The sequence below is a fragment of the Sycon ciliatum genome, chromosome 3 (assembly GCF_964019385.1).
Source record: "Sycon ciliatum chromosome 3, ocSycCili1.1, whole genome shotgun sequence".
Classification (NCBI taxonomy): Eukaryota; Metazoa; Porifera; class Calcarea; order Leucosolenida; family Sycettidae; genus Sycon; species Sycon ciliatum.
The window spans coordinates 16,855,463-16,919,061 of NC_088645.1; the positions used below are offsets into that span (position 1 = coordinate 16,855,463).

General features: G+C 47.1%; 2 protein-coding genes and 1 long non-coding RNA gene across 3 annotated transcripts; 1 reads left to right on the forward strand and 2 right to left on the reverse strand.

The window, feature by feature from the left end:
• Window positions 1–34,797: 34,797 nt before the first annotated feature.
• On the forward strand, window positions 34,798–37,559 carry LOC135812510 (uncharacterized). Its single transcript, XR_010552836.1, has 2 exons — window positions 34,798–35,000; window positions 36,858–37,559. It is a non-coding gene; the product is annotated as an uncharacterized LOC135812510 (long non-coding RNA).
• An 18,096-nt stretch (window positions 37,560–55,655) lies between these two features.
• On the reverse strand, window positions 55,656–58,289 carry LOC135811581 (uncharacterized). The gene is made up of 4 exons (XM_065324812.1): window positions 57,930–58,289; window positions 57,087–57,734; window positions 56,784–57,008; window positions 55,656–56,631 (listed from the first exon to the last, which is right to left on the reverse strand). The coding sequence occupies exons 1-4, from the start codon at window positions 58,002–58,004 to the stop codon at window positions 55,843–55,845; spliced, it is 1,737 nt and encodes a 578-aa protein (XP_065180884.1). The 5' UTR covers window positions 58,005–58,289; the 3' UTR covers window positions 55,656–55,842.
• A 7-nt stretch (window positions 58,290–58,296) lies between these two features.
• On the reverse strand, window positions 58,297–59,832 carry LOC135812887 (uncharacterized). Its single transcript, XM_065326106.1, has 3 exons — window positions 59,179–59,832; window positions 58,426–58,962; window positions 58,297–58,335 (listed from the first exon to the last, which is right to left on the reverse strand). The coding sequence occupies exons 1-3, from the start codon at window positions 59,731–59,733 to the stop codon at window positions 58,297–58,299; spliced, it is 1,131 nt and encodes a 376-aa protein (XP_065182178.1). The 5' UTR covers window positions 59,734–59,832.
• Between the last annotated feature and the right edge of the window lie 3,767 nt (window positions 59,833–63,599).

The following is a 63,599-nucleotide window of genomic DNA, read 5'->3' on the forward strand; positions in this document are numbered from 1 at the left end:
TTGTGCTGCAGAGATGAAGTGGGATTCTGCGAACTCGGCGTCCTCGCCAGCTTCGTGGCCTCGAGCCACGAAGGTGTCCTCCTGGATCTGCACCTTTTTACTCCGGAAGTCGATCGTTGGGTTGTGGCGAGACAGCCACGGCATTCCCAAGATGGCGTCGTAGCGCGCCAGTGGCAGCACGGTGAAGGTCTGGGTTTCGCTGAAGTCAGCTATCACCACTTTAACTGGCCCGGCAGTTTCCAAAGGCTGTGTACGAGACGAGCCATCTGCTAATGTGACCTTCAGCTCCTTGGTCGCCGTGTCAGTCTTCAGGTTATGTCTCCTGACGAACTCCGACGACAAAAAATCGTGGGTAGAGCCAGAGTCTATTAGCATGGTAGCCTTCCTCCCATTCACCTTCCCAGTGACACATAGCAGATCGTGCTCTGCGCCCATCGCCACGCTGCTGATGTGCGCCTTAGGCGTAGCGTCAGAACTCTCCACTGCAGGATCGCTTGCGCTGTCTCCTTCCTCAACACTCAGGCCCTCGAACCTATTGAACACAATGAGTGGTGTGGGTGCCTGAGTATCCACCGCCAGTGAGCGCACTCCCTTCTTCACTGGCTGGAAGCGCTTGGGGAATTCACGATGACTGGACAGTTTCTGGCAATATGTCCCTGCAGGCTTCCTGCATGAGTAACGTATGGGCTCACTCGTACGGTTAGATTGCTGCTGCTGACGTCCCCATGGACTGACAGGTTGCCTCGGTGTACTGGCCTGAGCGTGAGGTGCCGGACAAGGGTGCCTCGACCGACGAATGCCTGTGCCTGTGGTGGCCTGTTCCCTCCATACTCCTGATGCCTGCATGGCTGCCATGCGTGCGGCACGAATGGCCTGGCCTAGTGTTGTCGGGTGCTCCCGAAGAGCCGAGTGACCGATTGCTGCATGCAGGCCCCTCACGAACAGCACCGCCTTCGAATGGTCATTCAGGTCGTTCACCTGAAGGCAGAGGTTAGTGAATTCCTGTACGTATGCGTCCAGGTTGCCGTGCTGTACCAGTCCAAACAGCTTGAAGCGCGCTTCCTCCTGTTCATGGACTGGGCCATACACGTCGCCGAGTGACTGTTTTAGCGTCGGCCAGTCGTGGATGCAGGCGCCGGAATCCAATACCGACATCAGCCAAAGCCTGGCGTTGCCTTGTAGGTAGCTGGCAGCGAATCGCACCTGCTCCTGGTCGTCGTTGACGCGCTGTGACACCATGGCGAGCTCGATAGCGAAGACCCACTCCCTGAAGTCCGCAGGGTTGCCCGAAAACACCGGAGGCCTATTGACTGTCCCATCAAATTTCCTGTCGAGCAGTCGTTGGTCCGTGGGCCGTTGAGGTCCTTGAGGTGTATCCGTCGTTGCGGCAGTTTGTACCCGTCGGCGCGCTCCGTCCTTGTAGCGGTCATACCGAGCTAACAGAAGGGTGGCCACGCATACCAGCAAACAAAAAATCTCGACAACCATCCTCTGCTACCAGTGTAACCGTCCAACCAGAGAGATTCAGGATCAAGAGTAGAACGACTTTATTATACCATCAACGGGGTTATTATGGGACAGAAGTGTAATCCAAGGTGAACATGCAACACAGGTGTGATGCAACACAACGTAAGTGGGAACGTGTAGTAGGATGCACAGTGTGAGTGTGTGAATCTGTTACACATGTGGCTCTTTTTCTTGGTGCACTTATCTATGTCCAGCTGCACAACGAGATGAGGCTAGTCATTGTCATTTTCTGAGCTGTGAACGGGCAGGAAGGTGAGAAAATGTCGGATTTTGACCATTTGTGCTGACCTTTAAATTTCAATGTACCTCTCTATAACATGACCCAGCTGTAATGTCAGTGGTCGCATTGATTTGATTTTTGGTTTGCTTGTAGGGCGCTGGCACCTACATTCAGTGACCCAGAAAATGTGGCACTGCTGTGAATAGTTTAGTCGCAAAGTGAAGATTCACGGGTAAAAAGCCCCAAACTGTGAGATTGGTTAATTGTCAGGGCTCAGCAGCCCTGGGCAAGTTCTTTAGAGACAGGTGGCTCTTTTTCTTGGTGCACTTGTCTATGGCCAGCTGCACAACAAGATGAGGCTGGTCATTGTCATATTCTGAGCTGTGAACGGGCAGGAAGGTGAGAAAATGTCGGATTTTGACCATTTGTGCTGACCTTTGAATTTCAATGTACCTCTCTATCACATGACCCAGATGTAATGTCAGTGGTCGAATTGATTTGATTTTTGGTTTGCTTGTAGGGCGCAGGCACCTACATTCAGTGACCCAGAAAATGTGGCACTGCTTTGAATAGTTTAGTTGCAAAGTGAAGATTCACGGGTAAAAAGCCCCAAACTGTGAGATTGGTTATTGTTCAGCTTTCAGCAGCCCTGGGCGAGTTCTTTAGAGAAATGTGGCTCTTTTTCTTGGTGCACTTGTCTATGTCCAAATACACAACGAGATGAGGCTGGTCATTGTCATTTTCTGAGCTGTGAACGGGCAGGAAGGTGAGAAAATGTCGGATTTTGACCATTTGTGCTGACCTTTGAATTTCAATGTACCTCTCTATAACATGACCCAGCTGTAATGTCAGTGGTCGCATTGATTTGATTTTTGGTTTGCTTTTAGGGCGCTGGCACCCACATTCAGTGGCCCAGAAAATGTGGCACTACTGTGAATAGCTTAGTCGCAAAGTGAAGATTCACGGGTAAAAAGCCCCAAACTGTGAGATTGGTTATTTTTCACCTTTCAGCAGCCCTGGGCAAGTTCTTTAGAGACATGTGGCTCTTTTTCTTGGTGCACTTGTCTATGTCCAGCTGCACAACGAGATGAGGCTGGTCATTGTCATTTTCTGAGCTGTGAACGGGCAGGAAGGTGAGAAAATGTCGGATTTTGACCATTGGTGCTGACCTTTGAATTTCAATGTACCTCTCTATAACATGACCCAGCTGTAATGTCAGTGGTCGCATTGATTTAATTTTTGGTTTGCTTGCAGGGCGCTGGCACCCACATTCAGTGACCCAAAAAATTTGGCACTGCTGTGAATAGTTTAGTCGCAAAGTGAAGATTCACGGGTAAAAAGCCCCAAACTGTGAGATTGGTTATTTTTCAGCTTTCAGCAGCCCTGGGCAAGTTCTTTAGAGAAATGTGGCTCTTTTTCTTGGTGCACTTGTCTATGTCCAGCTACACAAGGAGATGAGGCTGGTCATTGTCATTTTTTGAGCTGTGAACGGGCAGGAAGGTGAGAAAATGTCGGATTTTGACCATTTGTGCTGACCTTTGAATTTCAATGTACCTCTCTATAACATGACCCAGCTGTAATGTCAGTGGTCGCATTGATTTAATTTTTGGTTTTCTTGTAGGGCGCTGGCACCCACATTCAATGACCCAAAAAATTTGGCACTGCTGTGAATAGTTTAGTCGCAAAGTGAAGATTCACGGGTAAAAAGCCCCAAACTGTGAGATTGGTTATTTTTCAGCTTTCAGCAGCCCTGGGCAAGTTCTTTAGAGAAATGTGGCTCTTTTTCTTGGTGCACTTGTCTATGTCCAGCTACACAAGGAGATGAGGCTGGTCATTGTCATTTTTTGAGCTGTGAACGGGCAGGAAGGTGAGAAAATGTCGGATTTTGACCATTTGTGCTGACCTTTGAATTTCAATGTACAGTAAGTATCGTTTATAAAGTGACCGGATATAATGATATACCGGTTATAGTGATAGAACACGTCAAAATCAAAATCAAATCAGAAAAAAATACAGCTAAAATATCACTATATACACTATTATCGGCTATACCGATATATCGCTTATTGTGATGGACTTCAGGAAGCAAACCATATCAAATGTACAGGAAAATATCGCATATAATGATCAAGAGTGATGATCACACATGTCCGTTTCTGGCTGTGCTACCCCTCGCAATGTGCTCCCTTTGTATGCTCTTGTCCGTTTCTGTATGCACATGTCCTTTTCTGGCTGCGCTACCCCTCGCTCCCTTTGTATGGTCTTGTCCTTTTCTGTATCTTTCTGCATGCTCTTGTCCGTTTCTGGCTGTGTTGCCTCTCACGATGATGTTGCCAACTCACGTACACAGCCACTCATGTCTATTTCTGGCTCTACGCAACTCGTTGGACACCCAGTAGATCTACGTGAGTACGGATCCAGCTCAGGCTTTTTTTGGAGAACACGCTGAAGAAGCAGCCATGCCACATGATGTATCGAAGTTCTAGTACATGTACAGTCTGTACTCGTACTGCACTGCCATGCACTGCTCTGTGTCATGCACCGGTACACAGTCCGCGGAGCATGCATGCACTTTCAGCATGCTTTTTCCAGCGTGTACGCATCATTTCATGTGCAGTCATGTGCCATGTGTCGGTCAAACATGCAAATCGGCTATAGTGATGCACCGGATATAGTGATAAATTTTCAAAAATCAAAGGGGCACGTTATATCCGATATTTACTGTACCTCTCTATAACATGACCCAGCTGTAATGTCAGTGGTCGCATTGATTTGATTTTTGGTTTGCTTGTAGGGCGCTGGCACCTACATTCAGTGACCCAGAAAATGTGGCACTGCTGTGAATAGTTTAGTCGCAAAGTGAAGATTCACGGGTAAAAAGCCCCAAACTGTGAGATTGGTTAATTGTCAGGGCTCAGCAGCCCTGGGCAAGTTCTTTAGAGAAAGGTGGCTCTTTTTCTTGGTGCACTTGTCTATGGCCAGCTGCACAACGAGATGAGGCTGGTCATTGTCATATTCTGAGCTGTGAACGGGCAGGAAGGTGAGAAAATGTCGGATTTTGACCATTTGTGCTGACCTTTGAATTTCAATGTACCTCTCTATCACATGACCCAGATGTAATGTCAGTGGTCGAATTGATTTGATTTTTGGTTTGCTTGTAGGGCGCAGGCACCTACATTCAGTGACCCAGAAAATGTGGCACTGCTTTGAATAGTTTAGTTGCAAAGTGAAGATTCACGGGTAAAAAGCCCCAAACTGTGAGATTGGTTATTGTTCAGCTTTCAGCAGCCCTGGGCGAGTTCTTTAGAGAAATGTGGCTCTTTTTCTTGGTGCACTTGTCTATGTCCAGCTGCACAACGAGATGAGGCTGGTCATTGTCATTTTCTGAGCTGTGAACGGGCAGGAAGGTGAGAAAATGTCGGATTTTGACCATTGGTGCTGACCTTTGAATTTCAATGTACCTCTCTATAACATGACCCAGCTGTAATGTCAGTGGTCGCATTGATTTAATTTTTGGTTTGCTTGTAGGGCGCTGGCACCCACATTCAGTGACCCAAAAAATTTTGCACTGCTGTGAATAGTTTAGTCGCAAAGTGAAGATTCACGGGTAAAAAGCCCCAAACTGTGAGATTGGTTATTTTTCAGCTTTCAGCAGCCCTGGGCAAGTTCTTTAGAGAAATGTGGCTCTTTTTCTTGGTGCACTTGTCTATGTCCAGCTACACAAGGAGATGAGGCTGGTCATTGTCATTTTTTGAGCTGTGAACGGGCAGGAAGGTGAGAAAATGTCGGATTTTGACCATTTGTGCTGACCTTTGAATTTCAATGTACCTCTCTATAACATGACCCAGCTGTAATGTCAGTGGTCGCATTGATTTAATTTTTGGTTTTCTTGTAGGGCGCTGGCACCCACATTCAATGACCCGAAAAATTTGGCACTGCTGTGAATAGTTTAGTCGCAAAGTGAAGATTCACGGGTAAAAAGCCCCAAACTGTGAGATTGGTTATTTTTCAGCTTTCAGCAGCCCTGGGCAAGTTCTTTAGAGAAATGTGGCTCTTTTTCTTGGTGCACTTGTCTATGTCCAGCTACACAAGGAGATGAGGCTGGTCATTGTCATTTTTTGAGCTGTGAACGGGCAGGAAGGTGAGAAAATGTCGGATTTTGACCATTTGTGCTGACCTTTGAATTTCAATGTACAGTAAGTATCGTTTATAAAGTGACCGGATATAATGATATACCGGTTATAGTGATAGAACACGTCAAAATCAAAATCAAATCAGAAAAAAATACAGCTAAAATATCACTATATACACTATTATCGGCTATACCGATATATCGCTTATTGTGATGGACTTCAGGAAGCAAACCATATCAAATGTACAGGAAAATATCGCATATAATGATCAAGAGTGATGATCACACATGTCCGTTTCTGGCTGTGCTACCCCTCGCAATGTGCTCCCTTTGTATGCTCTTGTCCGTTTCTGTATGCACATGTCCTTTTCTGGCTGCGCTACCCCTCGCTCCCTTTGTATGGTCTTGTCCTTTTCTGTATCTTTCTGCATGCTCTTGTCCGTTTCTGGCTGTGTTGCCTCTCACGATGATGTTGCCAACTCACGTACACAGCCACTCATGTCTATTTCTGGCTCTACGCAACTCGTTGGACACCCAGTAGATCTACGTGAGTACGGATCCAGCTCAGGCTTTTTTTGGAGAACACGCTGAAGAAGCAGCCATGCCACATGATGTATCGAAGTTCTAGTACATGTACAGTCTGTACTCGTACTGCACTGCCATGCACTGCTCTGTGTCATGCACCGGTACACAGTCCGCGGAGCATGCATGCACTTTCAGCATGCTTTTTCCAGCGTGTACGCATCATTTCATGTGCAGTCATGTGCCATGTGTCGGTCAAACATGCAAATCGGCTATAGTGATGCACCGGATATAGTGATAAATTTTCGAAAATCAAAGGGGCACGTTATATCCGATATTTACTGTACCTCTCTATAACATGACCCAGCTGTAATGTCAGTGGTCGCATTGATTTTGATTTTTGGTTTGCTTGTAGGGCGCTGGCACCCACATTCAGTGACCCAGAAAATGTGGCACTCCTGTGAATAGTTTAGTCGCAAAGTGAAGATTCACGGGTAAAAAGCTACAAACTGTGAGATTGGTTATTTTTCAGCTTTCAGCAGCCCTGGGCAAGTTCTTTAGAGAAATGTGGCTCTTTTTCTTGGTGCACTTGTCTATGTCCAGCTGCATAACGAGATGAGGCTGGTCATTGTCATTTTCTGAGCTGTGAACGGGCAGGAAGGTGAGAAAATGTCGGATTTTGACCATGTGTGCTGATCTTTGAATTTCAATGTACCTCTCTATAACATGACCCAGCTGTAATGTCAGTGGTCACATTGATTTGATTTTTGGTTTGCTTGTAGGGCGCTGGCACGCACATTCAGTGACCCAGAAAGTTTGGCACTGCTGTGAATAGTTTAGTCGCAAAGTGAATATTCACGGGTAAAAAGCCCCAAACTGTGAGATTGGTTATTTTTCAGCTTTCAGCAGCCCTGGGCAAGTTCTTTAGAGACATGTGGCTCTTTTTCTTGGTGCACTTGTCTATGTCCAGCTGCACAATGAGATGAGGCTGGTCATTGTCATTTTCTGAGCTGTGAACGGGCAGGAAGGTGAGAAAATGTCGGATTTTGACCATTGGTGCTGACCTTTGAATTTCAATGTACCTCTCTATAACATGACCCAGCTGTAATGTCAGTGGTCGCATTGATTTCATTTTTGGTTTGCTTGTAGGGCGCTGGCACCCACATTCAGTGACCCAAAAAATTTGGCACTGCTGTGAATAGTTTAGTCGCAAAATGAAGATTCACGGGTAAAAAGCCCCAAACTGTGAGATTGGTTATTTTTCAGCTTTCATCAGCCCTGGGCAAGTTCTTTAGTGAAATGTGGCTCTTTTTCTTGGTGCACTTGTCTATGTCCAGCTACACGAGGAGATGAGGCTGGTCATTGTCATTTTTTGAGCTGTGAACGGGCAGGAAGGTGAGAAAATGTCGGATTTTGACCATTGGTGCTGACCTTTGAATTTCAATGTACCTCTCTATAACATGACCCAGCTGTGATGTCAGTGGTCGCATTTATTTGATTATTGGTTTGCTTGTAGGGCGCTGGCACGCACATTCAGTGACCCAGAAAGTTTGGCACTGCTGTGAATAGTTTAGTCGCAAAGTGAAGATTCACGGGCAAAAAGCCCCAAACTGTGAGATTGGTTATTGTTCAGCTTTCAGCAGCCCTGGGCAAGTTCTTTAGAGAAATGTGGCTCTTTTTCTTGGTGCACTTGTCTATGTCCAGCTACACAAGGAGATGAGGCTGGTCATTGTCATTTTCTGAGCTGTGAACGGGCAGGAAGGTGAGAAAATGTCGGATTTTGACCATTTGCGCTGACCTTTGAATTTCAATGTACCTCTCTATAACATGACCCAGCTGTAATATCAGTGGTCGCATTGATTTGATTTTTGGTTTGCTTGTAGGGCGCTGGCACCCACATTCAGTGATCCAGAAAAAGGGGCACTGCTGTGAATAGTTTAGTCGAAAAGTGAAGATTCACGGGTAAAAAGCCCCAAACTGTGAGATTGGTTATTTTTCAGCTTTCATCAGCCCTGGGCAAGTTCTTTAGAGACATGTGGCTCTTTTTCTTTGTGCACTTGTCTATGTCCAGCTGCATAACGAGATGAGGCTGGTCATTGTCATTTTCTGAGCTGTGAACGGGCAGGAAGGTGAGAAAATGTCGGATTTTGACCATGTGTGCTGATCTTTGAATTTCAATGTACCTCTCTATAACATGACCCAGCTGTAATGTCAGTGGTCGCATTGATATAATTTTTGGTTTGCTTGTAGGGCGCTGGCACCCACATTCAGTGACCCAAAAAATTTTGCACTGCTGTGAATAGTTTAGTCGCAAAGTGAAGATTCACGGGTAAAAAGCCTCAAACTGTGAGATTGGTTATTTTTCAGCTTTCATCAGCCCTGGGCAAGTTCTTTAGAGAAATGTGGCTCTTTTTCTTGGTGCACTTGTCTATGTCCAGCTACACGAGGAGATGAGGCTGGTCAATGTCATTTTTTGAGCTGTGAACGGGCAGGAAGGTGAGAAAATGTCGGATTTTGACCATTTGCGCTGACCTTTGAATTTCAATGTACCTCTCTATAACATGACCCAGCTGTAATATCAGTGGTCGCATTGATTTGATTTTTGGTTTGCTTGTAGGGTGCTGGCAGGCAGGCATAGTGGGATGGTCTAAGACCATGATTGAGAAACAGAGGGTACCAGGTTCAAGTCCTGCTTGGAAGCGGAAGGATTTTTTCCAGCCGTGCTGCGACCCACAGTTAATTGGGAACTCGTGGCCTGGCACGAGGGAAACATGGATGCAGTGAATAGGATTTCGGTCTTTGACCACTTTGTTGTGGGTCTGATCTACTCACCTCCCACCGCTTAGGAGCTGCATCTGCGCCTTGATCCAAGAGGGTGGTGGCGTTCCTGCGGATGCGGAAAACTGGGCCTTTGGCCGAGTCTCACGCGAACCGTGAAATTTTTTTTTTTTTTTTTTTTTGTAGGGCGCTGGCACCCACATTCAGTGACCCAGAAAAAGGGGCACTGCTGTGAATAGTTTAGTCGAAAAGTGAAGATTCACGGGCAAAAAGCCCCAAACTGTGAGATTGGTTATTTTTCAGCTTTTAGCAGCCCTGGGCAAGTTCTTTAGAAAAATGTGGCTCTTTTTCTTGGTGCACTTGACTATGTCCAGCTGCACAACGAGATGAGGCTGGTCATTGTCATTTTCTGAGCTGTGAACGGGCAGGAAGGTGAGAAAATGTCGGATTTTGACCATGTGTGCTGATCTTTGAATTTCAATGTACCTCTCTATAACATGACCCAGCTGTAATGTCAGTGGTCGCATTGATTTGATTTTTGGTTTGCTTGTAGGGCGCTGGCACGCACATTCAGTGACTCAGAAAATTTGGCTCTGCTGTGAATAGTTTAGTCGCAAAGTGAAGATTCACGGGTAAAAAGCCCCAAACTGTGAGATTGGTTATTTTTCAGCTTTCAGCAGCCCTGGGCAAGTTCTTTAGAGAAATGTTGCTCTTTTTCTAGGTGCACTTGTCTATGTTCATCTGCACAACGAGATGAGGCTGGTCATTGTCATTTTCTGAGCTGTGAACGGGCAGCAAGGTGAGAAAATGTCGGATTTTGACCATTTGTGCTGACCTTTGAATTTCAATGTACCTCTCTATAACATGACCCAGCTGTAATGTCAGTGGTCGCATTGATTTGATTTTTGGTTTGCTTGTAGGGCGCTGGCACCCACATTCAGTGACCCAGAAAATGTGGCACTCCTGTGAATAGTTTAGTCGCAAAGTGAAGATTCACGGGCAAAAAGCCCCAAACTGTGAGATTGGTTATTTTTCAGCTTTCAGCAGCCCTGGGCAAGTTCTTTAGAGAAATGTGGCTCTTTTTCTTGGTGCACTTGTCTATGTCCAGCTGCACAACGAGATGAGGCTGGTCATTGTCATTTTCTGAGCTGTGAACGGGCAGGAAGGTGAGAAAATGTCCGATTTTGACCATTTGTGCTGACCTTTGAATTTCAATGTACCTCTCTATAACATGACCCAGCTGTATTATCAGTGGCCGCATTGATTTGATTTTTGGTTTGCTTGTAGGGCGCGGGCACCCACATTCAGTGACCCAAAAAATTTGGCACTGCTGTGAATAGTTTAGTCGCAAAGTGAAGATTCACGGGTAAAAAGCCCCAAACTGTGAGATTGGTTATTTTTCAGCTTTCAGCAGCCCTGGGCAAGTTCTTTAGAGAAATGTGGCTCTTTTTCTTGGTGCACTTGTCTATGTCCAGCTGCACAACGAGATGAGGCTGGTCATTGTCATTTTCTGAGCTGTGAACGGGCAGGAAGGTGAGAAAATGTCGGATTTTGACCATTTGTGCTGACCTTTGAATTTCAATGTACCTCTCTATAACATGACCCAGCTGTAATGTCAGTGGTCGCATTGATTTGATTTTTGGTTTGCTTTGAGGGCGCTGGCACCCACATTCAGTGGCCCAGAAAATGTGGCACTGCTGTGAATAGTTTAGTCGCAAAGTGAAGATTCACGGGTAAAAAGCCCCAAACTGTGAGATTGGTTATTTTTCAGCTTTCAGCAGCCCTGGGCAAGTTCTTTAGAGACATGTGGCTCCTTTTCTTGGTGCACTTGTCTATGTCCAGCTGCACAACGAGATGAGGCTGGTCATTGTCATTTTCTGAGCTGTGACCGGGCAGGAAGGTGAGAAAATGTCGGATTTTGACCATTTGTGCTGACCTTTGAATTTCAATGTACCTCTCTATAACATGACCCAGCTGTAATGTCAGTGGTCGCATTGATTTAATTTTTGGTTTGCTTGTAGGGTGCTGGCACCCACATTCAGTGACCCAAAAAATTTGGCACTGCTGTGAATAGTTTAGTCTCAAAGTGAAGATTCACGGGTAAAAAGCCCCAAACTGTGAGATTGGTTATTTTTCAGCTTTCAGCAGCCCTGGGCAAGTTCTTTAGAGAAATGTGGCTCAATTTCTTGGTGCACCTGTCTATGTCCAGCTGCACAACGAGATGAGGCTGGTCATTGTCATTTTCTGAGCTGTGAACGGGCAGGAAGGTGAGAAAATGTCGGATTTTGACCATTTGTGCTGACCTTTGAATTTCAATGTACCTCTCTATAACATGACCCAGCTGTAATGTCAGTGGTCGCATTGATTTGATTTTTGGTTTGCTTGTAGGGCGCTGGCACCCACATTCAGTTACCCAAAAAATTTGGCACTGCTGTGAATAGTTTAGTCGCAAAGTGAAGATTCACGGTGAAAAAAGGCCCAAACTGTGAGATTGGTTATTTTTCAGTTTTCAGCAGCCCTGGGCAAGTTCTTTAGCGAAATGTGGCTATTTTTCTTGGTGCACTTGTCTATGTCCAGCTGCACAACGAGATGAGGCTGGTCATTGTCATTTTCTGAGCTGTGATCGGGCAGGAAGGTGAGAAAATGTCGGATTTTGACCATTTGTGCTGACCTTTGAATTTCAATGTACCTCTCTATAACATGACCCAGCTGTAATGTCAGTGGTCGCATTGATTTGATTTTTGGTTTGCTTGTAGGGCGCTGGCACCCACATTCAGTAACCCAAAAAAGTTGGCACTGCTGTGAATAGTTTAGTCGCAAAGTGAAGATTCACAGGTAAAAAGCCCCAAACTGTGAGATAGGTTATTTTTCAGCTTTCAGCAGCCCTGGGCAAGTTCTTTAGAGAAATGTGGCTCTTTTTCTTGGTGCACTTGTCTATGTCCAGCTACACAAGGAGATGAGGCTGGTCATTGTCATTTTCTGAGCTGTGAACGGGCAGGAAGGTGAGAAAATGTCGGATTTTGACCATTTTTGCTGACCTTTGAATTTCAATGTACCTCTCTATAACATGACCCAGCTGTAATGTCAGTGGTCGCATTGATTTCATTTTTGGTTTGCTTGTAGGGCGCTGGCACCCACATTCAGTGACCCAGAAAATGTGGCACTCCTGTGAATAGTTTAGTCGCAAAGTGAAGATTCACGGGCAAAAAGCCCCAAACTGTGAGATTGGTTATTTTTCAGCTTTCAGCAGCCCTGGGCAAGTTCTTTAGAGACATGTGGCTCTTTTTCTTGGTGCACTTGTCTATGTCCAGCTGCACAACGAGATGAGGCTGGTCATTGTCATTTTCTGAGCTGTGAACGGGCAGGAAGGTGAGAAAATGTCGGATTTTGACCGTTTGTGCTGACCTTTGAATTTCAATGTACCTCTCTATAACATGACCCAGCTGTATTATCAGTGGCCGCATTGATTTGATTTTTGGTTTGCTTGTAGGGCGCTGGCACCCACATTCAGTGACCCAAAAATTTGGCACTGCTGTGAATAGTTTAGTCGCAAAGTGAAGATTCACGGGTAAAAAGCCCCAAACTGTGAGATTGGTTATTTTTCAGCTTTCAGCAGCCCTGGGCAAGTTCTTTAGAGAAATGTGGCTCTTTTTCTTGGTGCACTTGTCTATGTCCAGCTGCACAACGAGATGAGGCTGGTCATTGTCATTTTCTGAGCTGTGAACGGGCAGGAAGGTGAGAAAATGTCGGATTTTGACCATTTGTGCTGACCTTTGAATTTCAATGTACCTCTCTATAACATGACCCAGCTGTAATGTCAGTGGTCGCATTGATTTGATTTTTGGTTTGCTTTGAGGGCGCTGGCACCCGCATTCAGTGGCCCAGAAAATGTGGCACTGCTGTGAATAGTTTAGTCGCAAAGTGAAGATTCACGGGTAAAAAGCCCCAAACTGTGAGATTGGTTATTTTTCAGCTTTCAGCAGCCCTGGGCAAGTTCTTTAGAGAAATGTGGCTCAATTTCTTGGTGCACCTGTCTATGTCCAGCTGCACAACGAGATGAGGCTGGTCATTGTCATTTTCTGAGCTGTGAACGGGCAGGAAGGTGAGAAAATGTCGGATTTTGACCATTTGTGCTGACCTTTGAATTTCAATGTACCTCTCTATAACATGACCCAGCTGTAATGTCAGTGGTCGCATTGATTTGATTTTTGGTTTGCTTTGAGGGCGCTGGCACCCGCATTCAGTGGCCCAGAAAATGTGGCACTGCTGTGAATAGTTTAGTCGCAAAGTGAAGATTCACGGGTAAAAAGCCCCAAACTGTGAGATTGGTTATTTTTCAGCTTTCAGCAGCCCTGGGCAAGTTCTTTAGAGAAATGTGGCTCAATTTCTTGGTGTACCTGTCTATGTCCAGCTGCACAACGAGATGAGGCTGGTCATTGTCATTTTCTGAGCTGTGAACGGGCAGGAAGGTGAGAAAATGTCGGATTTTGACCATTTGTGCTGACCTTTGAATTTCAATGTACCTCTCTATAACATGACCCAGCTGTAATGTCAGTGGTCGCATTGATTTGATTTTTGGTTTGCTTGTAGGGCGCAGGCACCCACATTAAGTTACCCAAAAAATTTGGCACTGCTGTGAATAGTTTAGTCGCAAAGTGAAGATTCACGGTGAAAAAAGGCCCAAACTGTGAGATTGATTATTTTTCAGTTTTCAGCAGCCCTGGGCAAGTTCTTTAGCGAAATGTGGTTATTTTTCTTGGTGCACTTGTCTATGTCCAGCTGCACAACGAGATGAGGCTGGTCATTGTCATTTTCTGAGCTAGATGAGGCTGGTCATTGTCATTTTCTGAGCTGTGAACGGGCAGGAAGGTGAGAAAATGTCGGATTTTGACCATTTTTGCTGACCTTTGAATTTCAATGTACCTCTCTATAACATGACCCAGCTGTAATGTCAGTGGTCGCATTGATTTCATTTTTGGTTTGCTTGTAGGGCGCTGGCACCCACATTCAGTGACCCAGAAAATGTGGCACTCCTGTGAATAGTTTAGTCGCAAAGTGAAGATTCACGGGCAAAAAGCCCCAAACTGTGAGATTGGTTATTTTTCAGCTTTCAGCAGCCCTGGGCAAGTTCTTTAGAGACATGTGGCTCTTTTTCTTGGTGCACTTGTCTATGTCCAGCTGCACAACGAGATGAGGCTGGTCATTGTCATTTTCTGAGCTGTGAACGGGCAGGAAGGTGAGAAAATGTCGGATTTTGACCGTTTGTGCTGACCTTTGAATTTCAATGTACCTCTCTATAACATGACCCAGCTGTATTATCAGTGGCCGCATTGATTTGATTTTTGGTTTGCTTGTAGGGCGCTGGCACCCACATTCAGTGACCCAAAAAATTTGGCACTGCTGTGAATAGTTTAGTCGCAAAGTGAAGATTCACGGGTAAAAAGCCCCAAACTGTGAGATTGGTTATTTTTCAGCTTTCAGCAGCCCTGGGCAAGTTCTTTAGAGAAATGTGGCTCTTTTTCTTGGTGCACTTGTCTATGTCCAGCTGCACAACGAGATGAGGCTGGTCATTGTCATTTTCTGAGCTGTGAACGGGCAGGAAGGTGAGAAAATGTCGGATTTTGACCATTTGTGCTGACCTTTGAATTTCAATGTACCTCTCTATAACATGACCCAGCTGTAATGTCAGTGGTCGCATTGATTTGATTTTTGGTTTGCTTTGAGGGCGCTGGCACCCACATTCAGTGGCCCAGAAAATGTGGCACTGCTGTGGTTAGTTTAGTCGCAAAGTGAAGATTCACGGGTAAAAAGCCCCAAACTGTGAGATTGGTTATTTTTCAGCTTTCAGCAGCCCTGGGCAAGTTCTTTAGAGACATGTGGCTCCTTTTCTTGGTGCACTTGTCTATGTCCAGCTGCACAACGAGATGAGGCTGGTCATTGTCATTTTTGAGCTGTGACCGGGCAGGAAGGTGAGAAAATGTCGGATTTTGACCATTTGTGCTGACCTTTGAATTTCAATGTACCTCTATATAACATGACCCAGCTGTAATGTCAGTGGTCGCATTGATTTGATTTTTGGTTTGCTTGTAGGGCGCTGGCACCCACATTCAGTGACCCAAAAAATTTGGCACTGCTGTGAATAGTTTAGTCGCAAAGTGAAGATTCACGGGTAAAAAGCCCCAAACTGTGAGATTGGTTATTTTTCAGCTTTCAGCAGCCCTGTGAGAATTCTTTAGAGAAATGTGGCTCTTTTCTTGGTCCACTTGTCTATGTCCAGCTCCACAAGGAGATGAGGATGGTGGTTGTAATTTTCTGGGCTGCAAACGGGCAGAAAGGTGAGAAAATGTCGGATTTTGACCATTTGTGCCGACCTTTGAATTTCAATGTACCTCTCTATAACATGACCCAGATGTAATGTCAGTGGTGGCATTGATTTGATTTTTGGTTTGTTTGTAGGGCGCTGGCACCCACATTGAGTGACCTACATAATTTGGCACTGCTGTGAATAGTTTAGTCGGAAAGTGAAGATTCACGGGTAAAAAGCCCCGAACTGTGTGATTGGTTATTTTTCAGCTTTCAGCAGCCCTGGGAGAGTTCTTTAGAGAAATGTGGCTCCTTTTCTTGGTGCACTGGTTGTACATGTGGTCGCGCTTGTAGCTCTGTGTCGTACATGCGGCTGCGCGGGTGTCTCTGTTGTCGTACACGTGGCTGCGTATGTGTCTCTGTACCGTACATGCTGCTGAACCGTGGTACACGCCGCTGCGCTGTCTTGGAATGCTTTGTACATGCCGCTGCACCGTCTTCTGTCCCCTCCGTATGCATTATTTCTCATCTCGTCCCCGTTGCATACACATTTTCTCGTCTTTTCTCCGTTGTATTTGTCTGGTTGCCGTCTTGTCTCCGTCGTATTTCCCCGTCGTTCGTCTTTGACTCCCGTCCTGTTCAGGCCTTGTTGTACTTTGCACAGGCACCTCTTTCGTATCCCTCACCCCACTTTTTCCCCTCTTTTCTCCACGTCCCCATAATATATTCTCTTGTCCGTTTTGTTGGAGCGCAGTTCTCCAGTCGCCTCGTGAAATCAAGTTAGAGAAAACACTCTCTCCCAATTTGCACGAGTCTTTTGTTGTTGTGTGGAGTGGCGAGGAGAGCAACAGTTCGTCCAATTGAATTGACGACATTTGGCGCCCAACTAATGTTTCCCACGACCCTGAAGCTCGTCGACGCGTCGCCGTCAGCTCGTATTCCTAGATCTTCTTCTCCTCGCCGTACCTCCGTATCACAAATGACGTACTACGAACGACCAGGCCCCTCATTGGCACGCCTCCTCAGGTGAGCACCCGATCTTGCTAGTTTGCTTTGTGTGTCGTTTCTTGTCAAAGCGTGCATGGTATTGGGTCCCGGCTTAAGTCCGTGGTCCCTTCGATAGTTCGTAGAGTGTATGTACCGTAATTTTGTAGGCCTACTTTCCAGTAGCTCCAGCCAGTAGGTCTAAAAGTGCAATCTGTCTTTCGTGGATCTTGACATCCCAAGCGTAGATTTTGTTTCGTTGTAACAACTTGCCCTGCAGAATGGCGTGTTGTTAGACATTTTTGAAAATTTGAAAAAAATTGTTTGACACTTTGAAAAATCAAAATAAATTACTGTTTCGTAACACCATCTGATCGAGGTCTCGTACTGGTACTTGGTCCGTTTCATCGCAATTGTCGCTTATCTATCGCAACTAAGAACAGGAGTTTTTTTACCGCTCTGTAAAATTTCCAATACGAATAATGAAGAAGCATGATACAGGATTTCTGTCCACCACAATAAATAAATTCAGCGATGGAATCTGATGAAGCAAGTCGAAGAAAGGAAGCAAGGTTACAAAAATGTACAAAAGAAAACAGCGACGGAGCGCCTTCTTGCACTCACGCTTTAGTTTATCCGACTCTGGCTCTGTATCACTCGAGCTGATGCCACTTGAGCTTGACATTCACTGGTGTGTATAGCTGCTGGCGTAGAGTACCGTATCTCTTTCGCTTCTCTTTCGCTTGGCGTATAGCAGCGATGGGAAAGGAACAGTCGCGGCTGTCACTTTGGCACTTGGAGGAACGTGGGCAGCGTGACCCGTCTGTCACTACAGTACTGTGTGTTCAACAATGTTTTTGAATCAGGCACACATCCCTCACCAGACAGCTGTCATACGCTCTGCTGGATACGCTGACCACGACTCTTGTACTGCCGCTGCCAGGTCGGACAATGTCTTCTTTGCCACCATCTCGCCATCAGTTTGCAGGCTTGCAAAGAATACCAGGTCATTGCAGTTCAAACAACTCAGCTGGCTGGCCTGGCCGTGACTGTCACGCTCTCCAGGTCAGGATGTCGATTTCCCCTGCTACAGTTCCGGTCTTTGAGCTGCGCTTGGCTTTTCGCTGCAGTGAATGTGTGCATTCACTGCAGTGCATTCACTGCAGCGAAAAGTTTCCCACTTTCCCATCAAAATTGTATGAATCGCGATGCCACTGGCGCTAGTCGCGATGGGTTTTTTCTTTCTGGTCTCCTTTGATCTTGCCATCACAACCTCGCAAACGAATGTGAGTTAGATATCGAGATCGGACTGAATTTTACCTGTCAAAAGGTGCGTGGGAGATGAGCGACAATTGCGATGAAACGGACCAAGTACTATACCTACACCTATACAGTCATTATGTCTCAGCCAGCCCAGAGTAAGGTCACAGTTGAGGGCGCGGGCAAGTGGCTCATGCCCAAACCATTTGCGGGCTCAACAAGGGAGGACCTGCCATCCTTCATGAATGACTTTGTGCTATGCCTAGAAGCTAATGGGTATGTTCCAGAGGCGCAACCAAACGATACAGTGGATGCAGAGTCAAGGCAAAAACTCGAGCTAATGGCCCGGGTTATCCTGTGCAAAAGCCTCGCCGGCAGTGCTGCCTTGATGCTGCAGTCCCTGACCGCAGCCGAACGCGGAGATAGAGGAACCATCGAGCAGGCATTGCAGGCTAGGTTTGGGGACCAGGGGAAGGAACTGTTACGCCAGACCGAGCTCCAAGCTCGCAAACGGCGGGTGGGCGAAACCCTAACGGAACTCGGGGACGCCATCCAAGTCTTAGTGGCAAAAGCCTACCCGGGGGCCCCCTCCACCCTTGCTGACACGGTTTCAGTCCAGGCTTTTCTTGACGCATTAGACCCAGAAATGCGACGACGGGTGGGGGACCACGAACCGAGAACCTTACTGAAAGCTGTCCAGAAAGCGGTAGTTCTGGAAACTCAGGATAGGCTGCACCCCGCTGGCGAGCCGGTCTTCGTGGCGGCCGCGGCACCTGATGTAGAGTCGCGGCTCCACAGTCTCGAAAATTGTTCACCACTCAAACCCGTCTCCTGGAGACTTTGTGTGAAACCAGGGGTGATCCGGGGTCCTACCAGAGGGGCAAGGGTCCCCGTTGTTACGAATGCGGGAAGTTAGGGCATATTAGGGCCGAGTGCCGGCAGTGGCAGCCGCAGCTGCAAGGCCGCCGACAACCGTTTCCCACTAAGCGCCAGGCGCCCGAAAAGCCACAACAGGGGTCGGGTAGGCTCCCCCACCCTCAACAGGATTTAAACTAGGCGAGGCGGCTGGTGCGGGTCTTCCTGCCGCCTAGACCATGGAACCACAGCCAACTGATGAATGTGATGAAGAGTGTATTGCTGTGGCTTTGCCAATCTTTACCGATGATACCATGGAAGTGTGTGACCCTTTCCTCCCTTTGTCTTTGGGGGAAACCGATAATTTAGCAGCTTCGGCTGCCCCCGAGTGTCCGGACCTGTTGTCCCCGGCACCTGAGGGTGGTATTGTTACGGTCCCAGATGTAGGATGTCCTGCTAATGCTGCCTCTGTGTCTGATGCGTGTGATGTGTGTGACGTATGTGCCTTCGAGCATACACCGGCGGAAGCCCATCTCTGCACTCCACCTGCCGCTCCACTGCCCTCCCCGGCCGTCACCGATGCGGTACCCTTCTACATCCACCGTGCTGGCACCAGTCTCTTTGCGCCCGGTAAGTTGAGTACTGATGTGTGTAACTCTGTGGTATCATGTCTGGTCGACATGGGTGCGGCCATTACCTTGGTGAATTTTGCGGTAGTGCAGAAATTGCATGCGGAGCATTTATTACGACCTGCATCAGAGTTGGGTGTGTCGGCACTGTACACTGCGGGCGGGGGTACCCTGGACATGAAGGGCTGTTTACCCCTGACATTTAAGTTTGTCCATATTTCGTTTTCCGCCCGTGTTTTGGCTGTCGCGGGGTTAACCGAGGAGTGTTTGTTGGGTGCCGACATTTTGGCAGCCCATGGGTTTTCGCTACACCTGGATGGGTCACCCCGTTTAACGTTAGCAGGGCACACCGTCCCATTATCTAGGAGACGGAGGATGTAGTGCCGGTTCATGCCGCCAGGTTCGGCGGTGACGTGCAGAGCACGTTGTGGTTTGGGTTTCCGACCCTGTTGCTTTTCATAGCAAGTGTTTGCGGTTCAGCTCGGCTGGTTTTAGTGTGCAAACTAGTGTTGGCTTTAACTTTTGTAATTGCGTTTATTGTCCGGGGTGGCATCACGTGGCCTGTGTATTCCCCTACCCCGGTGGTCGCCCCCAGGGTCTGCCCACCTGCTGCTCCGCCGGAACTGGGCTATTCCATCTCCTTAGTGTCTCCTGTGGAAATTCCCCCATGGTCGCAATTGCTGTTGCGGGGCGCAGTCACCGCACCTCCCGAGATGATTGGTCTGGTAGAAGCTGTTGTGGACTCTGATCTGGGGTATGCCCTACCCCGTGCTGTTTGCTCTGTATCGCCGTCTGGTAGTGTCCCCTTGTGTCTAACCAATGTGTCTGATGTGCCGGTGTGGTTGGAGCGTGGTATGCATCTAGGGCAGTTCCTACCGGTGGAGGACCCTCGGCCAGATGTTTCAACAGACGAGGGTGTGGCAGTGGGCGTGCAGACAGCGACGTCCGATTCAACACCAGCGGATCGCTTTGATCTCTCTCGGTTCGCTGGCACTGCAGAACAACGCCAAGCTCTGGTCAGTTTGCTAAACGGTTTTAACGATGTCATAGCCATAGATGATTGTGATGTGGGAGAGACCCCCCTCTTGACTCATTGCATCGACACCGGCGCTACACGCCCAATTCGTCAGGGGCCGAGACGCCTTCCCCCTCCCAGGGTCAAGATTGTGGCCGAAGAGGTCGAGAAAATGTTAGACAAGGGTATAATATCCCCTAGCGTGTCCCCGTGGGCTAGTCCCATTGTACTGGTACAAAAACCAGATGGTGCAATTAGGTTCTGTGTCGACTACCGTAAATTAAATGATGCCACGCACAAGGATTCATACCCCTTGCCTAGGATTGACGATACCTTGGATAGGCTGGGTGGGGCACAGTATTTTTCCACGTTAGACCTACAGTCGGGTTACTGGCAGGTGCCAGTGGAGGGGAAGGATCAGCAGAAAACGGCATTCATCACTCCACAGGGGCTATTCGAATTCCACCGCATGCCCTTTGGCCTCTGCAATGCTCCTGCCACGTTCCAGCGGATGATGCATGCCGTGCTGCGGGGCCGTTCCCCCCTCTACTGTCTAGTGCAGGGATCGATTTATCCCGGTTCGCATCGCAGTTTGCGAATCAAAATTCACTGGCTGCGATTCGCATTTCGTTTTTTATCGCCCAAAACTGCGATGCACTGGCCATGCATACCGGTATGTACAAAGACCATTCTGTACTGTTTGTGTGCAGTTTGCATGCGACTGTTGTACACACTGCTGACTAGGGAGTAGTATTTTACTACTCCAACCAACTGACCTGTACTGCTCAGGCCGCGCGCGGGTCGCGGATCGCGCTCTGTTTGATTTTGGACACTGCACTATAGCCACTGATATTATGATAGCACTGGTCGTACCGGTCGTACAAGACTGCACAGTCTGCAGTCTTTTGAAGCTTTGTACACGGCGGCGACTTTCCCTGAAGTTCTCCTTTCTTCTTTTACTGTCAAGCTCAATTCAGTTTGTTTCCGTTCGACAAGACACAGTTGAAGTAGCTGGTTCTTAGTCTCATGTAGCCAACATGTTTAGTGAATCTGATCACTGTCCAGAAGCGGGAAAAAGAACTGGACGCGCCAGGAGTGTCGATTCGTTTCGATGAAGAAAGAAAAGGAGAAAAGCGAAAGTTCTGTGCGCTTTGAACGAAGTGTCACGGTCGTTTGAGCGCTTTCCTGAGCTTTCTTTGTGGAAGGAATCAGTGGAACTGCCCTGTTGAAGGACATTGTGTTGTGAAGAACTCGAAGTCGGATGGATGCTGAACATGTAACAAGCCCAAGCGAAAACCATAACGTAACATATTCAGGTCAACCGTTCGTTTGGAAAAGCAAATAGCAACGGCAGCTATTGTCCTCTTCTGTACAAAATCCTGCTATTGTACAGATATTATGTTAACTTTCGATGAAGTAAAACTGCTAATCAATACTGCGAGTTGCTAGTCAATTGTAAAACTGTGTAGCAGTGACTGCTATGCAAAAAATAAAAGTAAATCGATCCCTGCTAGTGTATCTCGATGATGTGATTGTGTTTTCTTGCACATTCGCGGAGCACTTGCGCCGTTTGGAGGCTGTGCTAACCGCATTACGACGAGCGAAGCTAAAGATAAAACCTAGAAAGTGCCATTTGCTGCTGGCCGAGGTCCATTTCTTAGGGCATGTAGTCTCGGCTAAGGGGATTTCCACGGACCCGGGGAAAGTTAAAGCGGTACAGGAATGGAAACAGCCAGCGTCTCTTAAGTCTCTACAATCCTTTCTCGGATTTGCGTCATACTATCGACGGTTTATTCCGCATTTTGCGTCGGTGGCCCATCCACTGCATGACCTGTTACGAAAAGAGACTCCATTTGTCTGGGCAGAGGCTCATCAGTTAGCGTTCAAAACGTTGTGCACAGCGTTTAGTTCAGCACCCATGTTGGCCTTTCCAGACTTTTCGCGCCCATTTATTGTGGATACGGATGCCTGCGTTTCAGGCTTAGGTGCGGTACTGTCACAGGTGACTAATGATGGCCTGGAGCGCCCCATAGCGTACATTAGTCGTGTTCGGCGGCGGAAAAGAACTATACCATCACCAAATTGGAGTTGCTGGCGGTAGTTTGGGCGTGCCGCACTTTTCGATCATACATTCTGTTACGGCCATTTTTGTTGCGCACAGATCATGGTAGCCTGAGATGGCTAATGAATTTTAAAAATCCAACAGGACAGACTGCGCGATGGCTGAGCACGCTGGCTGAGTTTCATTTCACTGTACAGCACCGCCCCATGGAAACGCCGACGTTTTGAGTCGCCAGTTCGAAGCAGAGCCGTCCGTAAATGCAGTCAGTTTTTCTACGCCAGATGTCTCCGAAATTCTTCAGGCCCAACAGGCGGATGCGGACATCCATGTAGTTGTAGATCGGCTGGCGGCCGCTCAGCCAATTCAGGATGGTGACAGCCCCGTCGTGCGCGCCCTCATGTCACAGACTGAGAACCTAGCTCTGATCGAGGGAGTTCTCTACCGCAAAACACTACCATCGCTAGCGCGGCAATTAGTAGTTCCGGCAGTTTTACACACCAAATTTCTAAATGAGGCGCACCCCGGTCGCACTTCTGGACATTTTGGCCAGGATCGTGCATTAGCCCGTTTAAGATCGGTAGCGTATTGGCCGGGGATGTCCGTGGATGTGGCCCTCTATTGCAAAAGCTGCACGACTTGCGAGCGCGGTAAAGATCCGCCCAGGGCTGTGAAAGCCCCGCTTGGTACTATTTGCGTAGGTGCCCCATTTGAAGTTATGGCGATGGACATCATGGGACCCCTTCCCCTCACGGCTCGTGGTAATAAGTATGTGTTAGTGGTAGCAGACTATTTTTCTAAGTGGGTGGAAATTATTCCCCTCCCGGATATGAAGGCCGAGACCGTAGCAGACCGTTTGGTTGACCGGGTATTTTTGAAGTTTGGAGTCCCCTGACAATTACATTCGGACCAGGGCCTAATTTTGAGAGCCGCCTCATCTCCTCTTTATGTAAATTGTTGGGGGTTTGTAAGTCCCGCACCACCCCTTACCGGCCACAGTCAGATGGTCTTGTCGAGAGGGCAAACCGCACGATTCAGGTGGCCCTCCGGGCTTATGTCGCGGACGACCAAACATCCTGGGACCGCCACCTTCCTCTGGTACAATTTGCTTACAATACGGGTGTCCACCGTGCTACGGGATTCACCCCTCATTTTGTGCTATTTGGGAGGGAGGCCCGTTTACCCCTTGATCTTTTTCTCCCTGCCCCGGGGGCCCCTCAAGTTACTCCTCTGCCCGCATATATCACAAATCTGCGGTCATCTTTGGCTAGGGCGTTTGGTGTAGTCCGGGATCGCCTGGGAGTGGCACATCGGGTGGCTAAATCTACTTATGATAGGCGGGTGAAATCGCCCAGTTTTCAACCAGGTGACTATGTCTGGCTCCATGCAGTTCCGCCCCCGGGTGCCAGCCCTAAGCTATTTCGCCCCGGACTGGGCCCTGGCAGGTAGAAGTTATCAAGGGACTGGGAGTGGTGTGTTCCATTGTACGGGTGGGACCCCCTCCTTCGGCCCGCCATGCTAAGCATTTAACAGTGCACACCGATCGGTTACGGGCTGTCCACGGTAAGGTAGTGGTTCCCCCAGGGGTCCAGCAGGGAGTGTCTCCGCCTGAAAATACGGCGATGCCATCTATGGGGGGTCCAGCCATGTTTTGCCCGCCCCGTTTGGTGCACCCCACCCTGTGGCTCCGACTCCCGTTATGGTTCGGTTCGGTCCCCACCCCACCCCACCCCCACCCCGGGTTCCCCTCCGGGTTCGCCCCCGTCTCCTCCAGGTTCTCCTCTGGGTTCCCCTCCGTCCCTGCCCCGGCCTGGTACGCCCCGACCCAGACGTTCATGTGTGTTGTCGCCTGGGGGTTACGTCGCCTTGGAGGCAGGACAGGGTCAGCTTCCGTGGAAGGGGTGGTGATTGCTTGAGGCTGCGTGCTCCAGTTGTTTCGGTTGTTTTTGTTACTTTTCTTTCTCGTTCTAGTTATCGCGCCGCCGCGGCCCCGACTTCCGTCTATTTCGCCATGACGGGGTCGGAGTGCTCTCTCCCGGTTGCTCCGTTGCCTCCCCCACTCTGTCCACCAGCACCTCCAGCACTCCTGTTGCTTCGCCGTGTGCGCCGTCGGTCTCGCCGCTCGAGACAGCGCCGCAGAGTCCGCCGGGCAGCGCAGCAAACAGCACCATGCATGTCACCTGACTCACTGTCAGCACTATCCGCACCCTCATCACCTGCATCGCGGCCGGCTACGCCTCCTGTCCTGGAGGACTTCTCCGATGTTGTTCCCTTGGTGGACATTTATTGTTATAACGATCTCGCGTAAGCTGCATTTTTCTCTTGCATGTGTAATGTTGTTTGTCTAGACTGTTGGGTGGGTGGCGTACTAGGTTGGTGCTGTTCAAATAATCAAGATCCAAAGGGACAACTACAGGTCGAACAGCTCCCCAGCCGGGGTTCTCTGCAAAATCTGTTGCTTGCAGGTTCCGTTTGATTGATGCACAGTTTTGCGGGGCTCCCGACTGGTGTTAACCCTCCTGGCCTACTCGTCATGCGTTCAACAGTCGTGACCCCACTTCTTTTGTGTTTTTATTGTCGCCTATTTATGTTGTTTCACATTTCATTTCCCCGGTCTTTCTGTCTTCTTCTCCGGTCTGTCTTCTTCTGTTTTTTTAATATATACACTTCCATCCACCGGAGTGGATGTCTTTTTTCGGTTGGGGATAGAGTTGTACATGTGGTCTCGCTTGTAGCTCTGTGTCGTACATGCGGCTGCGCGGGTGTCTCTTTTGTCGTACACGTGGCTGCGTATGTGTCTCTGTGTCGTACATGCTGCTGATCCGTGGTACACGCTGCTGCGCTGTTTTGGAATGCTTTGTACATGCCGCTGCACCGTCTTCTGTCCCCTCCGTATGCATTATTTCTCATCTCGTCCCCGTTGCATACACATTTTCTCGTCTTGTCTCCGTTGTATTTGTCTGGTTGCCGTCTTGTGTCCGTCGAATTTCCCCGTCGTTCGTCTTTGTCTCCCGTCCTGTTCAGGCCTTGTTGTACTTTGCACAGGCACCTCTTTCGTATCCCTCACCCCACTTTTTCCCCTCTTTTCTCCACGTCCCCATAATATATTCTCTTGTCCGTTTTGTTGGAGCGCAGTTCTCCAGTCGCCTCGTGAAATCAAGTTAGGGAAAACACTCTCTCCCAATTTGCACGAGTCTTTTGTTGTTGTGTGGAGTGGCGAGGAGAGCAACAGTTCGTCCAATTGAATTGACGACACACTTGTCTATGTCCAGCCACACAACGAGATTAGGATGGTGGTTGTAATTTTCTGAGCTGCGAACGGGCAGAAAGGTGAGAAAATGTCGGATTTTGACCATTTGTGCTGACCTTTGAATTTCAATGTACCTCTCTATAACATGACCCAGATGTAATGTCAGTGGTAGCATTATATTGGCATAGGTGCAATATAACTTCATGATTGTGTGATGGAAGTAAGTTGGTGAATCATTGCAAAACACTTCCCATCTACATTGTACCAAGAGTATAATCTCTTCTTGATTGTACCGGTACATGAAACATGGAAAGAAAGAAAAGAATGAAACCGACTCAGTGAATCCTCACCTGTTTGACCACGGTCCACATCTTGCCCGAAATTCTTCGAAGGAAAGCAATGCCACCTCGAGCACTGATTTTCGCAGGCAAACAACAGCAAACTCTGAGTGCTGCGTGACGCACTGCATCCCTTCCTGCTCGCCTCGTTTACTGAAAGCTGCAGGAACCGCCCAGCAACAAGCCGACTCGACCTCGCTCCACATCAGGCTGCATTGTCCGCATTGTCCGCAACGGCATCAAGCAATGCTTTCCACGCGAGCACGTGCAACAAAAGCGTTCTCTTCACGTTCATCTGTAGTCTCAGAAATACTTATTATACTACTTGTAGACAGTTTCGCAGACGCTGATGCGCGCTTCGACTCGAACCTAAACGGTATCAGTGTTGCTGAACCCGAAGTGGCGTCCACCTCCACACCTCCCGTGGTCTCCTCTTCCTCCAACATGATGGTCGAATGAACACTACTAGTACAAGGATTATTGATTGAAGAAAAACAGTGAATACCATTTTAGGTATGTTATCCTACGCGTAGAAGCTTCCGGTTTTCGCCACTCTAAAACCTTTTTTGCGGATTTTCTGTCATAAAAAATAAACGTCACCGGCTGCTCTTCGTAGGTGTCCGCGTCCCAGCGGTCCTGGCAAAGGGTACAAGCCAGGGAGTAGTAAAATACATATATTACTACTCCCTGGTACAAGCCCAACTTTTTTGCAGTTTTCTGTCATAAAAAAATAAACGTCACAGGCTGCTCATGCTCTTCGCAGGTGTCCGCTCCGGTCCGGGCGAGCGACCGCATAAAGTGGGACACTTGTCCGTGGCCGTTGGACTGGAATCTGTGGCAGAGCCTTGCCATGCCAGGGGCTACACACACCCGGGTACCGGGTATAGACAAATCAACTGGTGTTGCTACTTTTTTGTTCCTTTCTTTTTATTTGTTCTTGCTGAGAAAGAAACGCTGCTGCTTGGAAAGCTTTCTGTTCACTCCAGCGCCTTTCCTCTAGTAACATTGCTCGCTGATAATGATCATAGCTCGTGATGCCAATGGTGAAGAGAAGCTGGGTTTCTTGCCATTTGCAACTTCCTGGCTCTGAAAATATAGCTTGAACTAATAATAGCTCCAAGTATTTTAGTTTTTGGATTTCGATTTCTATGTGCCAGACCTATCGTTACGAGATGCAGAGATGAGGAGCAAGGGAGGCGTTGGATTAATGCCAATAATGGTGTTTATGGCCCAGACAACGCCAGCGGTGTTCACTTGTCAGGAGGACAGTCAAGTTGGAGCAGGCAGATGACAGATTATTTGAGCATTTATAGCGGAGTGGGTGGTTTGCTAAAGAGAATCGTCTCAGTACCTCAGGGTTACTAGTATCTGACAAATGCCTCTTATTGCTAGTCTGCATTAGAGCATAGCGGAATTGATCATGTCACAAGTAGTGTCAAGACTTGATGTCCTACGATTATACTCAGATCATGTTGTAACTTCACAGGAATATTCGTCCTGCCACTGTACGCTCTCCCAAAATTGCCTGCAGAAGTCACGCGCCTGTGCAAGGGACAATGCGTTTTCATTGCTTACGGATGCAAGCGGATGGAGTGTAGACCAGATGAGAAGAAGTGATCCGGATATTCAACTAGCTTGGACCGCCATTATAAATTGGCCAGATGCCTGGACTATCTGAACATTGCTCCAAACCAATCCACAGAAGCAATTCCCACACAGGAAGCCAAATGATAAACCCATTCATCAGCTGTCGAACCTTTCATCAAAACATAATGCAGTGCATGCCTACTACTACTACTCAAACTAGATCAACGGATGCCACATGCCACACAGATACAACGCGGAGGCTCAGTATTTTCAAGAACCCAGTGCAGTCTAGACAACTAGAACAACGAGGCTTGCACCTAATGTCCCTCGATTTGCTTGCCGTATTTAGTTCCTTGCAATTCTCCCAGAGATATGTACCATAGTATGAGATATATGAGGGATTCCGGCAGCATGATAGATCAATCGGTGTGTGTGTGTGTGTGTTTATGGTAGTTTGAAGCAAGCCGTGTTCGAGAACCGGTCACTGAGTCTGCAGTCGTCGTCGCGTGTATGTTGCCGTGGTGCTCTCTACCCTCCTGTACTGCGCGGAGACCTGGACAACGAAGGCTCCGGACCTACGACACCTCAACCTTTTCAACCATCAATGTGTCAGATCTATCGTTGGAGTGTCGCGACGGCAGCAATGGGAGACCCACGCAACGTCCTCAGCCCTTGCAAAGACCTTTGGAGTGCCTGAGGACATTGGTCACATCGTACGGGAACGGCGCTTGCGCTGGCTTGGACACGTGGCACGGATGGAAGATCACCGGTTGCCGAAGTGTGTTCTCTTCGGTGAACTGCCTGCCCCGCGCCCTGCGCGTGGTCCACGCAAGAGGTGGAGGGACGTCGTTATGGATGACTTTGCGTCGGTTGAGCCACAGGTACCAACATGTGGATGGTACGATGCAGCCCAGAACCATCCGGAGTGGCGTGCCATTGCTCGTCTACCACCCAAAGCACCCTCTGCTGCTGGCTACGGTTGCGCCTGCGGCCGCATGTTCCGTCGAAGCGGCGACCTGAAACGCCATCAGTCATTCTGTCGTGGACTGGAGAAATAACAATGCGCTATCATTGCTACGCAACGGGCAAGGTCAAGGTGTGTTTATGGTAGTACAGGACATGCTATGTACGCCTCTTTGGTCGCTCACACATTATCCATTGCCGGCATTGGTTACACGTTATTATCAATTTGTTATGACCTACGCTGGTCTGCACACCCACCCACTCTACTTTAAAAAGTTGAGACTCTCGTTTGCCATTTCATCCGGTAGTTGGACTCTCTGGGAATATCCCTGCTACATGTACATTGTATAATATAATTTATGCTTTAACATTATCCTTGTACGGGTCTATCTTCTTGACACCATGACTTTCTTTGAAGGTCTTGTAGCTATGAAATGTTATTTGCTGCAGGTCATGTGTGTGGTGTGTGTGTGTGTGTGTGTGTGTGTGTGTGCATCCGTGAATGTCCCACGCTTGGCTCGTGGGTAAATATACAGTCATGCACGTGTTATGTGCCACACCGATTTCGCTATCTGTATAATAATTATTATGCAGCACAGTGGCAGGCATAGAGAGAGAGAGAGAAGCGTTAATAATGTCTCTGATGTGAATTCTTCACTACTACATTGTACGTGTAATCGAAATACATTGTACTTGTATGATCGAGCGTACAAGTGTGTGTGTGTGCATTTGCAGATTTGCGTGCTTCTCTTGCGACGGGCGTATACATAGTGTGTGTGTGTGTATCCGTGAATGCCCCACGTGTGGGTAAACATACAGTCATGCACGTGTTCTGTGCCATTCAATTTCACTATCTGTATGTTATGCAGCACAGTGGCAGGGATAGAGAGAGAGACGTTTTAATAATGTGTCTGATGTGAATTCTTCACTACTACATGTACTTGTATGATCGAGCGTACGAATGTGTGTGTGTGTGCGTGTGTGAATGTCCCACGCATAGCCACGTGCGCTGTGCCACACAATTTCATTATGTGTAGAACAGCGGCTGGTAGAGAGATAGAGGCAGACAGACAGACACAGAAAGACAGAAACAGAGGGATGCGCATAAAAAGCGACAGACAGAAACACGGACTTAGAGAGAAAGAGACAAACAGACAAAGACATACAGACAAGGACGAACAGACAGAAACAGAGGGACAAACATTAAGGAAAAAAAGAGAGACATACGGACACACAACACTGAGGAGAAAACAGACAGACAGAGACAGACAATCAGACACAGAAAGACAAAGACCGAGACAGAAACAGAGGGACGCACATAATGAATGACAAAAGGAGAGACAGACACAAAGACTAAGACAGACAGAGGGTCCTTAGGGAGAGACAGAGAGAGAAAAAACTGAGAAAGGGAGAGGCAGATCGAGAAGGAAGATGACACAGAGACAGAGAAAAATAGACTGAGAGAGGGACAAAGAGAGACAGAAGAAGAGAAGCAAACGGAGAAATAGCGACATAAGTACAGGGCCAAGCAGACAGACAAACGGAAAAAGACAGACAAGCAGAGACAGACAGACAAGCAGAGACAGACCAAGACAGGGAGACAGTTGGAGCGTTACACAGACAAACACAGATAGGCAGACAGAAAGGCCGAGACGAAGATTCAGAGAAACACATAGAGAGAGAGAGAGAGAGAGAGAGAGAGAGAGAGAGAGAGAGAGAGAGAGAGAGAGAGAGAGAGAGAGAGAGAGAGAGAGAGAGAGAGAGAGAGAGAGAGAGAGAGAGAGAGAGAGAGAGAGAGAGAGAAGAAGAAGAAGAAGAAGAGAAGAGAGAGAGAAGAAGAAGAAGAAGAAGAAGAAGAAGAAGGGAAAACTCACCATCAAATGGTGGATAAAAACCGTTTCGACTGCTTTTTAGACAGTAACGGGTAAAGAAAAAAGGAAAAAGAAACTCATATAATGCAATTCGAAGAGATAGGTCCCCAGTACAGTTGGGGTGTGGTTGTATGGTATGGTGTGTCATGTACAGGTAGTTGCGTTGTGATGTATGGTAATTTGTAGGGCGAATGTCGAGTAGGCTATGAAAATAACGATTCGACAAGAACAAGTGACTACGAGAGGTTGGCAAGGTTGGCGATCGTCCACCCCCGGCCCTTTAGAGGCCGGAATGGCGAGTTCAAATCTTGATTTTAAGGACGTCCAACTATCCTCGCTGGGTGGCCGATCGCCCACCAAGTGCTCTACAACAGGTTCACCAAACAGTTTAAGAAGAAGAAGAAGAAGAAGAAGAAGAAGAAGAAGAAGAAGAAGAAGAAGAAGAAGAAGAAGAAGAAGAAGAAGAAGAAGAAGAAGAAGAAGAAGAAGAAGAAGAAGAAGAAGAAGAAGAAGAAGAAGAAGAAGAAGAAGAAGAAGAAGAAGAAGAAGAAGAAGAAGAAGAAGAAGAAGAAGAAGAAGAAGAAGAAGAAGAAGAAGAAGAAGAAGAAGAAGAAGAAGAAGAAGAGAGAGACACACACACAGAAACAGAGAGAGAAAACTGAGAAAGAGAGAGACAGAAAAAGAGGGAAAGAAACAGATAGAGAATAAAAGATAGATACAGAGAAAAGTGACCGAGTGAGGGACAAAGAGGACACACAGAGAAAGACTGAAGAAGAGAAGCAGACAGAGAAACAGAGACAGAAAAAGAGGGAAAGAAACAGATAGAGAATAAAAGATAGATACAGAGAAAAGTGACCGAGTGAGGGACAAAGAGGACACACAGAGAAAGACTGAAGAAGAGAAGCAGACAGAGAAACAGAGACAGACAGATGGGGACAGAAATACAGAGACAGATAGACAGAGAAACAGAAAGGAAGACAGACAGACAGACAGATGGACAGACAGACAGATAGGGACAGGCACACAGACAGAACGAGATAGGCAGACAGCTAGAGTAAAGACAGGCATACATTGTACAGACAAACCAAGACACAGACAGAGACACATAGACAGAGAGAGAGAGAGAGGGGGGGGGGGGGGGGCAGACAGATAGAGAGATTAATAGAATAGAGAGACAGACAGACAGAGAAACATGCGGAGACACACAGATACGAGAGATTTCGTTCGTTGCATTTCTAATACTGAAGTAGTATAATACAAGTAGGTAGCAGCATAATGCACACAGAGTGCTGAGAGTTGTCAAATGCGGCGAAAGCAGAGTGTAGTAGACACTCCAGGAGTGAAGCAAAGCTGATTTGTTGTAATGCTGCCCGACTGCTTGCCTATGCTGCCTGATGATTGCACTGGGCAATGAACCAGCCTTGTACCACTGGTGTACTGTGTGCAAAAACTTATAGTGCGGTGAACTCATAAAACAGTGAGCCAAAAAAATACGATTAAAAAGCCGATTCACAAACCAGGTAAAGACAGGAAGAGAGAAAGAAAGATATGTGTGCATATACCCTGCACCCGTGCACGCACACACGCAGAAGGGAGTTGATAGCTGGAGAATTGCGAAAACAGGGGACCCAGTGTGCCCTCAAGGCGATAAAGAGATAGAGATAGACAGAGAGATATCTTTGGCAAAGTATATTCGGCCCTGGTTTAAATCTGGCTTTGGAATTTATTTTTCATTATAATCAGGTTCGGCCTCATTTCTCTGTGCTGTGCTAATGAGTCCACAAAGGACGAAACAGTTCTGTCCCCAGATTGGATAGATAGATAGATATAGATGAAGATAGATAGAGAGAGAGAGGGGGGGGGGGAGAGAGAGAGGGGGGGAGAGAGAGAGAGAGAGAGAGAGAGAGAGAGAGAGAGAGAGAGAGAGAGAGAGAGAGAGAGAGAGAGAGAGAGAGAGAGAGAGAGAGAGAGAGAGAGAGAGAGAGAGAGAGGGAAAGAGAGAGAGACATAGGCAGCTGTCTTGGTCATTATCATCCGATGTATTCCGTGGGGCGTAGACAAGGTGTGCATTGAGAATCCTTTCACAAGGCCTCGCAATAATTATAATTATGGAATTAGGCAGTAATGTGGTGCTAGTCTTGATATGTTTCACTCAGGTCATGTCTGATATCGTTGGCGTAAGAAAAAATCAGTGGGTGTACATCCACTGCACTTGCAGACTTGCGTGTCTCTCTTGCGACGGATGCACATAGTACTTAGTCTCTGTGTCAGTTGGCTCATTCTGCGGGCGAGTGGTCAGTGCCTGAGTTCAATGTCGGAAAAGATAAGTAGCTCTAGAGTGCAGTATAGAGAAAATTATGCCAAATACGCGGTCATTAGGAGAGACTATACCAGCAACTTCGACTCATATACTTCAATATCTAATTGGATCTGTATAAAAGACGCTGCTCAGTGGTATTGGAGTTGTGGTTGATCAACAGCATATCTTTTAGGTACATGTGGCATCCATTGGTCTTGTTTGAGTGACACTAGGCATGCAACCGGACAACGTTGGTGAAAGGTTTCATTACCAAAGAACTTGATTGGTTTGCCATTTAGCTTCCTGTGTGGCGTGACATTGTTTCCGTGGACTGGTTTAGATTCTTGCCCACGTTTCCAGGAGTCCAGCCAATTAATAGCTGCCGAAGCTATTTGAATAGCCAGATTATGTTTTCTTATGTGTTCTGCACTCCATCCGCTTGCATCAGTAAGCAATGCAAATGCGTTGTCCCTTGCACAGGCACGTGACTTCTGCAGGCAATTCCAGGAGAGCGTAAAGTGGCAGGACGAATTACCGTGAAGTTGCAACATGATCTGAGTACAATCGTAGGACATCAAGTCTTGACACTACTTGTGACATGATCAATTCTGCTAATGCTCTAATGCAGACTAGCAATAAGAGGCATTTGTCAGATACTAGTAACCATGAGGTACTGAGACGATTCTCTTCGGCAAGCCACCCACTCTGCTAAACAATGCTCAACATTAATAATCTGTCATCTGCCTGCTCCAACTTGACTGTCCTCCTGACAAGTGAACACCGCTGGCGTTGTCCGGCCATTAACACCATTATTGGCATTAATCCAACGCCTCCGTTGCTCCTCATCTCTGCAGCTCATACCAATACTGGCAATAGGTCTGGCACGTCGAAAAACTAAAATACTTGGAGCTACAAGCTACAGAGACAGGGAGTTGCAAATGGCAAGAAACCCAGCTTCCCTTCACCTTTGGCATTTACGAGCAATGACCATTTATCTATCAGTCAGCAATGTTTTACTACAGTCCATTCATAAAAAAATGGGTCCTGGCTCTGGCGAGCTCCCGTATTTGGCGATTTTTCGTGATTTCATCGTACACAGTGCAGTGCTGCGAACTTTGAAATTTGAAAAAGGGTCCAAAAAGGGTGCCTGAACTGGGGTTCGAACCGCAGAATGCACTGTTGCAGGCGGGGTCAAACGGCCTGGATTTTGATGGTTTTTCCCAATTCAGTGCTTTTGGGGCAAAACCTGGCCGAAATCCTATTCTTGCTATGGCTTGCTTTTTGGACAAAAAAACTTCAGAAACATAATTGGAAGAGGATTCCATATGGGATTGCAGAAAAAAATTCTAAAAAAACTCAACGTTTGACCCATTTATGGCCAAAAGCTAGAAGTTCATTTTTTTCTGAATGGACTGTAGAGCAAAGCTAAAGGCGCTGGCGGGAACAGAAACAGCAACGTTTCTTTCTCAGCAAAAACATTTGAAAAAAGGAAAGAAACGAAAAAAGGATCAACACCAGGGATTTGTCCATACCCGGTACCAAGGCCACGGCCAAGTGTCCCACTGAGGTGCGGTCGCTTGCCCGGATCGTTGGGACGCGGACACCTACGAAGAGCAGCCTGTGACGTTTATTTTTTATGACAGAAAATCCGCAAAAAAAGTTGGGCTTGTCCCTTTAGCCTTTCCAGTCCGTGCGCCACAGTCGATGCGCCAAGTTTGAAAAATCTGCAGAAAGGGTCCTCATTTTATTTGCAACCGCGGGAAATTTGGAGGGCATTTTGGTGGTGTTCTCAATTTTGCTGAAGGATTTAGACAACTGGTTGTGGAGACATTGTGGACAAACACTGAGATATCGATTGCTTTTGCGCAGTTCCAGTGCTTCGAGGGTGAGTGGAGAGCTAATCAAGCGGATTTTTGAATAGGTCTCCAAACATCTGATCACTTTTCTTCGACATTTTTGTTCCGTTTTTTCAAATTCGAAATTCGTAGGTACGTCGCAGATTATTTCGGGCCGCTGCTTGTTGCAAGAGCGGAGAGAGAAAGCGTCCACACATATAGAGTCCCAAAGGAGGTACTCACAGCGTCTGAAAGGGGTACTCAAGGGCTGATTTTATTTGCAACCGCGGGAAACGAAGTCACCAAGACGCCTTCATTTGAGGCTTTTGGAATTGGAGATTTATTGAATTTATTTATGGCTCTCGTCCCTTCTAGACAACTAACCAAGACCCTGTGGGGGCAGAAGGGGACTTCTCTGGCTCCGTGAATACACTAGCTATGCGGTGGTCTAGTTAGTTTGAGTGTGTGGTTCGTATTCAAAGTGTTCCAAGCCGCAGTTCACTCGAAGGTCATCGTGGATACGTCTGCACTTGAAAATCAAGGCTGGAAAGGACTGCCTGGTGTGTCCGAACGGTATGTTTTGCACTGAAGGCATTTTCTGTATGAATTGTTGAAAGTGTCTACTTGTTCGAAATGCAAAAGAGATGGTCGTAGATCCTTGGCCCACAACACCCCACTAAATAAACTATGACCTGTCGTGAAATTATGTGAAATTGATCAACACAATCATCCACAAATTATCCCATGCCAAAGTACTGGAAATGCAAATAATGGCATCCCTTTACCTAGGTCATGTTTGTAGGGCCTTATGCCACATCTTTGCATGATTTCCTCATGCAAACCGTGTGCCTAGCTTCGAAAACACATTGCGCTAAGGGCCGAATATATACCTGTGAATCAGAACAACAGCACTCACTATTTCTTTCATGAGTGGTAATGGTCAGCTGAAAGGAAACTTCTATCCATCAACTCATAAGTAAAGTAATGACTAATCTCCTTGCTGCGCATGTGGTTCCTTCGTATTTACATGTACCGTAACGTACCGCCAGAGCGCCCCACCATCTCGTCCTTTCGTGGTCGTATTGTGGAGGTGGTCTCCTGTCTGTAGGTTATACGACACGAACTTTGTACACATATTATTGCACGTTCTGCAGACAATCCGTACCTTCGAGTGGACACGAGCTCCACACAAAAACCTGCTTAGTGTGACCTTAGTACACTAAGTTGCTCACACCGTACGAACTTCGTTGCACTCTGCCGTACGATTTTCCTTTCCCTGGCTGTGAAATCTGTCGTGGCAAAATCAAGGTGGGGCGCTCTCGCGGTACTTTACGGTATGTGCGCCTCTCTGTGTTCGGTGAATGATTTTGAATATTTGCGCACGACTTCAGGATAGTGCACATTGTGTGGATGTACCTGCGCGTATAATCCTTTCATGATTTAAAAATTAGGAGCCATGCTTCTCATCACCGTGGACAATTAAATGTCAGCCAATTACGTAGCGTTTGGAGACTTGCACAAGTACAGTTGCGTGTCAATTATGCGGCACCCGCGGAATAAAATGAATATTCTGGGCGACTGAAGCTACAAAGCCATCTTGTGTTAACAGATCAAAAAGACAGTACTTCGAAGTACCTGTATTTATCACTAGTATTACCCTGAGACAGTCGTACTCATCTCTAGAGACTGGCTTGTATTTAACTCTACGTAATGGCAACTTTCATGATGCTGACTGTCTACATTTACTTGAAGTAGGACTATAAAATTAATACTAAATATAAGGTCTATAAGCTGTCAGTGCGATGCTGTTGGATACCCGACATGCCATGTGACTGACCGCCAGATAAACGACATGCGATTATACCGGTCACAGTGTAGCTGGGTTTTCACGAAAAAATGAAACTTATACGATTGTGAGAAAAGTTCAGAAACCACACTTACACATACACACACGCGCGCACACACACACACACACACACACACACACACACATGCGTGCACGTGCACGCGCACACACACACACACACACACACACCTGTTCTGTTGAGCCACTACCACAACTTGGCACAAGGATCGCATCGGCCCCAAAGGGGCAGTAGAGCGAAAGTGAGAGGTGTTGGCTTCGAGTTCACCTATCCCTACGGTGAACGCAACCTCGATCGAAAGTCATGCCAAACGGATCTATCTACCACGCGCGCGCGCGCGCGCGTGCGCGTATACAAAACGGAGGAAGGATTACTTACTCTCCCTGTATGACGTATCTGTTGTATTCGTGAACAATGTCATTGATGTTTTTCCATGCATGTTTTTGAATATGCGAGCATAACTTCCAACATCAAGCACATTCTTGCTTCTCATCAGCATGTACAAGTTTATGTTGGGCAGTTATGTAGCGTTTGTTTTACCGGCTGCGTTTGTTGGTGCTTGCAGGTCATTGGCATGCTGTCTGTTTCACAGAAGCTCATGTAACAGGTTCACCGTACAGCTATGAATGCAATGTAGCGTGTCAAAGCCACTTCGGTATGACGTGATGCCTAATTCCCTGGTACCAAAATTGCGAGTATGCAAGTGATCGTCAAGCCTGTCCCCTGTACAGTAGCCGTCTTGCCTTGTTACGCCTGGTTCTGACTCTGCGTTCTCGTATACTCCATGCAATGTTACAAGGAATACTGCTCCCTTCTCAAGCAATTCATTGGCAACAAAACGCTCGGCTATGCCGTGTAACTTTGCTGTGCGGTTTGTGCTTTGTCAATGTTGTATACCAGTTCATGATCTGTGCTTGCTGGTCTGTTTGTTTTCTCTCGCACAATTGAGGCGCTGTAGCACAGTGTACAGTGTCGATCATCCTGCCCAGGCTCTGATCTCACGTACCACAGTACGGTTTCTCTTGTTGCTCACTGTAATGTGCATGATACAAGCTCCTTGGTACTCCATCATCACCTGGTGCTGTTGCTGCCATTGTTGGACCCTGCTGATATCCTTCTCGCAATGCCCGAACGTTGTTCCAACGAATGCACAACTCGCTCTTAGTTGTCACATTCGGTTTGGTCTCGTTCCAGTCTTTCGAATTGAGTGAGTGCGTAAACTTGTATGAAGTGGTGAAGCAAAAGCCGTGCGCCGGCAAACATTCAATGTCCGGGTGTAATGACGTACCAAGGCCCCGGGACTTGCGTCCAATTCCTGAGTGATTTTTGTGTGCCTAGCCTCTAGGTATCATACCATATTTGTTTGGTTCAACCGTTTTGGATGCCCACTGCAATACCATTCACTGTGTTATGTGTGTATGTTATCGAAGAAATCTCCCATATTTTTGGGTGGACAAACCTCGCCATAAGTCAGTAACCTGGCATTTTGCACCAGCAGAACTTCTAGGATATCAGCGCCGTCTCAGTACCTGGGGACAGTTGTAAAGAAAAAGAAAAAATACCCTTGGCCCACAATGCCCCACTAAATAATCCGAAGGGTGTCGCGAAGACGACAATTTCCTTACCTTTCTTTCGTGGACGAAAAAAGACACTTCGCTTCGTCCGTTGCGCATGAAACGAAACATGAGGGTAGTGTTTATCAATTAGAATGGGTATCATGCACGAAGGAATGGCGAAAAGGTACTATGCTCGAGCGCTGGTCGTCGTCTTGTTTGTCAATTTTGAGTCCCATTGAGAATTTTCTTCTCCAGACCTCTCAAATTTCCCGCGGTTGCAAATAAAAGTGCAACTTCTAGACGACTTTTTTGAATTTTGGCGCACGGACTGTTTCGCCCTAGCAAGCGACCAGGGAGCCCTACACATACCAGTGTCAGTGTCAAGCCAGGGAGCAATGCTGCCAGCAAGACAGCCAATCCTGACTCTGCCAGCATCCTCACAACTGGTACTGTGAAGCAACTTAAAGACGCATTGCGCAGTAATGGTTTGCCCGTGGGAGGGACGAAAGCTGACCTGATCAGCAGACTTTCCTCCCACCTAACCTCCTTGGAAAAGGAGAACTGCGAGCCAAAGTAATGAACCAGATAAGTAGTATTTATTTTATGTCTCAATCTCCGTCTTCACCACCACGGTGTTATGCTGCAATCGTCGTAAATATCTCCCCAATTTTTTGCCCTGGGGGCTTCATCATATCACATCGTATCATAATTATAGTATTTTTCCCACTGAACATTCATATTTCCTCAACCTTATGAATAGTGATTCGAATAGATTACAAGTTTTTCCTGTTATCTGCACCGCCTCCATCATGCTTGCATTGTAAATTATTTGCTAAGGCCTAAGGAGGCCTTCCTTTTCCAGCGTCGATATTGTCATTTTCGATTCGTTTTTGGTACACTTTTAAGTTTTCCAAAAACAAACATACTGTATTCATCTAATGGACACTCAAAATTTCTACTTTTGCCTTTCACAGCCTTTTGTTAAAAGTTAAAGTCCAAAATCCTGCTCTACCCTTTCTTTAAGCTCCAAACATCTAAATGCCAAGCAAATGAAATAAATGGTGGACTGTTCGTCTGTTCGTCCTAACTAGTAACTTACAGGTCATTTTCCCTTTACAAATGAAATATTTATAGTAAAGAAAAAGGATCAAGGAACTACAAGTTAGGCTATAATGTCCACTAACACCACCACTTACTTGACAATCAGCTAATGCGATAACATTGCATGTTCTCTTAAAATTCGCTTCAAAGGTGGATCAGCATCACCACGTGAGGTCCTATATTGACATATAAACAGAAAGAGAACAGACAGAACTTTGGTGTTTGAGTACCCAGGTATGGTGCTCGGCACACTGCAGCTATACATTCGTTTCGTATAGTTGTACTGAAAACCGCGGTGCTTTACTCGTCCCAAAAATAGTGACATTTGAAGATGAATTTGGCAATCAAAATTGCCTCCTAACGTTTCCATTTTTTTAGGGATAAAACGAGAAGTTATGTAGATGCTATTAATCAACAGTTCATAAATCCACGTCTTTGCCGAGTGGAAATATATGCTTGCTAACATGATGTATTTTCAATATGTGCAAATGTTGCATTCACAAAAAAATCTGAAAACAGGCAATAACTACACGAATTGTCCCTGTTTCCGACTTATAGTAATTAGGTTAACTTATATTTGCACGATACAGCGAATCCAAAGAGTCTATCCACTTGTTACAGCTATACAAAAGTACGAACTTGAAAATGTTTTTAGGCTCTGATTTCACCACGACGTTCAGCAGAGTTTAGTTAGATCGCTGTGCTAGTGTGTGGCGACAGCCTTTATCTTCGCCGGAAATACTCGTTCAGAGTGTTCAAACTTGGTCAGACTTCAGGAAACATGTTCATTCGATCGTCATTTTCACTAAATTTTGACATCACAAAACACTCTTACCTTTTACCCAAAAGCTGAGCCTGGGAAACATTGGCCGCCATCCTACTTGCGTCAATGACCACTCAAGGCCATATTGAAGTGTCACAGCAAGCCAGCATATGATAAGATGACTCTCACAAACGATATTCAGCATCGATTAACTCTTTTCATCAATATCTGTACTGATGTGTGATGAGAACTCTCAGCTACTTTTTTTTTTTTGAATGAGTCAAACGTCATGCACAGTTTCTGTGCCCGTGTCACCTCCCGGTATGTGTAGGGCTCCCTGTATGTGTAGGGCTCCCTGCAAGCGACCGCATCTCAGTGGGACACTTGGCCGTGGCCTTGGTACCGGGTATGGTGTTCAGGGAGCCCTACACATGTGTATGTGTAGGGCTCCCTGATGGTGTTTACATGAGGCGTTTCAACCCGGGTTGAGTTCGACCCGGGTCAGATTTCAACCCGCCATGTGCATAAAATGAATTGCGCGTTTACATGACGCATTAGAGAGGTTAAGATGCACGTTATTTCTGACGTGACGCGAAAGTCCAGCTCGCGTTATTTGGCTCGCACGTCGAAAAATCAACGCGAGTGACCTGCTGCTCACGTCGAAATTAGGAGTTTTACGCCAAATTTGACGTGAAATTGCGCGTCACGTCAGAAATAACGTGAATCTTAACCTCTCTATTGCGCTAGACCCGGGTTGAAATTTCGCCCCGGGTTGATTTCAACCCTCCCCTTGGGGAAATCAACCCGGGTCAAGAAAATCGTACAAACGTACTTCTGTGCGTATCTCGCGCCAGGTTTGAACGGCACTGCAGATGCAGATGCACTGGCAGATGCAAATTTCGCGCGAACGGATTCACGTGACCATACAGGACTGTAGAAGTTTTTATTTTTATTTTTATTTTTTTCACACGGAAAACTGAGCCTCTTGTACGGGCAAAATAACACATTTTGTGAAGAATCAACACATATATAAAAACGAATCATCAGATACAGTATTTACAGAGTCTGTCACTCAGTAGGATCACTGCACTGTGCAGGTTCACTGGATGCGTGCCTCCGCCGCCACTAGCACAGCAGGGGACTCAGGCATGGCAGGAGCAAACATGCTCCTTGAGCCACGCAGGCACATAGCACCACAACGCACCAGGGCAAACCCAAGGCGGCAGCGCAGCAAGGAGATAACCTGCCCGTATGGCTCCTTACTCTTCTCAGCCAGGAGAGAGGCGATCCGCGTGAAAAGAGCATTGGCATGCTTGCCATAGCCACCAGAGGCAGAGAGCACAACGGGCACGAAGGAGGCATGCTCAACTTCACGTACTCGCTCCTCGTACTTCCGGCGCTTTTCCTGTTCATGGCCTCTGTAGCTAGCAGCGAGGGAGGTGGCACGATTCGAAGACGCAAAAGGGTTGAACACCCGTACATCAATAAAGATGCGCTCGAATCGGCCACCCCACACACCACTAGCCGCAACGTCCAGCCGAGCTTGCTCCTCCGTGACAGCTGTGCGATGGCGGAAGGCCTCTCCGGTGACGGGCTGGAGGTGGGGTTCCACTGTCACGTTGTGAGCGACCTGCCTCAGAGCTCTGGCGGTGATGTCCCTCACCTCGTTGTGTCGCAGCGTCGGGAAGCCACCAAACGGGCACGACAGGGCGTGACTCACATTCAGCGGCTTACTGCACACGCAGAGGCTTGGGAGCCGAGGAGGTGTCCAGCCGTACCGGAGGCACAGGCCATCCCGGAAATCTCCCTTGCTGAGTGTGAAACCATGGCGGCTGAGGGGGCGGCAGGTCAGCCAGCTGGATGCACCCTTTTCTGAGGCCAGGTCGAGAACAGGGGCCAGCTCCCGGTGATCCGAGCGAAGAGCGTCAGCCATAGACTTGAACGCGCTCCGCTTCTCGGCCCGAACCGTCGCCTTGACCGTCCGGAGCTGAGTCAGAGAGTCGCCAAGAGACGACTCCTGCTCCAGCAGGCGAGACACGAGGCTAGCCGTGATCCTTCGGGATGAGGTGTACTGTTCAGCCACTGAACAAGGGTCTGCCATACCCAGTCCCCCAAGCCGGCAAGGCAGAGAGAGTAGGGAGCGAACAGTTGTCCCAGGTGGAGCCTGACCCGTGATGGCCGGGATGAGCCGACCGCTGATTGCGTGTTCCAGCGGTTCAAGCAAGGATGGCGGGATGGAGGAGGTCCGGCTGAGGAAGGACCACTTGTTTTGCAGGCCCTGTGTGAAGGCGGAGTAGGCGGCCTGTGGCTGCGATGCAGCGATGGTCGTGAGCTGCGCAACTTCCTCACACCAGGTGGTGACCTTGGACTGGACAAATTGTTCTATAAACTCATCCGTGCCCAAAGGTGCACCAAGGTGGCGGCAACCATCACACGTGACCTGCACACCGGTCCCCTCGAACATCTCGATAGCAGCTGCGTACCTGGAGGGCTTGACCAGGAGGAGTGACTTCTGGGCATTGCAGTGGTAGCCATACCCAGGACCTTGGCTGACGAGATTGTCCCACCATTGGCGAACAGGCGTTAGCTTGCCACCGGCTGCAGCATCGTCCGCATACCAGCCCTGTTTCGCACCAGGCACTGCAACTTTCTTGATGAGCGGGAGGACTCCAAGCGCATATACGGGCATGGCCAGAGGGTCACCCTGAGTGGTACCCTCGCACGATAGCAAGCACTCTCCATCAACGAATAGGCGGGATGGTTGGCGGTAGGTGTTGATTACAGCTGGCGCTATAGAGGGACAGAGGTGACGGATGTTCCGTAGGCAGGCTTCACGGTTAAGCCGGTTGAAGGCGTTCGAAGCGTCGGCGAGCAATATGGCATCCGCATCCTCCTCACGGTAGACATCTTGCATCGCATGGATGGCAGCTTCAATGCCGCACTCCTGACCGGCACACAGTTGAAGGGTGCCCGCTGCATCTTGGATATCTCTCCCGGTGACAGTGAGGATGGCTTTGCCGACAATGCGCCTGGCCACTTCGCCGATACCAATGGGTCGAACACCCGGCGATTTGTCAAGGGCTATTAATCTGCATGCGACGAGCGCCTCCAGTGTCGCTGGGTTGACGTATGTGGTAGCAATGCGACGAGCGCATGTTGCAAGCGAGTCACACAGCTCATCCGACGCTTCGGAGAACGCGGTGCACATGCGCCGCCATCCATCAGCGTCCATGCACGATGGCCCAGCCGCGCCGTGGGTGTGCAGGGCGGCCCGGCGGATGACGTCACGGGTCAGGCTTGAGAACATCACTCTGTGGGGCTGAACAGGTGGCTCACCCGTGAGCAGAGACTCTGCATCAGCCGGCTCCCCTGCCGGATGTTTGCTGATAAGAAGGTCACGAGGTGGACTTTTGGCGGCATATCAGTATTTGACCCGGGTCAACTGTCTTCATGTACTAGTAAACGCTCACCTCTTTTGTCTATCGTACAGACTTTCAACCCGGGCTGAACTCGACCCGGGTTGAAATTTCTTAACACAGCCTTGGCCTTGATCTTTGTACTGGAATCTGTGGGAGAGCCTTTCCAGGGCAGGGGTACACACCTGGGTACCGGGTAGGGACAAATCCCTGGTGTTGGTCCTTTTCGTTCCTTTCCTTTTTATTTGTTTTTGCTGAGAAAGAAACGTTGTTGTTTCTGTTCCCGCCAGCGCCTTTGCTCTAGTAAAACATTGCTGGCTGATAAAATTAATGGTCATTGCTCGTGATGCCAAAGGTGAAGGGAAGCTGGGTTTCTTGCCATTTGCAACTCCCTGCCTCTGAAAATGTAGCTTGTGGCTCCAAGTATTTTAGTTTTTCGACGTGCCAGACCTATTGGTATGAGCTGCAGAGATGAGGAGCAAGTTGCAACGGAGGCGTTGGATTAATTCGTTGGATTAATGCCAATAATGGTGTTTATGGCCGGACAACGCCAGCGGTTTTCACTTGTCAGGAGGACAGTCAGGTTGGAGCAGGCAGATGACAGATTATTAATTTTGAGCATTTTTTAGCAGAGTGGGTGGCTTGCTGAAGAGAATCGTCTCAGTACCTCATGGTTACTAGCAAGAGTACATAACCCCCCAGAGTGTGCAACTCCCACATACCCTGCTGTCCCGACAGAATTTCAAGTTGACGTCATTATTTATGACGCAATGCTCCTTGGACCAGTGATTTACAACATGTGTGCGGGTGTCAACGCATCCCACGTTTTTCTTTGCAATGATTTGTACAGGATCGATCGACTTCGGTCAACCACAGGTTCCGGATTCGTCTGATAATACGTGTACAGTGCGCATTGCATCATCAAAATGACGTCAACTTGAAATTCTGTCGGGACAGCACCCATAGTGGAGTTGCACACTCTGGGGGGTTATGTACTAGTAGGAAGTAACGAGCGGGTTCTGGGACAGGGGGCGCCCGGGTCCCAAAAAATGGGGTATTATTGAAAAATGGGGTACTAATAGTACCCCATTTTTGCGGTGAAAATTATTTTTGGCCCGGTTTTTTTGCGGATAAAAATATGTGCCAGGGGGTGCCCCTACCTCAAAAAAAAAGGGGGTATTATTGAAAATATGTATTGGGGTGTTATGCTCTACCCTAAACAATAAGGTAATATGGTGTCATGATTATGTAAGTATAAAAGGTGTGTTCTTGAATGATGATCCAGTCAGTTTCAAGTTGTTGTGGTGCAGTGAAAATGGATTCTGAATTTGAGATCCTGTATGCTTATGTACGTTCAAAGAAGCAATGTGCGCTGGAGGAAAAGAAGAAGAAGAAGAAGAAGAAGGAGATAGAGGAAAGTGAAGAAGTGTGTTATCATCGTGAAGAACAAGTTGAGCATGCTGGTCATAGAGTTTGTTCTCAGTGTGCATTGGTAATGGCGGACATTTACATGCCCGAGGTAAAGTGGAGAGAGCGTTGTACTAGCATAAAGACCTACACGGATTCCGATCGCATTCAAGGTGTGAATCGTCATCTTGTTCATTTTCTCAACAAGATCGAGTTCACTTTACCGCATGCACAGTTTCACCCTGTTCAAGAGGCACTGCAAGCAATGAAGAAGTCCAGTAGCTATAAAAGCATGAACTATGCAATAGCATTATCGTGTATACTTCATGAGGATCATGATGCAGTGCGCACACTGCGTTCTTCTTTACCGCGCAGTAATGTATCATGGTTGAGAAGCAGCCGCATTACACAACCTCTTCCATCATGTTTTCCACTGATGTTTCTTCTACATCTCATGGAACACATCAAGGGTCCTCTGTCCGCTAGACAGCTGAACACTCTGAAAGTTAATTTGTCCTTGATGTCACCTGCAGACCTGTCCATGATGCATCTTCTAATAGATGCCTATTGTTGGCATGACTACAGTCTGGAATATTTAGTAGATCACGTGACCTCTCTCCCACCTGATCTTGCCAACATACTCTATCAATTTACCAAGACTGCAGTACGTCATCAACGTTAGCAATGCGTTGGAGATTTACACTCTCGGGAACCTGTTCTGAGACATGGTCGAGACACGTTCAGTCATGACCGAGACATGTTCCGACAGGTCAAGTGCAAGTCGTGCTGTGATTGGTTAAATCTTATCATCTGCTCACCGTGTCCTCTGATTGGTTGATTCTTGAACAATTTCACCGTGTTCTCCAAGGTCGTCACCTCCCATAGGATGTTATTTCAAACTCGGCGGCGGTCAAAAGGGTATATATGTGCAAGCACAGTCCTCCATTCACTCACAACTGCCTTTGTTGTTTCGTTGCTCAAGCCTTCTCTCTCTCTCTCTCTCTCCCTCTGGATCTCTCTGGATCTCTCGTGACTGATATCATGATGGCCACTGATGCTGTTGTTGCTGGTGAAGATGTTGTGGACTGTTTGAGTATTGACCCGTTCGCTATCAAGACGATAAAGAAACCCGGTCTCTACAAGCGACGTGCTAGCCGTAATCCGAATCTGGAGCCTCTGCCTAAGATCAAGATGCCATCTCCTCGTCCTACCATACTGCCAGGTGTCGCCACCATTATTACGGATGGGGCAGCAGAGTGTGTTCAAGCAATGTACAGCAAGACCGCCCACGACTATCATGTTGCTCCTGGCACCGATTTCTACTATACGCGCGGTGATTTACCGGGCATGCTTGTCAATGGCACGGTATGTGAAGGACGCTTTGGTCAACTTAAGCTGTACGTCCAGGCTTCACAAGACGATCTCATTCAATTCTTCCTGAAGACCTCAACACCTTTGAGACGTGCCGTGAGATCTCCGCATATCAACAGGATACGGAGTAACATCTTCCCTGCAATGTACCAAGGGAAGAGTGTGACTGCTTTGTATCTCAAGCCAACCAAGGGTATACCCAACTTCCCGATGAACGAAGAGTGTCAGCTCTATCTGCATCCTTCCACTATATCTTTCAACAGGGAGAAGTGCGAATTCAAGGCATGGCTTTCGGCAATCCCCCTGATGTTTGTAGACTCACGGCTTTGTGAAAGGGATCACGACACCGTGCAAGACCTTCCCGAGACTGAATTGACTCGACTGGTGATTGCATTCCTCAAGAAGTGGAGCACTGCTGACAACGTGACTGCTGACATTGCGTTTGACACAACGGTGGCGGCGGCAGCGTCTCTCCCTGACACCCTACCGGACAATTCACTGGACTTGAATCTGCTAAATGCTTAGTCTATCTTACCACATTGATTGATCAGAAAGACTTTATATCCTAACCCTTTTTTTTTTTCATGCTCTCTTGCTCTCTCTCTCTCTCTCTTGCTAACATATCATCGCTTCATTAGATTACCACTAGCACACATGAGTATCATAATGATTTATTTGAGAAAGAAAATATTTCCTATCATAATTAGAACAGTGTGTGTGTGTGTGTGTGTGTGTGTGTGTGTGAAGATGGCGTACTGGGCTACGCATTTCCATAGGAGTGATGGGGAGGAGACTTCCCTCAAGCACATGCAAAGCATGCAGAATGATATTACCGAAATACAATCAGTTGTGGGGAACGATGACACCGAAAACACCTTGGTTCATGATGTGGAGAAACTGAAGGAGGAGAAAGCCGATGAGAGCAAAGTGGAAGATGTGGAAAACAGATCTACGCGCTACACAGATCAAGCCATAGCAGCTGATGAGCTGCACGTGAAAACAGATGGATCCGTGACCATGGATGCTAACCTCGACATGAATCAGCACTCCATCTGTAATGTAACGTTTGACTATAGTAACTCTTCGTCATGTGCTGTCCCTGCTGGATGGGTGAGGAACGAAATCCAACAAGCATCATCGAGATTGCAAACTGGTATGGACACTGTGCGCAAGATGAAAGGACCTCGTGGTGATCGGGGATTGGGATGGCTTAGCGGAGGTGGCATGCCACTGAACTCTGTAGGGAGAAATGGTGACTTCTATCTCGATGCAACCACGCTCATCGTGTACAAGAAATTCAGCTTGAAATGGATGGCGTTTGGTCGGCTTCATGGATCAAGAGGTGAAGCTGGTCCACGTGGAGAACGTGGATTGATCGGTCCTGAAGGCGAGACTGGACCTAGAGGAGCTGATGGGCAAGGTGGTGAACGCGGTCAAAAAGGTGATCAAGGAATACCTGGTCCAGAAGGTCCCAGAGGTGAAGTTGGACCACGTGGAGAACGTGGATTGGTCGGGCCTGAAGGTGAGATTGGACCTAGAGGAGAAGATGGGCAAGACGGCCCACAAGGTGAACGTGGTGTGCAAGGTGATCAAGGAACCACAGGTCCCATGGGTCCCCAAGGAACCATCGGTCCAACCGGTCCTCCAGGAAACAGAGGTCCCGTGGGTCTCCAAGGAATCATCGGCCCCATAGGTCCTCAAGGAACCAGAGGTCCCATGGGTCCGCAATCAAATCAGAACCTATCCGATCCGTTTCATCTACTACCTCTCATTCGGAGAAACGCCTACCTCTACATATACTCTCATCCTAGCAGATTTGAATCCGTCACCAGGGTGAGCAGAAACAGATACAGAGGGATAAATCTCGTTGACATGAAGGACAAGAGAATCAACGTGAACAGCATCGACATGTTCCGAGACGATCACTTCTACCTCAACATTACACAACCCAGCCAAGTTTCCATTAGAGAACGATTCGTCAATCTGTTTCACGACAACATGTCTTTTGCAATGTTCCAAGTAATTCAAGTGGACGCACCTGACCCTAGAAACATGTCATTGAAAGCATTCGATATCGATACTGTCGGAAATTTCAGCTTGGATAGTTTGTACGTGTTGTTCACTGCCACCCACATAAGTGGCAACTACTTCACGCGTCCCGGCCATTCATCATTCAACATACCCGTTTCGTCTGTAGTCAGCCAATTATCGGCGGCTTTGGATAAACCTGTGTCGAGCATGACGGATCTCTTGGGTACAAAGTGTGTCATAAGTTACGCTCGGAATTCAGAAGGCCTATTCACTCTATACGTAAACTCCATTTTGATACATTCCAACTTAGACACTGTCCCATTTTCCAGAACCAATGGAATCGAAGATTGCAATTATAGCATTGGTGGTACTCAATTCTTCAACGGCACTTCATCAAAGTTGTTCTGTCATTTGCACTTTGCAGAGAGTTTATCTTCTCATACAATCCAGCGCATCCACACAGAACTCATGGCACACTACGATATATGAAAGTGCTACTTTGATTGTACATAATATATAGCACACAGGCTACACTACATTCTTGAGATGAAAATGAAAAATAAAACCTATCTATAGTGAGTGTCATCACAACACCAGAATGTCTGTGATATTGACAGTGGCGAACAACACGTCGGGCGTGAGCAGGGGATTGCACAAACCGAACTTTACTCTAAATGTGAAGGAGCTCGATACGCGTGATAAAGTCCTGCATGTTGAATCGGCTCAGTTTGAAGTACACTTTGAGAACATAGACGAGGCAACGAACAAACTCTATGTGGTACATGGTGTAGAAGAAGAAGAAGAAGAAGAAGAGGATAGACTTTCCATCAAGACGGGAACATACAGCGATGTAGACGATTTGGCGTCTATTATCAATGCCACTCTGAAACGAGCAGGACACGGAGACATTGTGTTTTCCTACTCTCGTCACACCAGCCGTATAAGTGTCTCGGTACCCAGGAATAAACGGTGCTTGTTGAAGAAGGACTCACCCGCATTGGTGCTGGGTGTGGGCACTATTCTCAAGCCATACACGATCGAGGGATCTCACACGTTCCCGTTCGCTGTGGATCTGACGAAAGGCAGAAGACTTGTCCTGCTCTACACCGACCTCATTGGACCTGCTGTGGAGTACGAAGACAATACTGATTCGAGGGTGCTGAAGACTTTTCTTATTCAAACCCTCAACGGTTTGAATAACTACGTGTTCGGGAAAGAAGACAAACGACTGCTGCTTCCACACGAAAACGTGACTAGCATTTCGTTCTGGTTGAAATTCAACACCGGTGAACACATTACTTCCGGATATCCCGTCTACCTTGATCTTCGGATCACCAACACAACTACTTAGATGGATCTTCCAGATGTTCGTGTCCGTCACGTGCGTGACATGGTGGAGGATATAGCAAAACGAAAGAAATTGGAGAGCGAAAAGGTGCGTTGCCGGGAGAAGTACGTAATTTACAACACTGCAATCTTGTCCTTTCTCATACTCATTCAAACCATTCTCAACATTCTTCAAGGGAGTGGTGTTGTATCTGGAGAACATCGCATTCGAATCATCGCCATCAGTAGCACGATCATCGGTGTGATCATGGCATGCATTGGTAAACACGTTCTCGACACCAAACGTCAGCTTGTCAAGTGTATTGAACAACTGCAGCAGATGGAGAGAGCTGAAGACTCGTTCATGTTGGAATTGGGCATTACTCTGGAAGATGGGAAGCTCACTAACGAGGAGCATCAACGATTGATATCGATGATGAACGACTTTCGCAAGACACTGGATATTGGATCTTTAAAAAAAATTCACCCCTATTATAATGTGACTCGCAAGAATGGCACAGGAGATATACTCACCACAAGCTCCGGAGTCCTTCACGGGACTCCTGACCAACACGAAGATCGTTCAGAAGAACATCCTCGACAGGACGGAGAAGAAACTCTCGTTGCTTGAGGGTAGACGCGGAGTACGACTCTTTTCCACAGCAGATCGATCACCACCATCCCTGAACAATGAACTAGACATCTCGTCGCCGAATTTCATTGCTCTGGGGGAGAGCTATTTCATCGTGAAAATGCGCTATAGTGTCAAAAACAATCTCAATAACCAGCCTGGAGACTACACGCGATGGGTGTGCACCACGTCACCAGCCTTTTCGTGGTTCAAGAACATTCGAGTGGAGATCAACGGAACAGAGGTCACGCAATCGAGTAAAGTTGCCGACATGCAAATGGTTCAGCATATCCTCAGTCTAATGGAAAGCAGCAGCGAACGCCTTCAGTACGTGGACTCGGATCTCTACGGTCTACAGAAACTGGATCCGCAAAGAGCATTGAGAGGTGTGGATTTATCGCCCTATCAACTTGGTGTGAAGCGTAAGCATGGCTATGCCTTCGAAACAAACGCTGCAAACGCTAATGCAGCACAAGCACCGGATTTCGTCGATGATTTCACACTCAGGCGTGCACCCACCGTCGAGCTTGTCACCAACGAAGGCTTCTCCAACACGGTTCAGGAAAATGCACTTCGTGCAGCTGTTGGACGGTTTCAGTACAAGCTGAGACCCTTCCTACCGTTTTTCAATCAGGACGATGCTTGGTTACCCCCGGGTACACAGGTGAAGCTTCGCTTTGATCTGCCACAATCCGAGCTTTCCAGATACATCATGCTTAGCGATCAAGGCGGTGGTGCCAACAGTGCTCTGAGCGTCGGTGATATTGAGATCGATCTACTCCAATTGGACTTTGTGTACACTACCTATCGCATGGAACCCAATCTCACCGATCGTGTACGCCTTCCCAAACAACTCTATTTCCACACGTGGTGCCCTCGTCTCATACAAAAGAGCATTTCAGATGATGCTGGTACACTGGAACTGCTTCACAATGCGGACATTCCACGCAGGATGATCCTGTTCTTCACAGATTTGACGCATGGTACACAGCCAGCATTGGCTGGAGGTGAAGCATCGCATTCTTCGAACAGACTGGCCATGATTCATGCAAATCTCAGTCAACTTCGTGTCACTGTCAACGACCAGACGCTCTTTGACAACCCGCTCAAGTTCCAGTGGGATGTGAGTCGTAATACTGAAGGGCAATACTTCTACGATTACAACAAATCCTCCTACCTGCGTGGCTACAATCTGGTTCAAGACTTTTTCGGCAAGACGTATGGAACGCAAATCCCCATCACCGCTGCAGATTACTGCAATCACTACTTTATGGTGCCTATCAACTTGAATCTGGATCGGACCACAGACAATCCAAGATCGAGAGGAAATCTGTCCATCGACTATCAATTTAGCGACGTGACAAACGCCCCCGTGAGGAGACCTAGTGAAAATGGTGCCTCGATCAAAGTCAACCTTCTCTGCATGGACAAGTACTTGTACACCATGAGCAAAGATGAAGGTATCAAAGCCGAAGTTGTATGAATTAATTCCGACCTAGTAGTAAAAGGGCATCATGGAAGGTGGTGACCTGGAGACCAGACATCGTGTCTACGGTGGTGATTTGAAAACATCGAGTCGACAACACGGTGGATTCTTCTGGAAAAAGAGCTTCTGGAAAAACCTAATCGGTGCTGGACCGGATGAGATGGAAAAGCAGATGGCGGAACCCACGACAAAACAAGATGCAATGCAACGCGGTGGACTTGGACCCCTGGCTGCCATGGCAGGAATGACACTTCTTCCCATGCTTTTGGGGAGAGGAGAGTCCGGAGACATTGTGGAAACGCAAATGAAAACAGCTTACAACCCTGCCATGCACCGAGGAGGTCTAGCCATTCCACCAGGATTAGCCGCCAAGGCCATACCACTCCTGACGAACCTGGCTGCTCCCTTGGCCATGGGTACCATGGCATCACTGGGTGACAACGTAATGGATAAAATATTCGGCAGAGGAGTAAGGAAGGGAAGCTCAGCAGGTGCCATGAAGCGCACTAAAAGTCGTCGTCGTCGGCATGCACCGAAGAAGATTCGTCAACGAGCATCTCGAAAAACCAAGAAGCCAGCTCGTCAAGTTCGCTCCAAAGGCCGCAGGGCACGAGGAATAAAGAAACAAGGAAGGGCCTTGTTCAAAAAACTAGGACATCGTGCCCTCGACGAAGCTTCATCGTTCCTGTCTGCACCTAGTAGATCCCTAACCCGTCCTGAAACTCCATTTGCTCAAAAAATTCGACAGAACATTAACAGTGCAGGACCGTCTTCTATGAGTTCCGCTCACATCGGTCCATCCTACAACATCTGATCATGGACTTTATCTCGCTCCTTGGACAGGAAATCGGGAGGAAGAAAAAGACTAGTCCCGTAAGGAACGACGATGTTCCGACCACGGCCACTGCTCGACACGGGCTGCACATTCCTGGTCTTCAGTTCGAGTCTAAGGATTGGTTCACGGAAATCATTCCTGCTCTGAAATCCTGGGGTCAAAACGTATTGTTTCTGGGACAGAGCAACATGGGTAAATCCTACTTTCTCATCAAGCTCCTGAAACGTGTGCAACCTGAGCGTATAGTTGTCATCTCCAACACGCCGGCCGATCAGTATCGTCTCCCAAGCCTCAAATCCTTCAAGCATTACAGCACCATGCCCGAGTGTATCGAAGACATGGATCTCCAGCCTAACACCTATGTGATCATTGATGACATCAGAGTGATGGGTTTGAAGCACGGCAGCCAAAGAGAGTGTCTCTACAAGTTCTTCACCATGTACAGTCATCATCATAAGTTGAACGTGTTCTTTCTCTCTCAGAGCTTTGATAACATTAAGGACATGAAGATCAATGCAAACTTTATGTATCTATTTCGCTTCACTGATAAAAGCAATATCAAGCGTTATCTCAATACTCTGTTTGGTGGTCTGTGCACGAAGTCATCCATTATCTTTAGATTGTATGAGAAGTTATTGGCGGTGTATCGCAGACCTATCCTAACCATTGATTGCTCTTCTAATCAGTACTACACGTATTGCGAAGACACTGCATTAAAGGTGACTTTTGAATAAAAACCTCGTTGATGTGCGTGTTTAGCCGAAAAGTTAGCCGAAAAGTTAGCCGAAAAGTTAGCCGAAAAGTTAGCCGAAAAGTTAGCCGAAAAGTTAGCCGAAAAGTTAGCCGAAAAGTTAGCCGAAAAGTTAGCCGAAAAGTTAGCCGAAACATTGAAAAAAAATTCCAATCATGAATAAGAATGGAGCATCTTACGGTGAAATTCTCAAATGGGCTACCGAGCAGTATACAGAGGGTGGGGTCCAGAAAGGGATCCTTCTCGATACCCAAGCGTAAAAGGTTGCAAACCTTGCAGTTTATGTCGAAACATCCTCAACACATCCTCAAGAAGAGAGTAAATTCGTGGGAAGTTCTCGGTATACCACCACTCATGCGGCAAAAAGGAGGTAATAACTACAATACCTACTTGAAAAGCGTCAAGAAAGTTCTTTCCCAAGTGCCAGATCACAGTTTGAGCACCTCCACCCTGTTGGAACTGCAAGCTGATCCGCGAGTAAAGTGTCTATATGACACCCACTTCAAAAACAATCCCGATCACATCAGTTACCCGTCTGTGAGAAATGTGATTGCATCCAACATACTTAACTATGATTCCACTACCGATCAAGTTCGCGATTCCGTTGCAGATGTCAGGAAGAAGAGAAAGGCACCTTTAACATCGGTGCCTTTCAATCTATTACAAGACCACGAATTTGACCGATGGATCCTACAAATCCTGGACAGTTTCCTCCGACATACAAATATACCGGCAACCTTTTTGAAGAGCAACTATTTCACAAGCCGATCACAACTGCTGCAACTCTACGATGAAGATCGACTGAGGTTCAGGAGTCGGGTGGAAGCGGCTGCGGATGCCCTGAAGACGCAGACGATGAACGACTACACTACTCTGGTCAACGAGACGAATCGCATCTACATGTCCAGGTACCCGTTTGCAACCATAGCGGGTGCGGTGGGAATCCACAAACATGTCGATGGATTCCTTCGATCAGAACGAAAGATTCATGAACTAGCCACCCTAGTGCTAGCTGTACCAGGATCGCAGCTCAAGTTTCAAGATCTCAACGATATGACTTCTACGTATGGTAGAACAACTGAAGCAAAATTGATCCATCCCGAGCATTTCATGATCAGAGCACAAAAGGTGATGGTGGACGATGCATCATTCATTCAAGAGGTTCTGAAGGATAAAAGCAGGATCACTCGTATCATCAAGGATATCCTGAGTGGACGTTCAATGTGATCACGTGCGCGAAAATTTTCAGGCTATGATCAAGAATGGACTACCCTCTCAGCAGTGCCGACATCAAAGGAAGATTGAATGGTGTTGGAGGGTTCGTGGGGTGTACAAGTTACGACCTCTTACCACCCTTGAACAATGGAGACTTTTGTATCGTCAACACCGACAACGTTCTACCGGTGTACGATGCACCGGAAGGTGGACATCATTGGTTGACCGTGTGTCGCGAGCAAAACGTGATCCTGGTTTTTGACAGTTTCGGACGCAGTCTATACACTATGGAGCAAGATTACACTGAACCTGCACTGTGCGATTTCTTTAAAGAAGCCTATGCAGACTGTAAGATCATCACCAACACCCAAGCCGTTCAAGACAGAAGCACAGCAGTATGTGGATGGTATGCCATATTGATGGGAAAGCTATTTTCCAAATATGGTCTGGATGAAGCACTTCGAACTTTCCGAAGAGTCTTCGATGAGGATGAAAAGCTGGAAAACGATCAACTGGTTCTCAGTTTAGGTGTCTTGCGAGGTGGTGGAGCCTTGTGGGATACGAAAGTGCAAAAAGCACTTCATGATGGAAGACAGAAGAAGAAGTCGCAGTCCACACCATTCCACACGCAACTGGCTAACGAATTGCACAAACCCAGACGAGTGCATTTCAAAAGACGCAAGGTGAAGAGCAGGTCTGTGGATCACATCTGGAGTGCCGATCTAGTGGATATGCAACGGTTTGCCCGAAGCAACAAGAACTACAAATTCCTGCTGACCGTCATCGATCTGTACAGTCGCTATGCCTGGGCAGTACCCCTGAAAACCAAAACTGGCTCTGCTGTCAGGGATGCATTCGACATGATCCTGAAAACATCGAACAGGGTACCACAAAAACTATGGGTAGACGAAGGCAAGGAGTTCTACAATGCAACAATGAAGCAATGGGTCAAGGATCACAACATCATCATGTACAGCACCCACAACGAAGGAAAAGCCGTGGTGGTGGAACGCTTCAATAGAACACTGAAAGGCAGAATGTGGCGCCATTTCACGGAGAAAGCTACGACACAGTATCTTGACGTCCTTCCTCAGCTTATGGTCAAGTACAACAGCTCGAAACATCGCAGTATCGGCATGAGTCCCACGAAAGCTTCTCTTGATGGAAAACCAAAAGATGCAGACGTACACTCGAAGCAATCACCAGCAAAATTCAAAGTGGGTGATGATGTGCGTTTGGCTGTAGCTAAACGTCATTTCGAGAAAGGGTACACGCCCAACTGGACAGAGGAAGTGTTCGTGGTAAACGATGTCCTACCCACTGTACCCCACACCTATCGTGTTCAAGACCTGATGGGAGAAGTCATTCAAGGACAGTTCTATGGAGCTGAGCTACAACATGCCAGACACACAGGATTGAGATTCGATAAGGTGTTGAAATACAACAAGAACAGTGGGCTCGTCAAATGGAGGGGTTATCAAGACGAAAAATTCCATACCTGGTTAACAAAGAAGGATGTGAATGATCTCAAAAAGTATTAGCATTTCATATGTACAATGTAGCTCATGCTTTGGATTAACGTGAATATTATGAATCGCATAGTATTTACAATGTATTTCATGAGAAGATATGACATATGCTCTAGTATGTGTGGAAATCCCTCAGTGCTTTGGAATATCCCTGTGTCCGAATGCCAGGGTGTTGATACCATCCTCCAGAATGTAACGCTTACTGTCGAATCCACTGAGGGCAATCTTGCGTAGCTCCTCTCCGTGAATGCAATGTCGTCGACTTCGAAGAACATTCATTGTTCTCTTCAGCTGAGACTCCTCGACGAGACATGTTCGATAATCATCGACGGTTATGGTGTTTTTCAACACGCTTCTCTGCACACCTTTGGCACGCTTGCCATTGTCGTCGTTGTCTTCACAGCGGTATGCGTACATCTTGCTCCGCAAACCAATGAACTCCTTGATGGGTTTGCCACCTAGTTCGTCCTTGAACTTCCCTACCACCTTCTTGTTGACCGTGCTGTACAGGTGGTGGGATGGTGAATAGTTGGATGTGTCATAGGCTGTTATGTTGTTTGACATATCGGTGTACAGATCATCGGTTTGAATATGTACGATCAGACTATCAGTATCAGTGTAGAGCAAACGTACATTTTGTCCATAGCGGGGTAGGAGAACTTCATAGTAAAAGGAATACATCAAGTGCTTCGACAGATCGAGGATGGCTGTACCCACATAAATGGGTTTATTGAGAGTCACCTTTGTCCTGGCAAACTCGATTGCTATCAGATCGTTCTCAAAGGCTACACTGCGGATGTACGAAGGTTTGTTGATGCTTTTCTGGAGACGTGGTTTTTCATCCTGTTCACGAATGAGCTTGATGTTTACTCTGTTTCGAACGTTTTCCATGGTCTTGCCATATACAGCATTGTTCATCAACTATGATAAACAGGCATACAAAGAAAAGACAAGAAAAACAACAATAAGAAAACTGTTATCTTCAGGTCATTCACACTTCCAGTACATACTAGATCCCACACTATCGCTAAATACACACACACACACACACACACATGAAGTGGAGTACCCACCTTATAGAAGTCTTTCTCGAAATCAGAAGTTGATAGCTTTCTCAGGTCAGTATTAGTGTCGATGTATGGCTTCATCCATGGGTGTTGTGTGAAGGAGAGCACACGATGCACATCTGTAATCTCCACACCCAAGGACACATACTGCTGCAAGTTTCTGTAGTGCAGAACATAGTGCTCTTTCGGTAGTAGATTTGGCACCAGTTTCTTCGCTTCCAAACCGCTCACCTACAAGAGTACAGTATAGATATACACAAACCTTAGAAGATTAATACAAGCATATCCACCAGATAGACCATGACTTACCATTAGTTTCTCTGCCATGTGGGTCTGATATGGAGAAAGCATATCTCGTGTCACCTTCATCTGCTCAGGAGCCAACGGATAATCATTCATCATGTCATGCACACCATCTGGAATCCTTAAATCGCACTCCACCATGTATCCCGTCGAAGAGTCCATTGGATGATCGAGTACCGACTCCAGAAGATCATCCGTCACTGCTTCAAAGCAGAAGTCCGACACGGGCAAGGGTTGAGACATGGCCCATCCATATAGATTGTTCGCATCTAAATATTGGATGAAGCTTGACGGCTCGTCTGGATTGTATTCCGATAGATATCTGTTGTTGGCGGTGGCGTGTCTAGCGGACACCATGCTTATGCCACCTCTTTTGCCATGCTCAATGAAGTTGAACATGTCAATGTCGGAAATGAGATGAAGGGACACCTTCGTCATTTTCAGCAGCGAATCCCAGGCAAATCCCGGTAAGGTGAGGTAATTAGCGGGATCCAATCCATAGGTTGCGTGAGCAGTTCTTCTGAAGTTTTCGAAAACGTCAGCCAACAGCAGCACATCAGTCTCCAGGTAGAGGTCGTGATAGTCTCCTAGATCTTCACAGTCAAACGCAGTCCATACTGTTTGCGCATAGGCATAATCTTCATCACTGATACCCTAGGGAATAGAAAATGTACACCAAAAAGAAAAACAAATCAACGAACTTATTTTAGTAGTTCGCCCACACAATCAATTATTTAGTATGAAGCTGCAGGAAGCGTTCAAACACATTTTGGCTTATTTTAGTACTTCGAAGTAAGATGGTGAAAAAAGAAAGAGAGAAAGATCTACTATATCTGTCACACTACTCACCGTGTTCGTTAGCGTTGAGTGGAATGCATCCTTGGGTGGTAGACGCGTTTCTTCGAATTGGTCGTACGACTCCATATATTCATACGGGTAGACACCCTTTCGTGTCAACAGTTTGCGTTCATCCTCGTCTGGAAATCGTGCGGATAGAAGGGCGAATGCATCTGGTGGTGTAGCCGAAACCAACCGGTCTAGGGAGGTGTTCAAGAATGCCAGGCTGTCGATGAACTGGAACTGTCTCCATCCGAATGTGACATATTTTTCACTGTTGATGGGAATCACGTTGATAGCACCGAGACGCTTGGTCTGAGAAGAAGAAAGAAAAAGAGGAGACACAGTTTTAAGGTGCAGCTGTAAAGATGAATATCAATCATATAAACGTGAATATGAGTACCAACATAGTAATGATCTTCCTTCTTAGAAAAACATCATGATCCACGCACACACACACGCACACACACACACACACACACACACACACCACGCATATGTAACGTACCCGTTCTTGTCCTTTCTCGTTCACATACGTAATCTCATCAATGGACGTTCTCCCAATGGCAGATATGATGTGATGAGAATCGTATCCCTTCAAGTTATGAAAGATCACAGGAATCTTGATCTTGAACGGCTCAATCCGCATGTTCAGGTTACAATGGTTGTGTGCTGCACCACGATAAGCACCGGTGATGTGACAGTGGTCACGTACACGATCGCTACCCAACGCTTCACCACAGATCCAACAGGAGACTACCGTTTCAAATTCACGTTGCTGACTTTCTGAAATGATCATTTGACCAGCATTACATGCTAGAAGCTCATCACGGATAGTCTCCTCCTCTTGCTCAAGTGACAGCAGAAAACAGAACATAGAATCTTCTCCACGGTAGAAGAAACGGTTCGTGACGACGCCATCAGATCGTACTACAATGTACGAACAGGAACAGGCTACATGCTTGTTCTTTTGGAATGTCGAATGACCGATTTTATTGTCAGCGGACAGAGGTTCTATGAAAGCCTCACAATCGGCATAGATCACCTGCATTTGAGAGAGAGAGAGAGAGAGCGAGAGAGAGAAGTAGGAATAGCAGCAGGGACAACACCGAGTAAAACAGCAGAAAAGACAGATAGAGAATTAGGAATAGCTGCAGAGACAACACCGAGTAAAACAGCAGAAAGGTGAACACTCAGAGTCAAGAAACATGTGCAGTAAAGAAAGAAAAAAAAAAAACAGACCACAGTGTGTTCTACTTACAAATGGGGCTTGAAGCTGCTTGTTCACATTCCTGAACATCACTCTATCGCCAGCCTTTGGCATCTCCACCGTAGCTTCAGGATGTTCACTGCAGTACATCATATGATTATTCAATGCCTTCTCCGTGACGTGTGTTGAGAGACATCTGAAGCAGACGAAATGTGCTCGACGTGCTCCAGTAGCAACAAGACGACTGAATGACTTTATCCACACCCAGTGCTGCACCTCCACGTCATTGCGTTCGTCTTGGATGAGCAATACATTGATGGCGGACTGCGGTTGCTGAGAAATTCTTAACGGATATATGACTTTCTCTTCATATCCGAAGACGTTGATGTAAAGACCTTCGTTCAGTCTTTCGATGACTGGTATGTCTTCCAGTTTTGCTGGAAACTCGATGCCGCTCACATCCACAGTATCCGCATGTTCTGCGTACGACGATTGACGACATGGACGAGACTTGTCTGCCGAAAATTTAGCAGCCAGTATTGACCATCTAAAGTACGGATGACATAAGACATGGACAGGCGGCATACAGTTCAATCCATACACCATAACACAACACTGAAACCCCACTGCTATACTTACAGTAAACACTTGTTGTCAGTGTTCTGCACGTTAACAATGGCCTTCTTCGACTTCAACTCCGGTGGCAAGGGGATGTACGAACTTCCTCCAAGTACACAATAGCGTGACATTTCGATGTGTAAACAGGAAATCCGTTCAACTACCCAACCTGATCCATGACGAACGAAATCATCAAGACGAGCGTTGATCTGAGCAATCATTGTACTGAGAAGGTCCCTCAGCTCCATGGTGTTGAGCACCAGCGTTGTACTCGATCGGAAGAAGAATGTGTTGGAAACCATTTGTCCTGTAGCAGGATTCAGCTTCTGCATCACCACCTGAACTACCAAAGAACACTTGTACTGACCCCATTGCTCAATATTCTCTTCAAGAAGCAGCTCCAGCGACGGTAGAACATGAGAGAAAAACTTTAGTACATCTGCAAACTCTTGATCAGGACAATAACTAAAGAATTGCAACAGATCAGATGATCTCACTACATCAAAAGACTGACGAGGTTTCTTCCGAAGGGGTTCCATCCTGAGCAGGGGTGGTGGCGGACAACCACACAATGGCTTGACAAGGTACCGAGGACCTATTTTTATAGGGTTTTCGTAATAGTTGAATTCGGAATAACTGGTTGTTTTTCAATTAACCAATCCACTCATCTCCCGCTGGAAACAATTAACCACTTACCGCACTTCCCGCTGAAAACATGTGACCAATTAGCGCACTTCCCGCTGAAATCACGTTCATCCTTTTATCGCGCATTGACCCATGTTCCACACTTCACAGTGAAATCAGTGCTGCAATGATGTACTGTGACGTCAATGCATGGATGCCTGATCTGTGCATCTGAGGTCAAGATGAATCCGGTATTCCAGCAGCTAAAAGTTCGAGAAAGAATTGTTGTATGTCGAAAAGAATTATACGAGAGGAAAGCTAGAAATATTCTACACCTCATGGACCTTTCGATTACGGACATAGATGGAAAACTAATTGACTTATGTCAATGGAAAGATTCCAAACCCGAACAAAAAAAGACACGGCATGTCGCGAGCAACGTTTTGGTTTTTGGCGCGCACCGTGTTCACCGTGTTCTCCAAGGTCGTCACCTTCCCGGAGGCGGGACCCGGCGGGACGGGACTTGGCGGGACCTATAAAACCTGATATAATTTCATTTTTGGTTCACAATTCATTTTTGAGTCCATTGGATGATCGAGTACCGTCTCCAGAATTTCTCTCTCTATCAGATCAAAGATGTCGGCCTGGTCAACCTCCGAACCATATGTAGAGAAGTTCTATTTATTTTCTTGTAGTAATAAAGGAAAATGATCCGAAAAATTGAAATTACAAGTCAAAATACTGCAAAACTATGAGTTCTGATTAATATAAAATTGGAAAAAGTGAGATAACATTGACATTTGAAATAGTAATATTTTAGACATCGGAATGCAATATTATGATGTAGGGTAGGACATATTACCCACACCCTAAAAATCAAAATTAATGATACATGTAGAATTCCAAATCATGACACCATATTACCTTATTGTTTAGGGTAGAGCATAACACCCCAATACATATTTTCAATAATACCCCCTTTTTTTTTGAGGTAGGGGCACCCCCTGGCACATATTTTTATCCGCAAAAAAACCGGGCCAAAAATAATTTTCACCGCAAAAATGGGGTACTATTAGTACCCCATTTTTCAATAATACCCCATTTTTTGGGACCCGGGCGCCCCCTGTCCCAGAACCCGCTCGTTACTTCCTACTTGTACTCTTGTTACTAGTATCTGACAAATGCCTCGTATTGCTAGTCTGCATTAGAGCATAGCAGAATTGATCATGTCACAAGTAGTGTCAAGACTTGATGTGCTACGATTATACTCAGGTCATGTTGCAACTTCACAGTACTTCGTCCTGCCACTTTACGCTCTCCCAGAATTGCCTGCAGAAGTCACGTGCCTGTGCAAGGGACAACGCGTTTGCATTGCTTACTGATGCAAGCGGATGGAGTGCAGACCAGATAAGAAGACAGAATCTGGCTATTCAAATAGCTTCGGCTGCTATTAATTGGCTGAACTCCTGGAAACGTGGGCAAGAATCTAAACCAGTCCACGGAAACAATGTCACGCCACACAGGAAGCTAAATGGCAAACCAATCAAGTTCTTTGGTAATGAAACCTTTCACCAACGTTGTCCGGTTGCATGCCTATTGTCACTCAAGCAAGACCAATGGATGCCACATGTACCTAAAAGATACGCTGTTGATCAACCACAACTCCAATACCACTGAGCAGCGTTTTCTTTACAGATCCAATTAGATATTGAAGTATAATTATGAGTCGAAGTTGCTGGTATAGTCTCTCCTATTGACCGCGTATTTGGCAGAACTTTCTCTATACTGCACTCTAGAGCTACTTACCTTTTCCAACATTGAACTCAGGCACTGACCACTCGCCCGCAGAATGAGCCAACTGACACAGAGACTAAGTACCATGTGCATCCGTCGCAAGAGAGACACGCAAGTCTGCAAGTGCAGTGGATGTACACCCACTGATTTTCTCTTGTGCCAACTATATCAGACATGACCTAAGTGAAACATATCAAGACTAGCACCACATTACTGCCCAGTTTCATAATTATAATTATTGCGAGGCCTTGTGAAAGAATTCTCAATGCACACCTGGTCTACGCCACACGGAATACATCGGATGATAATGACCAAGACAGCTGCCTATGTCTCTCTCTCTTTCTCTCTCTCTCTCTCTCTCCACCCCCCCCCCTCTCTCTCTCTATCTATCTTCATCTATATCTATCTATTTATCCAATCTGGGGACAGAACTGTTTCGTCCTTTGTGGACTCATTAGCACAGCACAGAGAAATGAGGCCGAACCTGATTGTAATGAAAAATAAATTCCAAAGCCAGATTTAAACCAGGGCCGAATATACTTTGCCAATGATATTTCTCTATCTATATCTCTTTATCTCCTTGAGGGCACACTGGGTCCCCTGTTTTCGCAATTCTCCACCTATCAACTCCCTTGTGTGTGTGTGTGTGTGTGTGTTTGTGTGTGTGTTTGTGTGTGTGTGCATTCACGGGTGCAGGGTAGATGCGCACACATCTTTCTTTCTCTCTTCCTGTCTTTACCTGGTTTGTGAATCGGCTTTTTAAATGTAGGTTTGCAGTAGGGCAAACCGTGGTTATCGCCGTGGACCGAGCAAGCCGGCCACGTGGCCGAGGCGGCGCAGCAACCAGCGGGGCTGTACGCACAGCCGCCCTGGCTGCCCCTTTCAGCATGGGGCGATCGCACGCGGGACCAAGGAGGTTGAGGGCACTCTTGTCTCCTGCTTGTTGGCACAACAGCAACTCTTTGCCCTTGCGCTCTTTGAGGTTTTTTTTTTTGAGCAGCAATTACCTCGTGATATGCACATTTGCCAATGATGTCTATCCGCCTGTCACACGGTTGTGGCAGGCGTTCAAATACAAGCGCCCAAACCCCAAACAGTACTGTGCCTGGATATGTGTGTGGCTCGGGAGATGGGCGATAATCGTATTTTTTTGGCTCACTGTTTTATGAGTTCACCTCACTATACATTTTTGCACACAGTACACCAGTGGTACAAGGCTGGTTCATTGCCCAGTGCAATCATCAGGCAGCATAGGCAGGCAGTCAGGCAGCATTACAACAAATCAGTTTTGCTTCACTCCTGTAGTGTCTACTACACTCTGCTTTCGCCGCATTCGAAAACTCTAAGCACTCTGTGTGCATACTACTTCAGTGTTAGAAATGCAACGAACGCCAATAGTTATACCAACATCACAATGTGTCTTCAACTTCATTCTC

Bases quoted from the DNA above. Each gene is read 5' to 3' on its own strand.
- LOC135811581 (XM_065324812.1), bottom strand. From the start codon at position 58,004: ATGGAGTCGTACGACCAATTCGAAGAAACGCGTCTACCACCCAAGGAT. The intron at 57,735-57,929 runs GTGAGTAGTGTG...TCTATTCCCTAG, and splicing joins ACTCAACGCTAACGAACACG to GGTATCAGTGATGAAGATTA. The intron at 56,632-56,783 runs GTGGGTACTCCA...TGTTTATCATAG, and splicing joins TCGAGAAAGACTTCTATAAG to TTGATGAACAATGCTGTATA.
- LOC135812887 (XM_065326106.1), bottom strand. From the start codon at position 59,733: ATGGTGTATGGATTGAACTGTATGCCGCCTGTCCATGTCTTATGTCAT. The intron at 58,963-59,178 runs GTAAGTAGAACA...TCTCAAATGCAG, and splicing joins AGCAGCTTCAAGCCCCATTT to GTGATCTATGCCGATTGTGA. The intron at 58,336-58,425 runs GTACGTTACATA...CTAAGAAGGAAG, and splicing joins ACGAGAAAGGACAAGAACGG to ATCATTACTATGTTGGTACT.